Source organism: Poromitra crassiceps (assembly GCF_964638095.1).
Source record: "Poromitra crassiceps genome assembly, chromosome: 15".
NCBI classification, from domain to species: Eukaryota; Metazoa; Chordata; class Actinopteri; order Beryciformes; family Melamphaidae; genus Poromitra; species Poromitra crassiceps.
The window spans coordinates 45,131,043-45,196,288 of NC_139634.1; the positions used below are offsets into that span (position 1 = coordinate 45,131,043).

General features: G+C 42.7%; 2 protein-coding genes and 1 long non-coding RNA gene across 3 annotated transcripts; all 3 read left to right on the forward strand.

Moving 5' to 3' along the window:
• Nucleotides 1-13,453: 13,453 nt before the first annotated feature.
• On the forward strand, nt 13,454-27,997 carry cfap96 (cilia and flagella associated protein 96; the record flags this gene model as incomplete). Its single annotated transcript, XM_083651914.1, has 7 exons — nt 13,454-13,550; nt 14,328-14,535; nt 17,167-17,304; nt 22,149-22,224; nt 25,148-25,333; nt 27,387-27,553; nt 27,943-27,997. 7 exons carry the CDS (start codon nt 13,454-13,456, stop codon nt 27,995-27,997), a joined length of 927 nt encoding a protein of 308 aa, XP_083508040.1.
• Nucleotides 27,998-31,659: 3,662 nt separating this feature from the next.
• Nucleotides 31,660-44,371, forward strand: LOC310789958. Its single transcript, XR_014553360.1, has 11 exons — nt 31,660-31,702; nt 33,485-33,575; nt 35,146-35,207; nt 35,514-36,039; nt 38,705-38,921; nt 39,105-39,166; nt 39,402-39,887; nt 41,455-41,678; nt 41,861-41,922; nt 42,185-42,671; nt 43,693-44,371. It is a non-coding gene; the product is annotated as an uncharacterized lncRNA (long non-coding RNA).
• Nucleotides 44,372-48,650: 4,279 nt separating this feature from the next.
• Nucleotides 48,651-64,342, forward strand: hvcn1 (hydrogen voltage-gated channel 1). The gene is made up of 7 exons (XM_083651677.1): nt 48,651-48,795; nt 53,711-53,749; nt 56,982-57,185; nt 59,062-59,166; nt 60,094-60,325; nt 62,386-62,498; nt 63,076-64,342. The coding sequence occupies exons 3-7, from the start codon at nt 57,015-57,017 to the stop codon at nt 63,130-63,132; spliced, it is 678 nt and encodes a 225-aa protein (XP_083507803.1). The 5' UTR covers nt 48,651-48,795; nt 53,711-53,749; nt 56,982-57,014; the 3' UTR covers nt 63,133-64,342.
• Nucleotides 64,343-65,246: the final 904 nt, after the last annotated feature.

Sequence of the window (65,246 nt, forward strand, 5' to 3'; positions counted from 1 at the left end):
GTCGGTAGGGGGAGCTCAAGGGATGGGGAGATGTAATTGAAGGTGTACTAGTGGGCAAGAGAGGGAGCGAAGAAGAACGGGGGGAGGGCAGGGACAGTAGTGGTCATCTGAGAGAAGCCGACAGGACAGAATGGCGAATGTTAGCCGCAAGCATGTAAGAGCCTATAGAGTTTGGATGCAGACCATCATCAGAGAACAGGGAGGGGCGTTCCCAAAATAAGTTGAAGTTATGGATGAAGTTGATGTGAAGGCTATTGCACTTGGATTGAAGCCAGGTGTGCAGACTGAGAATGCGACTGAACCTCGCAGCAGAGCGGCCAAGCGTGGGGATCGGACCGGATATAAAGATGGACTTTCCACAACTGCTCAGTAGGGCAAAAAGACGGATAAAGTCAGACTGCGTGATGATGGATTTTTGGAGTGAAGTGTCGTTTGTACCGACATGAACAATGATTTTCTGAATGGACGGCGGGAGTGAGGCCAGGAGAGCAGGAAGTTTATCGAGGAGAGTGGGGACAGTGGCTCCGGGGAAACAGTGGGTTATGGCATTTACAAAACGGAATCGTTTAATAATAGAATCACCGACTATCAGAGTGGTGGGGGGGAAGAGGGGGGGGGCGGCGAGACTGACTGAGGGGGTTGTTGTGGAGGAGGGGTATTCGAGGGAGGGGCAGGAGGGTGCTCAGCGGCGGACTTTAGCGTTTGACTTTGGGATGAAGATTGGACTGCAGACCGAACCAGAGGAGGATTCGGACATGGGGTGAAATGAATGCGACCAGTGCGTTGTGGAGGGGTGTATAGTTTTGAATGGCTGATCGCAGAGGAGACAGAGGGAGGTGTAGGCAGGGGGGCGAGATGGCCGGGGAGAGGGGGGAATTGACGCATGTCGAGGACAGAGAATTTATTTTTAGTGGGCATATGAAGGACACCAGTCTCATTCAGGTATGCGTTGATTTATGCAGTTTGGATGACACAGGAGGTCCAACAGGGAACGAAACTTACCGGCGCAGGCCCAGAAAGTGGGCCTGTTGCGGTGTATTGGCACACGGTAAGCAGTTAGAACCTGGCGAATCCCTCCAGGTAGATGGATTTGGCGTGTTGACGGTTAGCAGCTGAGCCAACGGGGATGCGCCCACAGCCGGTGAACGGAGATCAGGCTTTAAAACGTTAATAAAGCGGTGACTGATCACTAAGATCTCAGGCTATGCTGGGACAGATGATTAAAAAACTGCATGATCTAAAGAATAAAACGTTAAAAATGGCGTAAGATAGTCTAAAATGATAAAAATGTCAGAGGAGAAACTAGCAGGTAAGCGCGAAGCTGTTTTCCCGCGTGACGTCACAAGCAAGCGACAGATGATTACTGGTTACTGGGTGCCGATATATGCCTGGGTGCCTCTCGCTCATACTGAGCATTAGCGTCCGGGGACCCACGTAGCATTTCAAATCAGACAATCGTGCCGCTCTCGCGTCTCTAGGTCTTAAAACGAATCCTTACCTGAAGACGCTATCGGATGCATAACATCCTCTTCTTCTAAATAACAGATGTTGCCATTTCCAACTTGTTGCATAAAATCCACTTGTATGTCTTTTATCTCAAAAAGTCCTTGATGCAATACCATTCAGGAAGTGTGGGGGGCAGTAGTGTAAATGATATATAGTATGTAGTGATGATGTGACAGATGTGCCCAAATGCTGGACTGGTACTTAATAGCACTGAGACCAGGTTGAGACAGCAGCATGATAATCAAGTTCTGAGACACATTAAGAGGACAGATACACGTGTATGTCAGATTTCTCAGCAGGGCATGAAAGGTGTAAACTCCTGCACCACAAAACATTTCACTAGCACTGCATCACCTTGGCTTTCTGAGCAGAATCCTCATGCAGTCATTGTAAGCAGCCTGAAGCTTTTGAATGCTAGCCTGCTTAAACTTGACCCACAGGGGGGCAGTATAAAGGGGAGTACAACAGGCTATAAACAGGCTAATCTTGACCTCATCAGTATAATCAAAAAATCAGTATATAATATATTACAGCTCCATCCGTTTGGCTGGAGAGATGAGAAACAGAGTGGCACGGCTAATATTTTGTTAGCCTGTAAAGCTAATCCCAATCTTTTATGTTACTGATCTTCAGTCAGCACACAGGCTCGGGGATGTTTAAGCATGAACACATTAGGGCTGTCAATCTCCCTCTATAATCAAATTCGAATTTCAGTGCTTTATACATTTTAATATTCGAATTATATTCGAATATTTTAATTAATTTTTAATTGAATTAAAAAAAAAAAAAAAAAAAATTTGGTCTGAGTGAATTGTTGTCTTCTCTTATGTTATGTTCTGATTCTAAATATAGCTGAATCTTTGGGTTTGACCAAGTAAAACTTTTTCTAAGCATTTTACCAAATGTAGATGGAAAAGTGAATGGTGGATGAATATTCAAAATAATATTAGGCTTATCACAAATAGCCCAGCAATGATGTTTATTTAAGAAAACATGTTCCTTGTACAATGTACATACATTCATTGCATTAGAAAATAGGTCAGATAACCAGAGCTTAGTTAATATTCATCAGTGATGTATTGGTGCTGTCTGAAATGCTAAAATAAAATAATTGATAATAAAAAAAGACACAGCCTTTGTTTGAGCTCCTTATCAATAAACAAATAAGTAAACTTTGCCAAAACAACAATGATCCATGAACAAAAAAAAATCAGTCACGTATTGCACTTAAGAGCTACATGTTTACATTCAGTATAGCAGCTTCAACAGTCAACTTCAGTTAACAATGAATGAACATACATTTTAAGAGCTACAGGTAGGTTTACATCAGTATAGCAGCTTCAACAGTCAACTTCAGTTAACACTCTTTTCTTCAAGTATGTTGTCAGAACTTGTCACTGTTCTAGTGTTCTAAAAAATAAATAAAAATAAATAAAAAAATAAAAAAATAAAAAATAAAAAAATAAAATATTCGTTTTTTTTTTAAATTAATAATCGAATTTCGTTCATAATTATTAAATTCAAATAATATTCGAATATCAAAATTCGTTTCAACAGCCCTAGAACACATCACGGCTAACACAGGAATCATATAATAATAATAATAATAATAATAATAATAATAATAATAATAATAATAATAATAATAATAATAATAATAATAATAATAATAAAAAAAAAAAACAATGAAAATTTGATCCCCCCCCGCCCCTCCCGCTTGTTATTTTTTGTTTTTGATCCAACTGAAATGTTTTACGGTCACTCAACGATTCAGTAGGTCACAGGTTGGCTTGGTTCCAGCCTTAAAACTCGTTATGTAGGGATTTTTTTAAATGTCTATGGAGAAAATCAATGGGGAACTCACTTCCGGGGCTGGAAACATCACGGAAAGTCACGTGACTATCTCTATTCTCTATCTCTCTCCCTCTCCTGCTCTCTCTCTCAACCCAACCGCTCCTGGCAGCTGAACACCCACCAAGAGCTAGGTCTGCTCAAGGTTTTCTCCCCTGTTAAAGGTAAGCTATCCGTGAGTTCTAACTATTACTGATACCGGTGGCCATTAGAGTAACTGCAGGCAGCGTGTGAACGAGCTAACGTGCGGGCACCATACTCGCACGCGGTGCACAAGCAGCTGCATGGCAACAGCAGACTGTTGGTTGCTTTGTAACGTTAACTCATAAAAGTCCCTTGAAAACGGAAACCTGCGGACAATTTATCCGTCAGATCAGCCTCGAGATGCCCAGGAAGGATTCTGGATGAATTATCAGACGTTATTGTGGCATGTTTGGTCATGTTTTGGGTTCCATTGGCTGCGGGGAAATGGATAAAGATATTCACTTTAACGTGTATTATACCTGTATTATACGGTACCGTCTAATGCCAATCTAATGATTGATTGGCCTATTGTGAATGAGGTCTCAATGGTGTGTCATTTTTAAAGAGTGGGTCCCCAGAAAAAAGTTCTGGAAACACTGATTTACAGACACTTTTATCCAAAGTGACTTACAACAGCACATTTTGTCAACAGTAGTGAAATCAACTGTGCAACACAGTGTACATCAGGCAAGACTTTAAAGAAATAATAGAGTAGAAAGTAGTTTTAAGAAAGGAATAAGTAACATTAGTTGGATTTTTTTTCCAGATTGATAGATTGATGTTACCCACAGTTTTCCATCAAGACACGTAGCCATTAAAGCTTGAGTTTGGTCTCTTATTACACCACAGATAATAAAAAGTCATTGTGAGTTTGATGTTTTATAAAACACCTATTTAATCTCAGTTTGAAGTGACGATGATGAATCATATGATGAATCATATATATATATATATGATGAATACCAATATTTTTTCTGCTTATTGTTGCTATACCTCAATCACATTTAGACTGAGTGAGACAATCCCATTGGACTGTCTAACAGGCTTCTATATAGACTTCTACAGATTGGTCTACTATACAATCAATTCACACTGAATTCTTCAATGATTTTCCTCTTGGATTCATAATGGAATGGATTTGCTGCATTGTCCTGCATGCCAATAATGCTTTCTGCATTACAACTGACAGAGAGAGAGAGAGAGAGAGAGAGAGAGAGAGGATGGGGAGGGAGAAGGAGACAGGGACAGAGAGGGAGAGAGAGAGAATAGGGAGAAGAGGAGAAAGGAGAGGAAGGAGAATATCCAGGGACACAGCTTGACTTAGACCAGTGGTTCCGTTTCTCCCAGACTCAAATATCACATTGAATACATGAGAGAGTTCTGCAGCATGCAGTATATCAGCATAAGAACCATCGTGGGTCTGTGGTTGAGACTAGTGGTTCATGTACCCGTATAGGGGTACATGAAGGTATACTCCAGTGGCTACTTAAGAGAAAGGGGGAAATGGGGGGAATCCAAGAAAAAATCATGAGAATAAATGAAACGTTAAAATAAATCTGCTCAGGAGGCACTAATTGCAACTCTTTCACTCATTTCTTATTTTGTAATGTTAGTGTTCAGAAGGTGAGTTATCATTCATTGCATTATGCTATCCACCTTATTTCTAGCTGCCATGATGCCTTACGTGAAATATGGGTGCTTCTTCCAGTGTAATCCTCCCAGCCCTGGTACTGGCCTACAGGGCAGTACACCAGACAGCTCCTCTGTACTTACAATCTATGGTCAGGTTCCAAACCTCCCTCCGCTCCTCCACCAGTGCGGGACGCCTCGCCCCTCCTTTGCTATGGGGGCTCAAAAGTAGGGCTGGGCGATAAAACGATGTCGAACATTTTCACACAAAAAATGGCCACGATAACGATGATAAATTTATGAGCTGTAATTTCGATAAAATATTTTCAGTGTTGCGTTCAAAACACCTCAGAAACATGACCACAGCTTAGCACAGCAATGCTTATTGTGAATAACGTGTCGTTTTTGGGGGGTATTTGAAGGCAACACTGAGTGGAACCAATGGCATCAATGGAAAATAAACCATGTGATGCACGCGTTTGCGGAAGAATCCCTTTCTCTGCTCAGAGCCTCGCAGTCGGCTGGCCCGGCAAAACAAGAGTAACATAAACAGATGGAATTAAAATATGTCAGGCCGTGGATTTGTACACGGGAGATAAAGCTGCAGCAGACAGTAGTTCTGGTTATGGGTAGCGGTAGCTGGCTGTCATGAATGGTATCAAATTAGCATCTACATCGCGTTAGCTAACGCTAACGTTAGCTTACGCGCTAATGTTAACACGTTCACTGCCGTGGACGAGTCAACTCGTCAAGCAGAAACCAACGGTTGACTGCCGTGGACGAGTCAACTCGTCAAAAAAAAAAAAAGCCCCCTACGTCTCCTATAAAAATATGGTAGCCACCGAACGTGTACAACCCATTCCACCGACCCACTAAGTGGCGACAGTGCTCTCCAGACTAGAGAAAGCGAGCCAAAACTGCAGGGAAAAGCGTGAGGAAACCATTCTCATACTGTAGAATGGTTTGGCGAAAACGCTTTCGCGCTGGCGCACAACGGTGGCGCACAACGGTGGGGGGTTCCAAAAATAGACTGGGTGCAACACACTTTGAAACACGCAGCATAAAGCCCAGAATCGCAAAAGCTTCATCAAAGCTCTCAACCGAAACCCCAAGAAACGAGCGAGCCCCATCCAGGCTCGCCCGACGAGGGGCCGCCAGGCAGCAGACAGGCAGCAGAAACTCGCTTGTGACACACCCGCTGCAGAGCCAAGGAGGGAGGAGGAGAACGCCCACGGAGGGAGGAGTTTGAAGGAGAGGGGGGTGCGGGTGCTGTTATGGAGGAAAATACTGTTCAGAACTATTGTTTAGATGTCTGATGTCTTTGATGCCAAAAATAAATGGTTAAAGTGACTGTTCTATCGAATTTCACAAAAAGGCATTTTTCTCAGCTTTCATTTTCAGACGCTGAAACCATGCTGTATTCAACTGCTAATGCCTACATAACTACTAACTCTACAAACTAACTCTTTTAGACAGAGAAAGCACACATTCTATTAGTTCTTTTGAGATATTTTGTGTTCACAAAATCCTAGCAGAAAATAATCCTCTGCTCTTGAAAGATGAGCCAGAATCCTCAAAAAAAACCTTGGCAGAAGCTACCTACAGTAAAAAAAAAACTGTTGGCAGTGAATGTGTTAATATCTTCATACTTGACAATCTTGCTAACGTTATGCTATCTGCTAGACCATCTATAGCAGCTATCCGAATAACATTACACATCTATGGTTTAAACAGTCTTTGCTTCCTTTATCAAACCAACACCTAGCCTTGGACCAAGACGTTCATTGCATTAAAACAACATAATGCAATACACACAACAGAATAAGCACACCAAAGACCAGTGGTATAAGGGAAAACAAGTAACAAGCATAGAACAAATATAATAAGCTGAAAATGCAAATGGATCAAGTTACATTAAAAAGCCATAAGTGAATAGTATGGACAAACAGATGACTAAATAAAGGGTTATCATTTAATGACAACAATAGCCAATGAGCTGCATTGAGCCTCTCTCATGAGAATACTTTGAATTTAATTCAACTTAATTGTAACCGGTCAGAGATTAATAGAGTCGTATCGAATACATTCTATATTGCTCTGCATTGAATTTTAATTGTGCCCCTAAAATTCTTCATGTGCTTTTTATGTGCAATTAGTATTATTGATAAATTTATATCGTGATAAATATCGACATCGATCGATATAAGAAAACATATCGTGATAAAAAAAAATGCCATATCGCCCAGGCCTACTCAAAAGTCGCTCATCCCAATGGGCCACGGATGTCAGGTGCAGTGACTGTAGCCTTCTGAAGATTGCATCTAAAAACAGGGTGCAAATGACGTCTTTTCAAGTCTTGGCATCTCGGGGCTTGTGAAGACTTGGATTACATCAGGTGAGCACTATGGAGGTCCTCTCCATGTCTCTCTCTGTCGCTTTCAGTTCAATGTCAACTCAACTCAGTCTGCTATGATTGTTAGATGAGCAGTGTTGCCAAAGCATTTAAATACAATCAAAATACTAAATTAAATAACAAAATGAAAAGTCTCTCTCTCTGTTTCTCCCTCTTTCTCTCTTTGTCTGAGCCTTGGGGTTAAGTCATCTTTATCTGGCAGCATTAAGTGTGTAGAACAATTAATCTAAATCGGAATTGTCTGTCCAGATTCAGATGGATTAGATCCAGTTTGAAGTCTTTCTTTGTTAAAACAAAGAAACCAGATGAGCTGTGTGTGTGTGTGTGTGTGTGTGTGTGTGTGTGTGTGTGTGTGTGTGTGTGTGTGTGTGTGTGTGTGTGTGTGTACGTGTGTGTACGTGTGTGTACGTGTGTGTGTTATGGTGTAGGTTCACTAGTGAAGCAGCATTGATAACATACCATGTGCATTCTTCAAATAAATGTCTATTTTTCATTTTCAATCCTGGCCTGCCACCTGGTGGCTGTAGGGACAACAGGGAGCAAAAACAACAATTTGTTATATAAAATGTAAGGGAATGTAAGTTATGTAAGGGATAATGTATATTGAGGCGGTGATTACGGGGGAAATAATGACCGACAGGTGATGATTGAGCCCGACGCGCAGCGGAGGGCTTAATCATCACCTGAAGGTCATTATTTCCCAGTAATCACCGCCTCAATATACATTATCCCGCTTAGAACACGGCCTACAACTAAATCATTCAATAATCTGACAAAAATAATTATTCAAATTGATTTTTTAATAGCGTTTTCAATGACAAAGCGGTTTCATTCGTAATTGGCACACAAGACACCACAGCTGCAACTGGTTGGCCTAATTAGTAGTGTTTGCTGACATTATTCAAAGCAATCTAATACACATGAGTAACATTATGCACAGACTATACTAGCCTACCACACTCAACAGCCTCTGTCTTGCAGACACAAACCAGCCAACTCGTCTCTTACACACATAGGCTATATCTGTAAATACCATCTTTGATCAATATTTATTCAGCTTGATAACTCACTACAGTAATGTTCCCAGAAATCCTCATTCACACACTAAAGTCATTCTTTTTACTAAGCCAACCAATTAATCCACTTTTCTAGGGCGGATAATCTGGATTAACAACATTTTACACAATTTATTGTTCCAACCAAACTGACCACAACACGCGCTCGACTAAGACTGCGCACAGCCCCGTATCCTGAATCAAACAAACAAACAAACAAAGTCCTAAGTCCCCCGCATAACTCATAATTTGATAAATTACTCCCACATAGCCTATGCTAATTTTTTTCCAAACCACTCTTATCTTACTTAAATTTCCCCACGTACCAACCTCCTATTAATTAGCCAAGTATTCAGGTCTGCTTATTCACACTTTGTTAAAATAATACACGATAGCGTCAGTTGTAACATTGTGACCAACCCAGACGCTCCCTGAGGATTTTTGGCCTTAGCCCGAATTTCTTCAGGCGCCTGAGTCTGTGTAGTCGCTGTTGGGCCTTTTTGACAACAGTGGCGGTGTGGTTGGCCCATGTCAGGTCCTGGTGGATATTGACTCCCAGGTACTTGAAGCTGTCCACCCTTTCCACCACTGTGCCGTTGGTGATTGGGGGGTGTGTGCCCCCCCCCCCTTCTGTAGTCTACAATGACCTCCTTTGTCTTGGAGACATTCAGAGACAGGTGGTTGTCCTGGCACCATTGTTCCAGGGCCCCCACCTCCTCTCTGTAGGCCGTCTCGTCGCTCCTGGAGATCCGCCCCACGACCGCTGTGTCGTCTGCAAACTTCACGATGGTGTTCGAAGTTTGAGTCGCCACGCAGTCGTGGGTGTAGAGGTGATACCAGAAGGGGCTGGAGACATACCCCTGTGGCGCTCCTATGCTGATGGTCAGTGGGGAGGAGGTGAGGTTGCCCACTCTCACCACCTGGCGGCGGTCTGTTAGAAAGTCCAGGATCCAGTCACACATTGCTGTGTTTAGTCCCAGATCCTTGAGTTTGCTTACCAGCCTGGAGGGTACTATGGTGTTGAATGCTGAGCTTTAGTCCACGAACAGCATTTTATTCTCTAGAGATTGTACATTGGCTAGGAGGACGCTGGGTAACGGTGGCTTGCCAGCGCGTCTCCTTAGGCGGGCGAGTATTCCTCCTCTTCTTCCTCTTTTCCGTTGATGTTTTATAAGTTCAGGAAATTCAGTGAGGTCGGGAGCTTGCCAGTCTCGGTTGGGGTGATTCCGTGCATTCCTGATCTTGATTAGCGCGTTCCTGTTGTATTTGTCTCTGTTGTCCTCCATTGTAGGGAGGGGGGGGGGGGGGGGGGGGGGGGAGGGGCTGCAGCGAAAACAATGGTCCCGCAGTTTATTCCTGTGTTATGTTCTTTCTTGCAAAAAGTGCAAAGACGCTACTATATACACTATATAAAAACACTGTTATATACAATAGGTATTTACAAAGCGAATCGAAGCAACGAAATTAAAAACAAAACGCGATTACTCTAAAAAAAAAAAGACTATTTGTCTATGAAGTTAACGGAGCTCTCAACTGGTCGCCTTCTCCCGGCGCCTCTCTCACTCTAGAACCTCCCTCTCTCACTCTAGAACCTCCCTAGGACAAATAGCCCTCACTGCACAGGGAGTTAAAGGAACTCACATATTAAACAGGATCATAGCTGGCTATGGGGGTGTGTGATGACCTATGTTGTTTTATATCCTTTGTGTATGATTGTTTATGTTGTTTTTTGGTTGAACAATTGATTGATTTTATGATTTTTATGATATCCTTGTTTATGTTTAATGTATATTTTACTGTACTTTGCTTTTAACAGGTGCTTTTTATAACATCGAGGCATGGGCATTGCAAATTAGCTTCGGCTACAAATGCTGTGATACATGACATCAGACGTTTCTGGGTAAATGTTATATGTTTGTGTATTTGTCCCTCCCTATCCAAATAAATGATAAATGTAAATAAAGTTACTATTGTTACTACCCAACTACTACAAATAGCTGCCTAAAAGAAACATTTTACGCTTTTATTTTGAAGGTAAAACCACCTCACTTCCAGTATTTATCTTTTGAACTGTGGCTAACTTGACAGTTTGTCTACGACCACTTCTCCAAGGTAACCAACCAGTATACACAGACAGAGATACAGTATTCCCCACAGCCTTAGAATGAGACAGACAGACAGACAGACAGGCAGGCAGGCAGACAGACAGACAGACAGGCAGACAGACAGACAGACAGACAGACAGACAGACAGGCAGGCAGGCAGGCAGGCAGACAGACAGACAGACAGACAGACAGACAGGCAGACAGACAGACAGACAGACAGACAGACAGACAGACAGGCAGACAGACAGACAGACAGACAGATAGATAGAACTGCACTCTAATGAAATAGTAATTAGAAGTACAACCTCCAACAAGTCCTGCTACGCCTCGACCACAGGTATGTTACTAGTGTATAGAATTCTGTGTGTGCGTGTGTGTGTGTGTGTGTGTGTGTGTGTGTGTGCGTGCGTGCGCCGCGTGCGTGCGTGCGCGTGTGTGCGTGTGCGTGTGTGTGTGTGCGTGTGTTTGTGTTCCTTTCCTCTCAATTATTAACACTAACAATCCATGAGGCTATCTCAGCTTTAAAGGCTAACGTTACGTTGCAGATAATGTTCAGTGGTAGTTTGAGTTCCTCTCATCTTGTTTTAAAACACTGACTTGCTTCACATTCACACTATAAAACTCATTCACACTGTGAAACTCATTCACACTGGGAGTTTACAATGATTAGTTACTTTAAAAAGCCACAGTCCTTTTTTTCTTTTGTTTTGGCATTTCCATGAGCTATCTTGTTGTCGGTCGCACTTTATTTTACATACACGAATGAGACATAACAAGCCCTGCTTTATATCAAATTAGACGTCCATGTGCCGGCTACCTCTTTTCCTTCCAAAAAGACAGATTATGTGCATTTTGGATTAACATTTCATTGTGTGGTGAGTACCCGAAGCACAACATGTATTTTGGTGCCATGATGAGATGTGTGTTTTGGCAGATTTTTAACAGCTGTACCATTAGCCTCCATTCTATGGCGATAAGTACTAACTTCACGACTGTAGCTCACTGTAAACTGAGCGGACAGTGCCGGTAAGGCATGGTGTATCTTGGTTATGTGGGGGGATGTAGCAAATGAGTATCCCTTTTAAGGTCCCCATGTGAAAAATGTGTTTAAATTGAGTATTTAAAGGATGGCTTTACCGGTAATCAACCCCCTTTGTATCTACACTATAATGACAGGAGTGTCTGTCTATCTGTCTCTCTGTCTCTCTCTCTGTCCTTCGCATATCTCGAGAACCGTTGGTGGGATCGACTTCAAACTTTGGGAGTGCGCAAAGGGGACCTGACGGAGTGCAGTGCCCAATTTTTGTGCAATTCAACATAGCGCCACCCACTGGCAACAAAAAATGTGGTTTATCTCAAGAACCGTTCGTCTGATCGACTTCAAATTTGGGGAGTGCACTGATGGGAACTCGACACAGTGCAGTGCCAAATTTAGTGCAATTCAGCACAGCGGCACCTACTGGCAACACAAAAAGTTGTTTATCTTGAGAACCGTTCATCTGATCGACTGCAAACTTGGGGAGTACGCTTAGGGGGACCGAACGGAGTTCAGGGAGCTGAATTCTGTGCAATTCGGCATAGCGCCACCTACTGGCAAGACAAAAAGCGGTTTATCTCGATAGCCATTCATCTGATCGACTGCAAACTTGGGGAATGCGCTGCTGGGAACCTGACATAAAGCAGTGCCTAATTTTGTGCAATTCGGCACTGCACCACCTACTGGCAACACAAAAAGCAGTTTATCTCGAGAACCGTTCTTCCGATTGACTCCAAACTTTGGGAGTGTGCTGCTGGGAACTCGACATAGTGCAGTGTTCAATTTCTTGCAATTTGTCATAGTGCCACCTACTGGCAACACAAAAAGCAGTTTATCTCGAGAAACATTCGTCCGATTAACTTCAAACTTGGGGAGTGCGCTGCTCGGACCCCGATGGAGTGCGGTGCCGCATTTCATGCAATTTGTACATATGCATACTAGTCATAGTGCCACCTACTGGCAACACAAAAAACTGTCGAGAACCGATCGACTTTAAACTTGGTGGGTGCATTGCTGGGAACCCAAGAAATTGCAGTGGTCAACTTTGTGCAATTCAACCAATAAGATCACAGCTTTCACATATCTCCAGGACTGTCCATCCGAGTGACTTCTGTATGTCTGTCCTTCACGTATCTCAAGAACTGTTTGTCGGATTGACTTCAAACTTGGGGGGGCACTTAGGTGGACCTGACTGAGTGCAGTGTGGGAGTCGGAGCACTCCGGGGTGGTGAATGGGGGGAACGGGCACTGCACTAGTCATATATAATATCGGTAATATAAGCACATTTGCAGCGTTTTACCTTCTCTCTCTGTTTACCTCATGGAGAAAAATGCTCCTGCTGCGTCCTGCAGAAACTCCGCCCCCACCAGCTGCAAGTCATTAAGGCTCGTTAAGGCTCTCCATGATTCTCCATGGATGTGTGCATATTTAAAAAATAAAACTAAACAATAACAGCCGCCCTCGGAGCAGATTCTGCCTCTCCAGCAGAACTTCCGCAGCTTCGTTGTGATGCGTTGTGATGTAAAACACAAGGGAGCGCTTTGCCAGAGGAAAACACAGAGAGGTAAACACTGCGCATGCGCTTATATTACAGAGATTATTAATGATAAAAAGTGGGTTGATGGTAAAGCCGTCCTTTAAAAGAGTTCTGACCTGGGACCTGGTGCTACCCTTGCTTGAGTCTGTGTCACCCCCCCCCCCCCCCCCATGTCAAAATCGCCCGGATACACCATTGAGGTACTGCTCTCTGTCCTCAGGTGTGTGTGTGAGAGAGAGAGAGAGAGAGAGAGAGAGAGAGAGTGAGTGAGTAAGTGGGTGAGAGAGTGAGTGAAGATGCCAGCAGAGGGGAAGAGTGACATGGAGCGTCTAGGAGTTTTTAAAGAGATGGGCTACATCTCCATAGGAGACCGGTACATCCCAGCCACCTACCGTAAGTACACTAAATAGGCCCACCTACCCTAAGTACACTAGAGCAGTGGTTCTCAAATGGGGGTCCGGGGACCCCCAGGGGTCCGTGGCACTTTGCAAGGGAGTCTGCGAAAAGTTTTCAGGAAAATAAAAATAATTTTGTTGTTGTTGCAAAAGCTTCATAGTTCAATGAAAATGTTAAATCTTTAAATCTAAAACGGTTCGTGGATTACATTCTAATTTAACAAACCTATCAATTTAAAAGTCAAGCACGTCACAGTGGAAACAATTAAGCTTAGCCCAAAATCACAAATAAGAATGAGGTGGTCCCTGTTATATTTTCTATCTTGTAAGGGTTCCTTGGCTGAAAAACATTTTTGAGAACCTCTGCACTAGAGGCCCATCACCTCGTCTGTCTTCCTGTCAATTACATGCTAACAAGTAGCCTACACTCCTCTTACATCTATGGGGACAATTTTGTCCATGCTTAGTGTTCATATACTGTACTCTAATTTGAGCTGTTCTAATCCAATGAACCAGGGTCAGGTGAAGTCAGAGTGGGGTCAAGTGTGCTGGGAAACGGCCCTGGGTTAAGGCTAAGACTGCTTAGACCTGGGTTAAGGCTAAGACTGCTTAGACCTGGGTTAAGGCTAAGACTGCTTAGACCATGCTAGAAAAATGTAATGGCTACTTAAGTTGATTTGTCAACATTGCTGTTCAACAAGATTAGAAAGTTTGTCCCACCTCCTGAAATGGAAATATTGTTTGAAATAATTTGAACCTCCCCTTCCAACCCCAGGTGCATTCAATGAGTCGGCCCATCGTAGCCGTCAGATGCAAGTGGGTGTGGCTAAAGGGGGGTGTGGTCTGTTTGACCCCGCCTTCAGACGGATCTTTGAGCAGGAGGCGCTGAGCGACCCTATTAGACTGGCCCGGCAGTACCGCAACCAACAGGCCAGGAACAGCATGGGCAAGGCCTTCCTACCCTGCAACGGAACCAAGAAGCCGTGAGGGAACACACACACACACACACACACACACACACACACACACACACACATATATACAGTATATATATATATATAGGTCTGAGTGAAATGTTCTATGGTCTCTCCTGTTTCAAAATATAGGTGAATCGTTTGGTTTGACTAATTAAAACTATTTTTATAAATATCTTAGTGAATGAAAAAAGGAGCGTCCGCACACTCAAATCTGTGCAAATATCGTATTTATTGCAAGCTTTCGGTCATAGACCTTCTTCAGGCATAAGACAGGTAGGGATGCAACGGTATGAGTTTTGGACGGTATAACAACCTTGGACAAAAATACCACGGTTTCACTGTATCGCGGTATTGCGGACCATTTGTGTTTTTACAATAGCCGAAATATTCCCATACAGCCGACGTCGTCTTTTTAGATGGGGGAAAGTTTAGGGGGGTCCTTGCGGCTCCTCTCTACTGTGCTCTAGTCTAGGTAGGCATGCAGCCAGGAGGAGGGGCCGCGTAAGCTGCACTCTGCAAGCGACCTGGGCACTTTGTTTTGGGGAAACAGCTGATACTGTCGGGAAGGTATAACGGCAAATTTTAGTGGTTTTACCGTGACGTTTTCAAACCGCGGTATACCTTCAAACGGTATACCGCTGCATCCCTAAAGACAGGTAACAAGTGAATAGGAGCCTATAAAAGGTTCAGACAATCATCACTTGATTAGCCAATGTACAACACCTGTGTAAAAAAAACACTTCCTGGTGGCTAATCATCAAGGGAATTGTAGTCCTATAGATTTTCAGGACTACAACCCAAAGACACAAGTGTCCACTGAGACAAGAAACACTATAAAGTACATCAAATATAATTTACAATATATACAACAGAACAAAAAACAATAGAGAATGTTACAATAATGTAAACATCAGGCAGTATTACAGTATAAATATCTTAGTGCACATTAGGGGTGGGGGAAAAAATCGATTCACCTAAGTATGGCGATTTTTAATGTCACGATTTTTTGGATCGATCTTTTATTCCAGAATCGATAATCGCAAAAAAAAAAAAAAAAAAAAAAAATTGGGTGCTTGCAGTCAGGCCACTCACTGAACAGCAGGCGAGGCGCCGCCTACTGGTTTACTAGTGGTTTTATTACTGTATTAGTTAGTCTGAAGTAATAATTACACTTCAGGGTTAAAGTGGGTGCATCTCATTGTAAAATTGGACTTCAAACGGCCCAAATCTGGCTTCAAACGGCCCAAATTGGGCTTCAAACGGCCCAAATTTCATGCGCGTCGGCCCATATCGGCCTGGCCTGCTTGGTATCTAATGCCCGGCCTGAATTATGATCCCAGTCCGCCCCTGTTTTTAACTATATCGCCCAGCCCTACTCATGATATATAATATACAGTCTCTAGTGTACAATTCAACTTTTCCCATGTTCTAATCTAGTGTAAAAAAGCAAACAAACTGAAAAAAGAAAAGAAAAAAATAAACAAAAATCGCAATAAATCGTAATATCGAATCGCAATAATCGTAGAATCGCAATACTTAAGAATCGCAATATAAATCGAATCGGCACCCAAGAATCGTGATAGTATCGAATCGGGAGATAAGTGAATCGCCACAGCCCTAGTGCACATGCTGAAGCAGCAGTGAGTGGTGTTGACTTTGGTTCTCTATTGCTTTAGTCAACACCACTCACACTAAAGTTTAGTGTGATTACACTGCCACCTAGTGGTTTTTGCTACACATTTTCAATGAATGCATTAGTATGAGCATGTGGCAGGGTCTCTTCTATTAGCTTCTACTGTCTTCTGAATAGTATATAAACATGTAAAAATGAGCAGTTTAATTGTAAAAGCTACCTTGATAGGTAGATGCTGGCACATGATGGTGATATTTTGTGGAACAAAACTTTTTCTGGGCTCAGACTTCAGAGCCTCATGCCTCTAACCCTTATCTTTACCAAGCAACAGTAGGGCTCTAACTATCAATTATCAACATTTCAGATCAAGTAAAATAATAAATAAATCAATTAAAGAAATAGCACAAAAACTTAAACGCCTATAAAATTGTTAGATGGTAACGTTCTTTGTGATTTCACAATAACAGCTTTAAGATTGTTACACATGGCGGCAATGCTGTAAAAATGTTACATGGCAACATGTTTTTGTTTTTTTACATTTCTGCAAATGTTCAATGTCAAGATCAATTTGAAACCAAACAGTTCATTTGTACCGTAATTTGAAAACATTATGCAAATAAAACAACTTTGGTTGTGTTTATGCAAGTAAAACAACTTGGTTAAGGTTGAACCATATTAAGGTTGAACCATAGTTTAGGTTTGACTTAAAACGTTAATTACTTTGAGAAAGATGAATGTTTTGTTTCCCCTGCCCAGCTTATTTCATTATAGACGTGGAAGCGATAAACCAAAAAGATGTTACCATCTAACAATTTCACAGCTGTTATAACTACGTTTTCGGCTCACGGCTGTGGATCAACACTGCTAATAAACAATTTCCTGTGAGACTGCATGGGCTGTGTACTGTAGGTCCACATGCATGGACATGTACCAATAGTCTTCCTTCCTCTCTCTACCTGACTTCCTCTTGTGTTCTCGTGCTCTCTCTCTCTCTCTCTCTATAGTTCTGGCTCAGGTAGTTACTATGGGACTCTATCAGGGCCGGTCCAGGCCATGAGCACCTTGACGATCCCCCAGAAAACCAAGGCACCCTCATCACGCAACATCGTCACTTCCCCTCCCAAGAAAGGCAGTGGTTACAGGTCAATGAGCAGCACTCTCTCAGCACTGCTTCACCACCACTCAACATGCAGCACAGCACTCTCACAGCACTGCTTCACCACCACTCAACATGCAGCACAGCACTCTCACAGCACTGCTTCACCACCACTCAACATGCAGCACAGCACTCTCACAGCACTGCTTCACCACCACTCAACCTGCAGCACTCTCACAGCACTGCTTCACCACCACTCAACATGCAGCACAGCACTCTCACAGCACCGCTTCACCACCACTCAACATGCAGCACAGCACTCTCACAGCACTGCTTCACCACCACTCAACATGCAGCACAGCACTCTCACAGCACCGCTTCACCACCACTCAACATGCAGCACTCTCACACCACTGCTTCACCACCACTCAACATGCAGCACTCTCACAGCACTGCTTCACCCAGGCCCGTGGGAAGTGGTTTGAAGTGGTGGGTGCTGTGAAAATGACGTTCAAAATACAAAATAAACGGTAGGCTACTAGGCTACACACTGTTATGGGTGGTAGTATAGCACCACCCAGTGGATGTTAAACAACATTACGTGAGTCATGTCGCTCCCAGCAACTGACAACTAAAGCTCCTGCACGTTCAAGTACAGGTGTCTGGTCTCGTCTTTATAGCACTACACCACGAACCCAAACAAACACACGTAACGTCGGGTACTGGCTCATAGAACCAGATTTACGCATGGTTACACAGTGCAGTAGGAAGGCTATATATAGACAGCTCATGTGCATTTAGACATACAGTAAATTAAACTGCACAGCGGCAGTGAATGAAAACATGTGTCTTACCTTATGCTGATAAAACTCCAAAGGTGCGCTTTCGCTCTGGAGTGACACTGATGAAATCTTCCATCATGCTTTTCCAGGACGTCTCTGTGAACATGGAGTAGGGTCAGGTCAGGTGAGTCAGCCTCTCCTGGGACATGCTGCTCCTCAGCCAGGTTTTAAGAGAAACTTCTCTCTGAAGAAGCGACGGATATCGGTAGGCACAAGCAGAGTTTTATGAGTTTCTCTACTTCTCCAAAGAGCTCTGGTTTGTGGATGGAGTTTTGAGAGATCTGAGGCGACATCCTGAACCCTCTTATAAGGCCCATCATCACTCACTCTGAACACGTCTCCCAACATCTGAAGATGAAGTTTCAGTCGGGCTGGGTCAGCTTCGGCCTCCTCCCCTCCACCTGGTCCACCACCTCTGTTAGCATCAGAGAGCCCGGCCCCGGCTAGCGGTAGCGGGAGAACATCACTGGCGCTGCTACAACTTGCAGTCGCCGGCTCAGCAGCAGTTGCATTCATTGGCGGGCGCGTCTGAAAGTTTAGCCCGCTTGCTGCTGCCCGTTGCCGGTGGCGGCTTCGTCAAGAAATCGGAAATTCGACTTTGCTTCTCCTTTTTTGACGCCATCGTTACAGGCTAGCTGCTCTCTGACTGCTCTCCTCTGTCACTCCTCGTTCACTGTCAACTTCAAGTGGCCCGCCTTGTTTTTCGACAGCCGACAGGAACAGAACACAGAACAGGAAGTAACGTGAAACGTAAAATAAGAATAATTTCTTTAAACTTAACTACTTAAACCCATTATTAGCCACTTACTGAAGTCAAAATATTGTTAGAATGTGAACATAAACAACAAAAATGGAATGAAACTTTTTTAAATGATTTTATTTTTTATTTGTAAACGTGCAATACTTCCAGCATCCACCAGAGGGTGCTGTAGCGAAGTCCACCCGCTATGCCGACCACCCGCAATGCCGACCTTAGGTTTAGGCGTGGGGGTGGGAGAGGTTAGGGTCAGGGTTAGGGTCTGGGGGAGGTTATGTTTAGGGGGAGCGTACCTATGTTCCCCGGGTCCTATATTCCCCGGGTCCTATGTTCCCCGTTTTTGTGGGACCGGGGAACATAGAACCCTTCCTAACCTCCCCCAGACCCTAACCCAAAACCTAACCTCTCCCACCCCTCACGCCTAAACCTAAGCTCGGCATTGCGGGTGGTCGGCATAGCGGATAGACACCCCAAATGTTACGGAGAGTGTTAAAAACGGGGAACATAGGACCCGGGGAACATAGGACCCGGGGAACATAGGGATGACCCCATGTTTAGGCGTGGGGACTGGGAGAGCTTAGCTCCAGCCGGTCCACACCGACACACTGCACGCCGCCTCGCTCAGCTGGTTCTGCTTGTGGGCTATCGGCATTGTGGCCTGTCGGCACATAGATGCGGCACCGCTGTAGCACCCCAAGCACCCCTACTTCCCACGGCCTTGGCTTCACTACCACTCAACATGCAGCACTCTCACAGCACTGCTTCACCACCACTCAACATGCAGCACTCTCACAGCACTGCTTCACCACCACTCAACATGCAGCACAGCACTCTCACAGCACTGCTTCACCACCACTCAACATGCAGCACAGCACTCTCACAGCACTGCTTCACCACCACTCAACATGCAGCACTCTCACAGCACTGCTTCACCACCACTCAACACACAGCACTCTCACAGCACTGCTTCACCACCACTCAACATGCAGCACTCTCACACCACTGCTTCACCACCACTCAACATGCAGCACAGCACTCTCACAGCACTGCTTCACCACCACTCAACATGCAGCACAGCACTCTCACAGCACTGCTTCACCACCACTCAACATGCACAGCACTCTCACAGCACTGCTTCAACACCACTCAACACACAGCACTCTCACAGCACTGCTTCACCACCACTCAACAGGCATGCTTTTCTTTTTCTCTACTTTACATTTGCAGGCTTTTTGCTAGAATGATTACAGCCTGTCAGAAAATGAGGTACAGAGTTGAAGCTTTTGTCGCTTCTTTTCTTATGCACCTTATCTTCTGACAGTGTGAAACTGTGAGGTTTCATTGTGTACTTTTCCCCCTGCAAGGCTACTTTTTAAAATGATCTTGTGACTTGTGGAAGATCACAGCCTCCTACTTTAATTATCCCTCCAATGACCTTAGCATTAGCTAAATATCTGGTGACATTTCTCACCTCATTAGTGTACAAATAACACTGGGATTCCACTTTCAAAATACATGCAATGTGTACACCACAGTCAAATTTTGCGACCACGATCGAGACCTCGCCAAATTCATCCTGCGACTGCAGCCACTCTGCCCCTAGTGGCGAGTCGAGCCTAGGAGACTCTGTGTAACCGGTGGCGCAAGGCCATTTCCTGGTTGAAAAACAACTTGGTTGGGTTTAGGCAACTAAAACAACTTGGTTTGGGTTTTGGATTGGGACACATCGGGATTTGAACTGTCTCTCTCTCTCGACCAGGAAGTTGAGAGTCAGGGCGCTACCGATCCACCCATCTTCTTCTCCCTTACTCGTCAGCAACCTATTTCAATGGTATACGTTAAACGAACGCCATCGTGGCCAAAGACTCTTTGGCGTATCCACTCTATGCAATTGGAACACCCTATGCATTTGGCATATTCACTGCATGTAATTTAACAGTGGAAAATCGAGTTATTTGTTTGGAGAGAACGGCTGGATTTCTCCACCAGTCCACAAGCACAGGAATCAGTGTTGGAATACACAACAGTGCACACTTTAGTTGACAGAAATCAGTTACTCTCATCTTGACATTTGTTAGAAATATTTGAGATTGTTGTGACATCACTCAAAGGTGACTAAACCTTTGATTGCTAGAATATGTTTCATTACAAAATAGGAATTAATGGAAACCTTTGCCAATTTTCAACCTGCTTTGTATCATTACGATGTTGCTAATATATGCAGATGGGCAGCCTTTACCTTATCTTCATGTTTTCCTGCACCGAGAGCTCTGCACTTTATTCCAGGCACTTCTGTATCAGAATGACGCGTTGCGCGTCATTCAGTCAGTCAGAATGATTCTGGACATGGAAGTGAACAGATGTTGCTCAATGGCGGCTTCAAGGCCGACTGTTATTGTTTCTTTTTTCTGTATGCGCACATCCACGGAGAATAACATCGAGAACCTTAACGAGCCTTAATGACTCCTCCCACCAGCTTGCGGGGGCGGAGTTTCTGCAGGCAGACAAATGGATATTTCTCTGTGTGGAAAACATATAGAGAAGGTAAACACTGTCCATCTGCTTATATTACCGAGATTATAATGACAATTATATATATTGTAATGATCCGCTCCCGGGATCATTAATGAAGGAGCAGCAGAGGCGAATACTTGGTCTGCAGGCTTTATTCACCGCTCACACTCACAGCTTCCAGCGCTTAGCCACACTTGGCTACGCTCCTAGCTAACACACACGTCCAGTCGGCTTCCTCGTATCTTCAGACTGACCAAAACACACACTTCCCCACCAACAAAATGGCCGCCTCCCGCTCAACCAATCCCCAGCGAGCTAGCAACCCCCAATGACTCCATGTTCCCTTCAGGTGCATTACTCCTATTCACAGCGCGTTCAAGTGCTGTAGGACACACACTACAACACCCCCAGCGAACTGAACCCAACACTCAGACAATCCCATGTTTACTGGCAACCCCACATCGCTACAATATAATTACTTATAATTATAATTACTTATAATTATAATTACTTAATTATATAATTACAAAGTGGGTTGAAAGTCGGCAAAGCTCCTTTAATGCATATTTTATCGTCACTTGTAAGTCATTACATTGTTAGTCATGATTAAATATGAATTTACTATTATTACTAATATATATATATATATATATATATATATATATATATATATATATATATATATATATATATAACTATTTCAAAGATGTTAACTCATTATAGTGACAGTCAGGAAGTGTCATTTAGTTGGAGGAAGTAACATGTTATTTCCTGCAGCTTTCCCAATGTAACGCTGTCTAAAATGGAGCTGTATTCCTCAGAGCCCTATGAGAGAGCTCAGGACCAACACAAGGTAAGCGCCATGCACAGAGAGTTAGTTAGAGTCACTTCTCGTGTTGTGTTGTTTTGTGAGAGACAGTGTTATATTGTCAGTCTGGTCACCATATAAAATGCCTTTATTTAAAAACTGAAAAGAAAAAAATCTGGAATCCACTGATATGTAGAATATAAACAATTCTGAACCAAAAATACATTTAATATCACAGTTCTAGATACGTGAATATTTACCGAGACACATGTTTTTACTTTCAGTTTTAACCCAAACCCTAATCCTAACCTTAACCAAGTTGCTTTGTTGGCTAAACCTAACCAGGTCATCAGACTTGGATAGATGAAGCCTTTGCGGAAGGGATAAAAGCTGTAGTTTCTTGAATGGCCACTTGAGGCTTGAGCAAGTTAGTCCCCGTTCACCCCATGTTAGTCTTGCTTGCGAGACTATCTGCCATTGTCAGTGTGTAGGTTGCTAGTTTCACAGTGGCGAAGGCATTTGAGAGCAGAAAGGGATTTCCCTTCGCTCCAACTGAAATGGTCGGAGCCAGTTGCAGAGGGTATCCCCGCAGCCTGCTTCCAGTGAGTCAGACTAGGCAGAGCCACTGGGGTAACGATCGGCGGTGCAGGCGGTGCGGTGCACCGGGGCCCAAAGCTGTCAAGGACCCATGAAGAGTGAGTCTCGCTTTGGGGAGACCTAACGTACTTACGGTTTCTGCTGCAGTCCCACTCCAAATACACTTCCATGCTGTATTATGCAGTCAGCATTTGCCCTCATGTAGCTTACTATGCTAACAAATGCTATAGCTTTAAGTTTAGTTTACTGGATTCAGTGGATTGGCATGTGGTTCTGGACTTGATGGCACTGAACCGCCTTCCTGATGGAAGTTTTCTAAACAAACGGTTACCAGGATGAGAAGGGTCAGAGACGATCCTCCCTGCCCGCTTCCTGACCCTGGCATCATACAGCTCACTCAGTGACAGTTGCTGTTGTCCTGTCAGCTTCTCTGCTGTGCGCACGATACGCTGCAATATGCTCTTAGCAAGGGCAGAGACAGAGCCCAACCACACACACACACACACGCACGCACGCACGCACGCACGCACGCACACACACACACACACACACACACACACACACACACACACACACACAGGGCAGAGACAGAGCCCAACCACACAGAGATGGATGATGAAAGAATGCTTTCAGTGGTGGCTTTGTAGATCTGGGTCACGACCGGACGGGAGACGTTGAGTTTGCGGAGCTGTCTGAGAAAGAACATGCCGCTGTGGGCCCTTTTAATTATGGAGGAGGCATTTGTGTCCCATTTGAGGTCCTTGGTGATGGTGGTGCCGAGGAATTTGAAAGCCTCCACCTCTTTAACAGCCGTGTTGTTGATTAACAGGGGAGAGAGTGGGGGAGGTGATGAACAGGGGAGAGAGTGGGAGAGGTGATGAACAGGGGAGAGAGTGGGGGAGGTGATTTCCGGAAGTCTATTGTCATTTCAACTGTTTTGAGTGGATTGAGCTCGCGGTTGTTTTTGGAGCACCACTCAGCAAGGCTGGACACGGTTTGTCTGTAGGCGGACTCATCGGTGTCCTTGATGAGGCCAACCACGGTCGTGTCATCTCCGTACTTAATTAACCTGATGTTTGGGTTTGTGGAGATGAGGTCATTGGTGTACAACAGGTAGAGGAAGGAGGAAAGCACACAACCTTGGGGTGCCCCGATGTTGGTGACCCGAGGATCAGACAGGTGGGGGCCCAGCCGCACATGCTGAGTCCTGTTGGTGAGAAAGTCAATGATCCACTGGCTAATGGAGGGGTCCACACCCAAGGATAGTAGCTTCTCCTGAAGCCTCTCTGGTACGACACAGTTGAAGGCGGAGCTAAAGTCAAGAAAACGTAATCTTGCATAGGTGCCATGAGTGTCCAGGTGGTTCAGGATGTAGTGAAGGCTGAGGTTGACTGCGTCGTCCACTGAGCGGTTGACTCTATAAGCAAACTGTGACGGGTCGAGATGGTGGTCGGTGTGAGGTTTGAGATGTGACAGAATCAGCCTTTCAAAGCACTTCATGACTACAGATGTTAAGGCCACCGGCCTGTAGTCATTGAGGCCTGTAATGCTGTCCTTCTTGGGGATGGGATGATTTGAAACAAGCTGGAACTTTACATTGAGCTAGGGATTCGTTGAAAATGTCAGTGAAAACTGCCCGTCCGTCTGTTTAGAATAAAATAGATGCTAGAAAAGACGATGTTTTGGGGGTGATTGACAGGTCGGCTGTCCAGTGATCGCGCAGCTAGCCGATCACGGACCAATAGCAGGCGGAGCTGAGGCTCTGGGAAAGCCCAAAAACGAGTGTCCTCTAGTATGAGAGTGGCGTCAGCGGAGGACCAAAATGCAAGAATCATTAGCCAATGAACAGCCAGGAATGGGTCTCGCGCTACTTTTGGATGCTAAAATAAAGCCGATAATGTACAATTTGATTAATTTCAAGGGATGAAAAACCCTTTCAGAGTACAAAACTGTCTATTTTGATGCAACTCGACAGTGCTGCTTTTTTTACTGAAGAGTTCCACTTTCTACTTCCTGGAAAAAAACTGGTCCATTGGAGTGAATGGAGATGTCGGAACTCTTCTATTATACGGCTCTGCCAAAAACCAATTGGTGACATCACGCTGACTCTGTCCATATACTATACGGTCTATGAACCTAACCAAGTCACTTTGTTGTGTGTGGAGTGAGCATTATATTGGTTGCAAAAAACTCTGAAACTCTGTGTGTGTGTGTGTGTGTGTGTGTGTGTGTGTGTGTGTGTGTGTGTGTGTGTGTGTGTGTGTGTGTTTGTGTGTGTGTGTGTGTGTGTGTGTGTGTGTGTGTGTGTGTGTGTGTGTGTGTGTGTGTGTTTGTGCGTGCGTGCGTGTATGTGTGCGTGCGTGTTTCACAGAGGGAGGCAGTGACCCATCGCTCTAAGTTAAAGGGTGGTCCCTTCAAGCTCAACCTCCACCCCAGAGAATATTTCCATGGCAACCCATACCGCACTGACAAGACCCTCCCACCAGCACAGAAGTCACTCCCACCAGCACAGAAACAATTCCCAGTCCCATTCAAACCGTCCTCTCCCAGTAAACAGGTGACCATGTCAGTTATGATGTTTGAGGGTTAGACCGATACAGAGCTCAACAGTGACCGTCCACTTTTTTGCGGCCCCAGTTCCAGGAAGTGAATTTTCCATTCATTTCTCCATAGATGTTTCAGAAAAATCCTTAATAAGGGTTTTAAGCCTGGAACCAAGCCAACCAGCTATGAGATTGATCATGGCTATCGGAGAGGGTAAAAAAGGATTTAAAAAAATCGGAAACCATGGAAAAAAAGGCAAATAAACAACTATCTAAATAATAATAATAATCATAATAATCATCATAATAATCATAATAAAACATTTTTTTCTTTCTTTCTTTCTTTCTTTCTTTCTTTCTTTCTTTCTTTCTTTCTTTCTTTCTTTCTTTCTTACTTTCTTTCTTTTGGTCAATGTTGGGCCCTATATATGGGTCCAGTATAGTTTTGGGACTTTTGGAAGATTAAAGTATCTGGAAACCCAAAAATAAATGTGTTTTGATTTTGTCACACCACAGGAAAATGTGTCATTAACCACCCAGCCAAATTTGAACAATGAAAAATGTTGCCAAGTATATAAAATGAGGTTTCAAAATCAGTAAAGTAAACAGTATTCTCTGCTCTGAAACTGTGGGGGTGTGTCTCCTGAAGTGCTTCCAGTGCTGTGCAACTTGATACATTGTGATTTTTCCCCCTATGGTAGAGGCACTTCAGTCTTTATATAGTGTTAGGGGAGGGGTCATGCTAAGCTAACCCGCCCAAGAGGCACTTCAGTCTTTATATAGTGTTAGGGGAGGGGTCATGCTAAGCTAACCCGCCCAAGAGGCACTTCAGTCTTTAAATAGTGTTAGGGGAGGGGTCATGCTAAGCTAACCCACCCAAGAGGCACTTCAGTCTTTATATAGTGTTAGGGGAGGGGTCATGCTAAGCTAACCCGCCCAAGAGGCACTTCAGTCTTTATACAGTGTTAGGGGAGGGGTCATAAGCTAACCCGCCCAAGAGGCACTTCAGTCTTTATATAGTGTTAGGGGAGGGGTCATGCTAAGCTAACCCGCCCAAGAGGCACTTCAGTCTTTAAATAGTGTTAGGGGAGGGGTCATGCTAAGCTAACCCACCCAAGAGGCACTTCAGTCTTTATATAGTGTTAGGGGAGGGGTCATGCTAAGCTAACCCGCCCAAGAGGCACTTCAGTCTTTATATAGTGTTAGGGGAGGGGTCATAAGCTAACCCGCCCAAGAGGCACTTCAGTCTTTATATAGTGTTATGGGAGGGGTCAGGTAAAGCTAACCTGCCCAAGAGGCACTTCAGTCTTTAAATAGTGTTAGGGGTGGGGTCATGTAAAGCTAACCCGCCCAAGAGGCACTTCAGTCTTTATATAGTGTTAGGGGAGGGGTCATGTAAAGCTAACCCGCCCAAGAGGCACTTCGGTCTTTATATAGTGTTAGGGGAGGGGCCATGTAAAGCTAACCCGCCCAAGAGGCACTTCAGTCTTTATATAGTGTTAGGGGAGGGGTCATGTAAAGCCAACCCGCCCAAGAGGCACTTCAGCCTTTATATAGTGTTAGGGGAGGGGTCATGTAAAGCTAACCCGCCCAATAGGCACTTCAGTCTTTATATAGTGTTAGGGGAGGGGTCATGTAAAGCTAACCCGCCCAAGAGGCACTTCAGCCTTTATATAGTGTTAGGGGAGGGGTCATGCTAAGCTAACCCGCCCAAGAGGCACTTCAGTCTTTATATAGTGTTAGGGGAGGGGTCATGTAAAGCTAACCCGCCCAAGAGGCACTTCAGTCTTTATATAGTGTTAGGGGAGGGGTCATGTAAAGCTAACCCGCCCAAGAGGCACTTCAGTCTTTATATAGTGTTAGGGGAGGGGTCATGTAAAGCTAACCCGCCCAAGAGGCACTTCAGTCTTTATATATCTTTATATCTCTCAATTTGTCTTCCAGGAAAATTATTTATCTAAACGACTCTCTCCCAGGCAGCTCCAAACTAATGAAAGCCCTGCTGATGATGATGATGATGATGATGATGATATTGATGATGATGTATGTGTATGTGTCTTGTGTCAGATAGGGGGCATGAAAGCAGGGACGTTTGAGGTTTATCCCTCTCACTCTGCTGACCCATACGTCCCTCGGCGTTCTAAACCAGCCAAGGCAGAGGCTCGCGTCTTCCGTCCAGCTCCCGGTCCAAAGAGCACACCTATCAAGAGCATCATCAACCTCAATGTTAACAGGTTCCATCCACTTCTCTGTCATCCTCACATCAACCTCAATATTAACATGTTCCATCCACTTCTCTGTTATCCTCACATCAACCTCAATGTTAAAGGAGAATTTTGGTTTTTTACACCACGGTCCTTATTTCCAGCTTAAAATATGATGTTTTACTCACCCAAATAACTTTGGTTTCATTCGGATGTCCACAGAAGATTTTGAGCTCGGGGGAGCATCCTCTCTCAGGCAGCTCCTTCACACGCTGCCTGCAGTTACTCTAACGGCCACCGGTGTCAGTAATAGTTAGAACTTACGGAGGACCTTTAACAGGTTCCACCCACTTCTCTGTCATCCACGATGCTGGTCTTTGATTAAAACTAAAGCTTGTGTTTTTGTTTGTTTGTTTCAGGGCGGTGCACTCTGCAAACTACACTTCCTTCATCCCAGCTGTCATGAGCCTCTGACTACAGTACCCATAATGCACCACCACTGGCTACAGAGTTGGCTTGTCACATGGTAAACCCCATGTGATCAACATTCCAATGGTGTTTTCCATGGCCATTTACTACCCATATTTAAAAATCAGTGATTTCCATATGGTTCCACACATTAAATCTATGGATGGTGCAGGGGAATGAGAGGATACCTACATAATGCTGCAATCCATTGTACTTGGAACTCGAAGAAAAGCACAGAAAAGTACAATGGAACTGTCATTCAAGTCGGAATTCCAAGTCGGAAACTCGGGATACTCACTGATATAAACACACCTGACGTCACAGCAATTTTACTTCATTTTTATTTTTTGTGTTAGGAAAACCTGTTGTAACAACTTTGTATTTTCCATTTGCAAATTGCAACATCGTTCAGTTGACTTGTGCTTCATAGATAGCCTCCTAGATGTCTTTGCTGTATGAACTCGCGTACTCACCTGCTAACGTATGTACCCTAACTAGAGCTGTCAAATAGCTACCATTAACGTTACTGTAATGGGAAAAGTCTGTTACGTCCAGGTTTTCCCGAGAAGACACACTGGAATGGATTTAGATCGGAGGACACTAGTTCAACATTAGGTCTGTACAGAATGTATTGGCAGGTATATTTTCACTTAACCTCGCAAGGCAGATGGAGATCATGAGATCACATGAGAGCAGATCACACGACAAATCCATCTTGCTATGAGCCTGGAGCCAGACTGTAGGCTGCAGAGCTAACACCCGGTCCTTCCAACCAATCAGCATCCTATGAGCCAGCTATGGGCGGGCTTTAGGTGTGCTGGCGGCTACGATAGGAGGCTAGTAGTGTAGATAACGCAATAACATCCGTTATTTCTCAACTGCACAGTATTTCTTCATTGAAAGAAGAGCAAAGAATGAAAGCCACTGAAGGCTTTTCTGGATAACATTAGCGTTAACAGTGATTCATAACATGGTGTCATTGTTTGTTTCTTCAAGGAGCGGCGAGGACCGGAGCTAACTTTACGGAGACCCGACAGGCACGAAAGCCTTTGTGAAAATTAAGTTTAAAGGGTTGTAATCTTCATGTGTATGGCTCATCGTAAGTTACTGTTCTGCTCTCCTGAGATTTATAACGTCAAGTACATATTGCTGCTGATCAGTTTGTTTTGTCGTTAACCTGGGATCATTGCAATAACATCAGACAAAAGCTGGTAGATTTGTGACACAATATGATTACGATTACGATTACGAAAACTTTATTGTCCACAAGTGGAAATTCGTCTTTGGTTCCACCACAGACATGTCTCAAAAGATAAAACACAACAATACACATGACAAACACATGAAACACATGAAACACATGAAACAATGCAATTATGACAAAGAACCTGGCTAGACATCCACAAATAACCACACATCCACAAAACAGTCAACACACATTCATCCACACCGATACACAAAAGTAGGCTACACCTCCCAATGCAGGTCAAAATTACAAATCATAGGTCTATGACCTGTCCAATTCCAAAAAAAGAAGAAGAAATTGTTGATTGTTGATTGATTATATAACATTAACAGCTGGTGAATTGGAACATTTAGCTGATGTCAGCACAATGCTAGATGTTCAGCCTTGACTGGAGAATATTGTTATTTGTTTGCTTTTTGTCCGAATAAACGGAGATTGTCTCAAAATAAATCCTTGTGTTGTTGTTAGATAATGTTCATGTATCGTAGACGACGCGCTCATTCTGGTCAGAGGCATGGGTGGATAAAATGATAAGATGTTATGATGAGATAATAAAGATGTTGATGTCGAGTGAACGCGAAACAGAACAGAGCGGACCAGCCCAGGACCAAGGTAGGCAGAAGAGGGGAAAAAAACACCTGGCCAGCAGCCTTCAAATCATCGAAAGCGTTATTATTTATCTGAAATGTGGTGATATCTGTAACGATTTGGCATAGCCTACATTACATAGACACTCTGTCTGATTTTGGATTTTTTTTTTTTTTTTCCAAAATCAGACTTGACACCAGAGACCTACACCATGCAGCATGTATTTCAATATAATTCACAACTGACTTATTTATTCCCATGTTTCCCCACCATCAGAAGTAGCTGCCCCGTGGTAGGCTGTATAAGCAGTGAAAAAGGCAAGCTTTTATTTTGTCAAGTGCTGCTTAGTGGATTATCCACTAGGGGGCAGCTAATGGGGATCCTTTAATTAATAAACAATAAACTAGATAAATAGGCGAAATAATCATGTTTTCCAAAAGAACTGTAAGCACCACATGACTGTTGAAGTGATGAGCAGTGAACTTTTCCTCTCTCTCTCTCTCTCTCTCTCTCTCTCTCTCTCTCTCTAATACCGGACTGCACAACAAACACTCTATTTGCCTCCCCCCCCCCCCCGCAACATTAGTTATTTTAGAGACCCCCACAATGCTCAGATTATGACTCGACCCCTGGCCCTGCGGGTGTCTGCCTGTCTCTCAGACTGTGGCAGGATGAAATATGTTGAGTTTCTAACCAACAGGCTTCAGCAGCTTCTGTCTAGATGTCTCTCTCTCTACTTCTCTCTCTGCCTCTTTCTACCTGTCTCTCGGTCTACCTGTCTGTCTTATGTCCTTTCTGTGTTGTGAGGCCGTGTGTGCGTGCGTGCGTGCGTGCGTGCGTGTGTGTGTGTGTGTGTGTGTGCGTCTGTCTGTCTGTCTGTCTGTCTGTCTGTCTATCTGTGGACAGATTTTGCAAATGCATTTATATTGGACTGCACTTTTTATTTTGTTGTCATTTTATCTTTTATATTTTTTGTCTTCTGACTATTGATCCTCCTCGTATTTAATCTGATTATTACTGTGGCTATAAAAGTGAATCTGATTCTGATTCTGAATATAAAAGTGGTCTGACTCATGTTCATCAGCTCAAGTTCAGCTTGGTCCTACAACTGTGTACAGACAAATGTTAAGATAATATTAACTCTGTATTTATGTATTTATGTATGTATTTATTTATGTATTTATTTATTTATTTATTTATTTATTTATTTATTTATTTATTTATTTATTTATTTATTTATTTATTTATTTATTACACAGCATATAAAAGCTGTCCCTAGATGTCTACATTTAAATAATTTTGAAATATTTTAATAGGCCTACTTGAGTAACTGATTAATAATGGACCAACCTGTTCCATCCAAAACAAACCAATGCAAACAAATGTCATTGCTTTTATTTCCTTTTTGTTGTTTGTTCTCCTCCCTTGTTCTTGTTTATATTGTATGTTTTTGCTGTGACTGTTAACTTGGTTTAATTTCTGAGGTAAGAGACTCTGCATACGCCCTTTGGGGTTTCTGTTTGTTTTGCTATACTTGTATCTGTCTTTATGCTTGTTTTGCTGTGTGCAAATAAATTAATACAAAATAATTTGTCTTTTGTTGGCTACAGATACAGCTTTTTCTGGAATCCTTTCAGTTGGTCCACTCCAGCAGCTAGCAGGCCCTCAGATAGTGACACCAGTTTAAATATAGAGCTATGGCTCCCTCTTGTGGTCATTGAGCTGAAAGGCGCTTCTTTTGGACTTTGATAGACTGGTTGCTCGTTTCTCTCGCGAGATCTGGCAACTGATCCAAGATAAACTCGCACTGGACTTCCGTTCTTCCTCTCAGTCTGCAGTCATGTGGTAGCTACTCAGCAGTGACCTCGCTCCACTCGGTAAGCATTTCAACAATCGGTTACATTTGACAGTTTTATTAATGTCAGTTATTGCAACAAATTATTCCAAATGTGAGGAACAATGCTCTATTGACGCACGGTTGGACTCAACACATTCCGCTCACTCTTTTATGAAGAGTAACGTTGTCCGCACCAGACTCTGTTCAAAAACGTGGTGATTTAGCCTAGTTTCTCAGCAAAACAAACCTTATTTAGTATAAAACACAACTGGAGACTTGTAACAAGTCACTAATAAGGTCTGCTGGTGAATTCGGCATAGCAGTAATCACCAAGCACAACTTCATTTGAATACCATCTCAAAATTGGAGTTTGTTAACAATCCTCTCTAAGCTAGCTTTGAGCTAACCGCATGTGTTGCTAGATCTGAAATGACTGTTACACATGGTGCTGTCCAACAGCAGGTAGCAGCCGTTACTACTGTAGCCTACTTGAACATTGTTCTTAAAATCTAAATGATTGAGTCCTGCATTTTGTTTATCATTTTAAGTCGAAACAGAAATTTGTAATATTACTTGAAAATGTAATGCACAATTTGCACATAGAGATGGATTTATAATCTGTAGGCCAGTGATTCCCAACCTGTGGTCCGCGGCCCCCTGGTGGGCCGCGAAGGTATTGCAAGTGGGCCGCCAAATCATTTCCAAAAAAGTATGATTTTTGAAAAAAAAAAAAAAAAAAAAAACATTTTTTTTTTTTAAGATTTTGAAAAATCATACTTGAAAAAGTATGATTTTTGTTTCTTTGATGTTATTGCTTTTGCTTGAATTGAAGTTTCATCTTTACATCATCTTTATATTGGGTTTGTGTTTATTTGTAACCCTATCGATTTAATGGGCTTTCTTCTGATATTTGGATTTTGTTTGGATCTGATATTGGATGTCAAATTGTTATGAGAATGCATTTTTCCATTGTTGAAGGATACCGTTATTTATTAATCATTTGTTAATTAGCCTGTTACAGACAGCCCCTTGCTTGTCATTTCTGACATCTGTGTGGTGCTGATGGACAGCTCCTTGAATGATTGGTGTGTGTGTGTGTGTGTCTGTGTGTGTGTGTGCGTGTGTGTGTGTATGTGTGTGTGTGGACAGCTCCTTGAAAACTGTAATACTGAAGGTGTTGCAACATGTTACAGGTGCTGTGTTAGTGACTGTGGAGCTTCCAACATGTTTCTCCTGTATTCAGTTCAGTCCTTTATGTTCAATTTTCAATAAAAAAGTGCTCTGAGAACGCATTATATGGCCTTTGTATTTATGGGGTCGGAGGTGGGCCGCGAACATTTTTGAGACATAAAAGTGGGCCCTGAGTTGGAAAAGGTTGGGAACCACTGCTGTAGGCTATAGATGCTGTATTGTCGCTTCCAGATAGTTCAGTTACAGTTGACAAACTTGGAAGGCTACAGATACATTTTAATAGCCACAGTAAGTAAGCTAATCAGATAACGAGGAATTTGACTTTGTGTAAGTATGCAGCACAGCGGTCAAATCAGTAGTGGAAGACAAAGCAATACAAAAAAATATCTCAAATTATAAAGTGCAAAATATAAAATCCTTTAAAGTGACATGATGGGGATATGATAGATTTCCCATAACATTTTATACTAAACCTGCCCATCACATTGCTCCAGCTTGGTCCTGTTCAGTCTGTAGGCCTATAGATGTCTTGGTCCTGTTCAGTCTGTGTTGATGTCTTGGTCCTGTTCAGTCTGTGTTGATGTCTTGGTCCTGTTCAGTCTGTATTGATGTCAGCTTTCTGCCCTCACAGAAATGCTGTCATGCGTTTGGGACCAGCCTCACAGCAAAGCAGCGACTATGTGACTGAGAGGACAGCCTGCTGCCTTGCCTTTGGGCTAAAGGTAATGCATGTGCTCTCATATCAACACTGTTTGGCCATCGGTGGTGTAGTGCAGGGCCGCACGGCACACACTATACTAACTAGGGTTGTCAAAAGTATCGATAAGTATCAATACTAAAAACTGATACAATACTCATTTGCAACGGTATGGATACCAGCAGTGCTTTCTCTGAATGAAAAATCAAACGTACTACCGATTTTTCCCTCCCTATCATCGGTGGGTGTAAACTCAACGTTTCTAATGAGTTTTGTGCAAGAATGCAACTTGAGATTTTGTCTAACTTAAAGGGATAGTTTGGTTTGTTTGAAGTGGGGTCCTATCAGCTAGTTCCATACACTAACTGAAATAGGTACAGTGTTCTGGACGCTGAGCGCACTGTCTATCGAGACAAAGCACTCTGAAGCAACAGCCTCCACAGCTCTGTCTCTAGTACAGGGGGACAAGAACTAAAATGTAATTTAGCCACCTAAAACAACGCCCACCTAAACAAGTCAATATCAGTGTACTATTTTGACAATTTTCAGTGAATTTACTTTACCGTCAAACAGCCCTCATTCGGCACTACATTTCCTCCCAACCGTAGAACTACCGTATTCCTCCGCTAAACACCTGAACAGAACACAGAGCCACGGTTTACAAAACAGGAAGGCTTAGAAGAGAGACAAAACACTGACTTACTTTAGAGACAACAAGTCACCTGGCCTCTCTGGTCTGGGACGATTTCCCCAATTTATCCTGGGAATGGTGAAAAAGGTCTGCAGGCAGCATATTATGGCAGTTCCTCGTATCTCTCTTTCTGCCTGTTCACTCTCTGCAAAAGTTCCTCTTCTGTATATTACTCTCTCTGGTTCATAATTGTATCCTCTTGTCACCAAGGTGAATGGCATATCGTCCTCGCTATCAAAATCAATCATATTTTCTATTTGTTGTGTCTTCACTAACAACCGGGAGAAATAACCAAAATAACAGCTGATCTGCAGGCGTTTAGCGGAGGAATACGTAGTTGTACGGTTGGGAGGAAATGTAGTGCCGAATGAGGGCTGTTTGGCGGAAAAGTACAGCGCTGAAGATTGTCAAAATAGAGCGTACATGTACACATATCGATTTGTTTAGGTGGCCGTTGTTTTAGGTGGCTAAATTACGTTTTAGTTCTTGGCCCAGTGTACTAGAGAGACAGAGGTCTGGAGGCTGTTGCTTCAGAGTGCTGGGTCTCGATAGACGGTGCGCTCAGCCTCCAGAACACTGTACCTATTTCAGTTAGTGTATGGAACTAGCTGATAGGACCCCACTTCAAACAAACCAAGCTATCCCTTTAAGCTTAGTTAAAGTTAAAGCCTGTTCGTTCTCATAAACATGCTCTGTGTTGTAACAGTAATTCAGCTTGATCCGTGTCTCAAACTATACAGTGTTGGGTCCTTGAATTGGAGGGAATTAGGCCTGGAATGTCCTTGAAAATTCAAAATCCTTAAATTTGATGTTTAAATGTGTGGGAATCCTGAACTAACCTTTAGCCTGGTATTGTGTATGAAGAAGTTAAACCACATTAATGTTTTGTCTCGTTGCGTTCCAGGCGAAGCTTCTGATGACCAGCTCACTATGGGTCTGACAACAAGCACCTCAGGTCCACTGAAGGTGAGTCTGGAGAGGCAGTCCCCTCCACCATACCCCCCCTCCCCTACCACCATACCCCCTCCCACCATACCCCCCCCCTCCCCTACCACCATACCCCCCCCTCCCCTCCACCATACCCCCCTCCCCTACCACCATACCCCCCTTCACATCTATACTGTCTTCTGTGCTGTGCTGATTCTCTATAACACATCATGCTGACTAAACCATGTTGAGCCTAAACCCCTGAGCACAGATGCTGGTGTTTGTGTGTAGTGATGTCATCAGTAGGTGTGGTGATGTTTACCTGCTGTCTCCATGTCCCTACAGGAGTGCTGTGGACCCACTGCATGAGGAGGGGAACCAGCCCCAAACAGCCTGTAGGTTTGACTACAGGTTCTGGATGAGATTTGCTTTACTTCGGAGGAGAAATAGAGAGCCAAAGTCACGCCCTCTTCCGTGTCAGGCAAACGAACCAAGGGATTTCATCTGCCATTTATTTGTCCATAGACACTTTGTAAAATGCATATAAAATACGTTTTACTCCAGAAGGATCAATAGTAAATTGTTGGATCTAAATTCATAAAGAAACGCTGGATCTGTAGCCTGCTTTGACCACAACATCTCATCCACTAAATTGACAAGCTTGCCCTTAGTAAAGTAAAGGGGCAGGAGACCACGTCTGAAACGTTCAATAGATCTGAAGAATGACCATGTCCATGAATTCAACACTAAGAAGGCATTACAAAAATAACAAGTAAAGCATCTCATCAAGAGCCTCTAGTCAACACCTGCAAGCAACTACCGTAAATTCCGGACTATAAGACGCACCGGTCTATAAGCCGCACCTTCAAAGGTGACTATTTTTTTCTTCTATAAGCCGCACCGGTCTATAAGCCGTGGGTGTTTTGATGTTTAATTACCATATGTAAGGCTTCGTGCACAGAGGGGATTGTCGGGAAAGAGATGGCTGTTTGGGGAAGCTCCCATTTATTAACATTTCAACAAAACAAAAGTCAGGTCACTAATCCCCAGACAAAATCACACATTGTGGTATTTTTTGTTTTTTTTACAGTGCACACAGTGTCCGCGGTGTGGTGAAAAGAGGGCAAGAGAGGAAATTAAAACAGAAGTGGATTTATAGTTAGAAAGAGTGCTAAAGAAGAGAGAATTCCGTTTTTTATTTTTTTATTTTAGTTACTCACAGTACTATTGACCAGTCCAACTCAAAAGATATTCGGCAGTTTCACTTTGAGCTCTTGTTCCGCCGCTGGGCACACAGTGTCCGCGGTGTGGTGAAAAGAGGGCAAGAGAGGAAATTAAAACAGAAGTGGATTTATAGTTAGAAAGAGTGCTAAAGATAGTCCGGTCTGGTTATGACGAGTCTCGCTGGGTACAGTACGCCAAAGCGATATCCATTGACTCGATGATGCTGTTGTATGTTGCGCGTTTCTGTTGCACCAACGCGGAGAGGTCCTGCCGGACGAAAAAGCGCGTACCCTCCCAGGTGAGGGGCTTCTTCCCCGCAGCCTGGAGGATGAGTTGACGGTCGGGCCAGCGGAGTAGGCAGATGAAGATGGCCCTCGGTGGCAGGCCGGGGTCTGGACGTGGCCGAGGCGCCCGGTGTGCCCTGTCCACCTCCCCTGTCCAATCTCAGCTCCTCTTTTACATTGATCAGGCGAATGTTATTTCTTTTACTCCTGCTGATTAAGTCATCAACCTGCGTGTGCAGGGTTTCGATTTTGCATTTTATCCATTTTCGGACTCACTGTGTTGTTTTTGTCCTCCAGTGCGCGGATGCGCTTTTCCGCATTATAAACTCTGTTCACGGTTGCCTTAGTTTCTTTAGTGAGTGAGTGGATGGACTTCTGCACGTTTTCAAACTTGTTTTCAAGCTGCTCAAAACCTCTGAGCGATGTCGGACTTAATCGATAGTGTTTCACGGAGTAAAAGTTTAGCCCAAGCGTGTATCTCCAGCCTCCAGCAGGTGAGTCATTTCCTCATTCATGGCGTGATTGCTTCGTCTTTTTCTTTCTGCTTACCTGTGTTGTGTTATGTTATGTTATGTTGTTAAAAGAGGGCAAGAGAGGAAATTAAAACAGAAGTGGATTTATAGTTAGAAAGAGTGCTAAAAAAGAGAGATTTTTTTTTTTTTTTTGGAAAAAATCCATAGATAAGACGCACCGTTATATAAGCCGCAGGGGGCAAAAAAGCCCAAAAAACGGGAAAAAAGCCGCGGCTTATAGTCCGGAATTTACGGTACAACTGACACAGGTATGTATGTATAGAGTGGTATCTCCTCAATGTGGATGACCTAGCTGGTGTATTATGCAGTATGTAAGAACTTTGTAAACCCAACTTGTACTCCCATGGCCGAGCCCTGGTCTCTGCTGTGGATTTTGTGTTGGGAGAATATATGCAGGACTTTTGGCACAGGTCCAGTAGAAACTATCTACCAGGGCCTGACTAAAGACCTGAGACACTCTACATACGGATAACCAATAATTTCATATGTTTGTATTTAAAAGAAGTTGATCAGCTGTAGTTGATGCACACCGGAGGGTGAGAAAGGATCAGATGTAGTGACTGACCTCACCAAATCTAACTGAGCTCACTATTGACACCAAACAAAGAACACTTGTGACTTTTAAAATGTTTTTATTGTTTCTAGTAAAGTCATCAAAACTGTTATAGAGCATTTCGCCTAAGAATTCAAATGAAATGCTTTGACATAATCTGTCCAATCAGACATGTCAAGTGTATAGAGAGCCCCAGGGATGACGTATGTTTGTAGTCGGAACGCGGAAGTCCCGGACTGTCTGACTGAAAATGTCCGTGTTGTCCTTTTGAAGTGATGACGTTATTGACGTATAATATCCCCGTCGACTCAACAGTGTAGTCTCATTTAGGCGTTTGCTAGCTAGCCGCCCTTTTAACGGCATGTGAAAGCTTAAACACTCATAAAAGTGGTCCTCATGTGTGAAGAGTATCCCGAAGAACACTGGTTCACATTTGATTAAGCTTGCGTTGCCCAGAGATCTTATTTGAAGCATCGCGCCAAAAACCCATTCAAAAATCCCATAGGCGAAAACAGTGAAGAACCCGGAAGTGTTATCATCAATGTTTTCCGGACTCATTCCTGGGGCTCTCTATTAAATACAGGTTATTTTTTGCCCCTATAGAAAAATAAACTTCTATACAGTAGAAGCAAAAGCCTTTGTCTGCTTAGTCTGCAGATAAAACACAGTGACAAAAGACATGTACTAGACTGCCCCCTATGGCATTTTATGCTTAATAAAGTTATCAAGGGAAGTTTTCCTGGTAAACAACTCGTTTTGTATAGATATTATAAATAATATAGCTGATAAATATAAATGTCATTATCAGATGATATTTATCGGCGCTGATATACTGTATCGTGCATCTTTAGAAAGATTTTGGTTAAACTTCAGTTTGAAGGTTGTATGTTATGTATTTTTTGGCCCATGCTGCCTGATGGTAACCCTGTGCTCTGTCTCCAGGGTGTTGGGAGGGTGACCCACCCTGACCCTGGTCCTGGTCCTGGGTTTCTGGCTGCAGCTTCAGTCTTCTGGGTGTGAAAGGCGCTTCTTTTGGACTTTGATAGACCGGTTGCTAGTTCCTCTCTTGAGGTCCGGCAACTGATCCAAGATAAACTTCCATTCTTCCTCTCAGTCTGCAGTCATGTGGTCAGACTCAGCAGTGACCTCGCTCTACTCGGTAAGCATTTCAACAATCGGTTACATTTGACAGTTTTATTAATGTCAGTTATAGCAAACAAATTATTCCAAATGTGAGGAACAATGATCTATTGACGCACGGTTGGCCTCGAACTAACCTTTAGCCTGGTATTGTGTATGAAGAAATTAAACCACATTAATGTTTTGTCTCATTGCGTTCCAGGCGAAGCTTCTGATGACCAGCTCACTATGGGTCTGACAAGAAACACCTCAGGTCCACTGAAGGTGAGTCTGGAGAGGCAGTCCCCTCCACCATACCCCCCCCCCCCCCCCTCCCCTACCACCATACCCCCCTCCCGTCCCACCATACCCCCCCTCCCCTCCCACCATACTGTCTTCTGTGCTGTGATGATTCTCTAACACATCATGCTGACTAAACCATGTTGAGCCTAAACCCCTGAGCACAGATGCTGGTGTTTGTGTGGAGTGATGTTTACCTGCTGTCTCCATGTCCCTACAGGAGTGCTGTGGACCCACTGCATGAGGAGGGGAACCAGCCCCAAACAGCCTGTAGGTTTGACTACAGGGTCTGGATGAGATTTGCTTTACTTAGGAGGAGAAATAGAGAGCCAAAGTCACGCCCTCTTCCGTGTCAGGCAAACGAACCAAGGGATTTCATCTGCCATTTATTTGTCCATAGACACTTTGTAAAATGCGTATAAAAAAAGTTTTACTCCAGAAGGATCAATAGTAAATTGTTGGGTCTAAATTCATAAATTAATGCTGGGTCTGTAGCCTGCTTTGACCACAACATCTCATCCACTAAATTGACAAGCTTGCCCTTAGTAAAGTAAAGGGGCAGGAGACCACGTCTGAAACGTTCAATAGATCTGAAGAATGACCATGTCCATGAATTCAACACTAAGAAGGCATTACAAAAATAACAAGTAAAGCATCTCATCAAGAGCCTCTAGTCAACACCTGCCACCAACTACAACTGACACAGGTATGTACCGGTATGTATAGAGTGGTATCTCCTCAATGTGGATGACCTAGCTGGTGTATTATGCAGTATGTAGGAACTTTGTAAACCCAACTTGTACTCCCATGGCCGAGCCCTGGTCTCTGCTGTGGATTTTGTGTTGGGAGAACATATGCAGGACTTTTGGCACAGGTCCAGTAGAAACTATCTACCAGGGCCTGACTAAAGACCTGAGACACTCGACAGTGCTTGGAACAGACATATTTCATATGTTTGTATTTAAAAGAAGTTGATCAGCTGTAGTTGATGATGCACACCTGAGGGTGAGAAAGGATCAGATGTAGTGAGCAATATTCCATAGCTCTGACCTCACCAAATCTAACTGACCTCACTATTGACACAAAACAAAGAACACTTGTGACTTTTAAAATGTTAATTTATTGTTTCTAGTAAAGTCATCAAAACTGTTATCGAGCATTTCGCCTAAGAATTCAAATGAAATGGTTTGACATAATCTGTCCAATCAGACATGTCAGTGTATAGAGAGCCCCAGGGATGACGTATTTTTGTAGTTGGAACGCGGTTCTTCACTGTTTCTGTCTATGGGATTTTTGAATGGGTTTTTGGCGCGATGCTTCAAATAAGGTCTCTGGGCAACGCAAGCTTAATCAAACACGAACCAGTGTTCAGCGGGATAATCTTCACACATGAGGACGACTTTCATGAGTTTTGAAGTGTAAATGCGAGCCCTAGAAGTAAAAAGCTCGTGCTAAGCTAATCCAGAACTACACACAGTGTCGCATAGGCTTCCCTGTCACGTCACCACTCAACCTGTATGTTGTTGATGTGTGCGCTGCTGTGCACTGATTACCCCGGGCTGAACCAGGTCAGGGAAAGAGAATGACCATGTTGTCCTTTGAAGTGATGACATTATTGACGTATAATATCCCTGTCGACTCAACAGTGTAGTCTCATTTAGCCATTTGCTAGCTAGCCGCCCTTTTAACAGCACGTAAAAGCTTAAACACTCATAAAAGTGGTCCTCATGTGTGAAGATTATCCCGCTGAACACTGGTTCACATTTGATTAAGCTTGCGTTGCCCAGAGACCTTATTTGAAGCATCGCGCCAAAAACCCATTCAAAAATCCCATAGGCAGAAACAGTGAAGAACCCGGAAGTGTTATCATCAATGTTTTCCGGACTCATTCCTGGGGCTCTCTATTAAATACAGGTTATTTTTTGCCCCTATAGAAAAATAAACTTCTATACAGTAGAACCAAAAGCCTTTGTCTGCTTAGTCTGCAGATAAAACACAGTGACAAGACATGTAGTAGACTGACCCCTATGGCATTTTATGCTTAATAAAGGTATCGAGGGAAGTTTTCCTGGTAAACAACTCGTTTTGTATAGATATTATAAATAATATAGCCGATAAATATCAATTTCCCATTATCAGATGATATTTATCGGCACGATATACTGAATCGTGCATCTTGAGAAAGATTTTGGTTAAACTTCAGTTTGAAGGTTTTATGTTATGTATTTCTTTGGCCCATGCTGCCTGATGGTAACCCCGTGCTCTGTCTCCAGGGTGTTGGGAGAGCGACCCACCCTGGTCCTGGTCCTGGGTTTCTGGCTGCAGCTTCAGTCTTCTGGGTGTGAAAGGCGCTTCTTTTGGACTTTGATAGACCGGTTGCTAGTTCCTCTCGTGAGATCTGGCAACACTGATCCAAGATAAACTCGTATGGGACTTCCGTTCTTCCTCTCAGTCTGCAGTCATGTGGTCAGACTCAGCAGTGACCTCGCTCCACTCAGTAAGCATTTCAACAATCGGTTACATTTGACAGTTTTATTAATGTCAGTTATTGCAACAAATTATTCCAAATGTGAGGAACAAGGATCTATGGACGCACGGTTGGCCTCGAACTAACCTTTAGCCTGGTATTTTGTATGAAGAAATTAAACCACATTAATGTTTGGTCTCATTGCGTTCCAGGCGAAGCTTCTGATGACCAACTCACTATGGGTCTGACAACAAACACCTCAGGTCCACTGAAGGTGAGTCTGGAGAGACAGTCCCCTCCACCATACCCCCCCTCCCCTCTCACCATACCCCCCCTCCCCTCCACCATACCCCCCCTCCCCTACCACCATACCCCCTCCCACCATACTGTCTTCTGTGCTGTGATGATTCTATAACACATCATGCTGACTAAACCATGTTGAGCCTAAACCCCTGAGCACAGATGCTGGTGTTTGTGTGTAGTGATGTCATCAGTAGGTGTGGTGATGTTTACCTGCTGTCTCCATGTCCCTACAGGAGTGCTGTGGACCCACTGCATGAGGAGGGGAACCAGCCCCAAACAGCCTGTAGGTTTGACTACAGGGTCTGGATGAGATTTGCTTTACTTAGGAGGAGAAATAGAGAGCCAAAGTCACGCCCCCTTCCGTGTCAGGCAAACGAACCAAGGGATTTCATCCGCCATTTATTTGTCCATAGACACTTTGTAAAATGCGTATAAAATACATTTTACTCCAGAAGGATCAATAGTAAATTGTTGGGGTCTAAATTCATAAATTAATGCTGGGTCTGTAGCCTGCTTTGACCACAACATCTCATCCACTAAATTGACAAGCTTGCCCTTAGTAAAGTAAAGGGGCAGGAGACCACGTCTGAAACGTTCAATAGATCTGAAGAATGACCATGTCCATGAATTCAACACTAAGAAGGCATTACAAAAATAACAAGTAAAGCATATCATCAAGAGCCTCTAGTCAACACCTGCCACCAACTACAACTGACACAGGTATGTACCGGTATGTATAGAGTGGTATCTCCTCAATGTGGATGACCTAGCTGGTGTATTATGCAGTATGTAGGAACTTTGTAAACCCAACTTGTACTCCCATGGCCGAGCCCTGGTCTCTGCTGTGGATTTTGTGTTGGGAGAACATCTGCAGGACTTTTGGCACAGGTCCAGTAGAAACTATCTACCAGGGCCTGACTAAAGACCTGAGACACTCGACAGTGCTACTATCTACCAGGGCCTGATTAAAGACCTGAGACACTCTACAGTGCTACTATCTACCAGGGCCTGATTAAAGACCTGAGACACTATACAGTGCTACTATCTACCAGGGCCTGACTAAAGACCTGAGACCAGTGCTTGGAACAGACATATTTCATTATGTTTGTATTTAAAATAAGTTGATCAGCTGTAGTTAAGTTATCCTTTATTTATCCCCGTTGATGATGCACACCTGAGGGTGAGAAAGGATCAGATGTAGTGACTGACCTCACCAAATCTAACTGACCTCACTATTGACACAAAACAAAGAACACTTGTGTGTTCATGTATTGTTTCTAGTAAAGTGATCAAAACTTAGCGAGCATTTCGCCTAAGAATTCAAATAAAATGCTTTGACATAATCTGTCCAATCAGACATGTCAGTGTATTAAATACAGGTTATTTTGTGCCCCTATAGACAAATAAACTTCTATACAGTAGAAGCAAAAGCCTTTTGCTGCTTAGTCTGCAGATAAAACACAATGACAAAAGACATGTAGTAGACTGCCCCCTATGGCATTTTATGCTTAATAAAGGTATCAAGGGAAGTTTTACTTGTGAACAACTCGTTTTGTATAGATACTATAAATAATATAGCCAATATAAATTTCCCATTATCAGACGATATTTATCAGCACTTACAGTATATACTGTATCGTGCATCTTTAGAAAGATTTTGGTTCAACTTCAGTTTGAAGGCTGTATGTTATGTATTTTTTGGCCCATGCTGCCTGATGGTAACCCGGTGCTCTCTCTCCAGGGTGTTGGGAGGGTGACCCGTCCTGGTCCTGGGTTTCTGGCTGCAGCTCTCTGTGCAGCTTCAGTCTTCTGGATGTGACTGGGCTGCTGAGCCCAATCTTAACAAGCACTGCTGTCCTGATGATGCCACTGCTGTTCACTGCAACGTAACGTAACGGGCCGGGGCTGGGAGGGTTACACCGGAAGAAGCACCCATACGGCATGGCAGCTAGAAATAAGGTGGATAGATGCTTTGCAGCTGATGTCACATGGGTTCCAGTCATGGAATGTCAGCTCTCTTGGGTACCAAATTCAAAACATCTTTTTAGTACCTGCTTTAAGTCTATGGGAGGGCCGTTCAAACCATGGCCTCTTTGAACTCTGGCTACTCTTTCATACGTTGTACAGTACTATAAACTCCAAACCTTAAACGGGTCACCATTTATAGTACTTTATTACTTTAATTCAGCTTTTTGATATCTTTTGTACTTTTTTGGGCGGGGGTGGAGATGCAGTTTAAGTTTTATACTTTTTTTCAAGCTTTATAATGGGAGTCTATGGAACTGGCTTAGAGTGTGATATTTTGAATTCAGGACCCAAGATGGCAAGATTATAATTTGTTCTGCAAATGTTTATTACTATCTGCCTAAATGTTAAATCGTCCTATGCTGGTTACAAGCTGTGAATGTTCTGTTAAATTATTAAATGAATTACAAAAAAAATCAAGTAGCCTACAATCTGTTACTTTCAGGGTTCTCAGGGTCATGAAAACCTGGGACAGTCATGTAATTAAAAAGAAAACCCAGTCCTGGAAAGCTCATGGAATCTTGTGTGTAATGCAATGAATTGTTACAGTAATCTAATCTCCCATTGATAACCTAATGGAACAAAAATGTATTCTCTGTAGCTCTTAAAGTAACTCCAATATAAAGTGTTATTTCTAGTAATTTCTGATATTGATTCAGAGTCTTCGCCTCACATGGAAATTATATTATGGATCCTTGAAAAGTCCTGGAAAAGTCTTTGAAATTGTATCCATGGAAAAGTGTGAGGACCCTGTACTTTATCCTACATGTAAACTTTACATATTTGAATGGCCATGCCATAGAGCAGAGGTTCTCAAATGTTTTTCAGCCAAGGACCCCTTACAAGATAGAAAATATACCGGGGACCCCCTCATTCTGATTTGTGATTTTGGGCTAAGCTTAATTGCTTCCATGGTAATGTGCTTGACTTTTAAATTGATAGGTTTGTTAGATTAGAATGTAATCCATGAACAATTTTAGATTTAAAGCATACAATATTTTCGTTGAACTATGACGCATTTGCAACACAATTACTTGTATTTTTATTTTCCTGAAAACGTTTTGCGTCCCTGGCAAAGCGCCATGGACCCCTGGGGGTCTCCGGACCCTCATTTGAGAACCACTGCCATAGAGTACTGTACTGTATCTCTCTTATCGTGAGCTTGCACATGGGACCTGAGGAAGTGAATTGTCCATTAATTTCCTGAGAGTTCGTTAAGTCCTTATAGAAAGTTTTACATGGACAAAACAAGCAATTCAGCTATATTCAGAACCAGGAGAGACCAAAACAAAGATTTTATTTTTGAACCCACAAAGCATAAATTTGAGATTTTGAGTGATTTTGTCACTTTAGTCTGTAGTACATCATGTTGAATAATTATTTTCATAAAACAAAAGGGAAAGTATTTCTATGGCTGTGGAATGCCACTGTAGAAAATGGAATGTTTAAAACCATTTTCCTCATGTTTTACTTTGAGACAACAGATTAAAATACTTCATCTGTGAGAGCTATCTCAGACATTCAAACTGTAATTTAGATATGCAAGAGCTTTACATTTGTGGGAATGTCAAAAAAGGACAATGTCAAATTTTCACCATGTGAAGAAGGGGTGCACGACGTTCCATTTTGCTGCAATAAAAATGACTGGAAACTATCCCATTAGATAAAACATTCGTTTTTTTCCGCCCTTTGGGATTTCATTTGCAGTTGAAAAAAGGTAGCCAAATATATCACAATATTTCTAAAATCACATTAATATTGTATCGTGACTCAAGTATTCTGGTAATATCATATTGTGGGTCCTGGTGATACCCAGCCCCTATCAAATACCTACCAAAATCACATCCAGTCAAGAACATAGAGCATGGAATAATATGGAATTTTAAATAATGTAGAAACCCTGCCAATCATCTCACACAGTCTGATTTTTGTGGCTGTGAAGAACAATCTTCATGTCTACAGTGATATGACCTAACTGACCTTAGTTATTTAGCAGGGGCAAGATGTCCTATTGAACATCTCCAAAACAATCAAGGTCTGGAAAAAGCATGGATGGAATAATGATGGAACAGAAGAAGGTTGACAATTTTTACTCCAAAATGCTTGCATAGCACTTTCCATCACAGAGTTCCTATAAAGCTTCAGTTCTGTTAGGTCACCAGATCAACACATGACAGGATGCAAGCAGAATGTGTTGGACTTCCCAAGGTCAGACAAGGACCCTAAAAAGGAAGGATAAGACAGCACGTCACATTGTTTGAAATGTGCATTGGGGCCAGCCAGTTCTATTCAAGTGAATGTGGCGGACAGGTTAATTCCCACTCTATAAACCATGATCATATTTGTGTAGTTCACCTTTGATTGAAAAATGATTCCACCAGATTAAACAAAACACATTATGTGCTGTTGACTTACTCTGTCCTGTTTGGTCATGTATCGTGATAGTAGCTAGTAGGCTAATCTAGCTCTATTTTGGACCAAACAAATTGGGTTGAGCGCAGCTACAGAGCCATGATCTGTTTGGAGACCAATAAGGAAAACAAACACGCACATTTACACACAAAATCAGTCAACATTAGGCCTACATAATGTCTCTTCTTTAATCTGGTGGAAGCGTTTTCCAATCAAACGTCAAACGACACAGATCTCAGGTTTATAGACTGTTTTCACCAGCTGCAACCCCACAGCACTTCCTTTTTCTCAGCTTCTTCTTTTGTGTTTTATGGCCGTTGGCATCCTTAAATGTTGCATTACCACCACCTGAATTGTATCAGCCTCACAGTGCGAACTATTGACAGTGTCCACTTTCTCAGCTATTCAGGGGAAAACACTGACATAGCCTACTTCTATTTCTATTTTTTTATTTTTGCTATGTAAACGTTTAAATGTAAAGATAGGCCTATACGTGCAATAACGTACTGATAGTCATACTCTGTAACATGTAGCTTTTATTAGCCTCTCAAGCTAGCTCCGGGACGCGATCTATCATTTTTTTCCCATGATGGCAAAGGCATGACCCACCCCTCTCTGCCTCTAATTGGCTGACTGCACTCGGCTGCTCTCGCCTGCTTCCCAGGCGAGCCAGAAGTCATCTCAAACGAGCCATTATAACCTTTCATTCAATGTCATGATGCTGCGGGGGAAGTAGGCTACTTCATAGCTTAACTATGAAAATAGTGTCCGCTGTTTATCTCCCTTTCTGCTACAGCATGTTGAGGATGTCCTCTCCCTCTTCTCTCCTCCCATCTTCTCCTCCTCCCCCTCCTCTCCTCTCTTCTCCTCTCCCTGCTCTCCCCCTCTCCTCTCCTCCCCTCTTCTCCTCTCACTCTCCCTCTCCCTCTCCTCTGGTCCCACCCCGGTCTGCGGTCGCCTTTTATACACGGTCAAACAACGCAGGACAACGTCATTGGCTGGCTCAGATTTGAACAGATCTGAGCCAGCCAATCGCGTTATCCTGTGATGACGTAATGTCCTGTGCCCTGCTGTGCCCCATGACCGGATGGACCATATATGGACTTCCTCCTCCCGACTGGCTCGTGTTATCATAGCTGCTGACTGTTACTGCACTATCCGTCAGATCCCTTTAACAATACCAACCCCGCGCAATCCATAAAGGTACATGGACGTTACTCTGCAGAAACTACAGTAACAAAATCACGAATTGCTCTGTTTTTGGAGCTCTGCATGTCTGTGTTTGTCTAGTTAACGCGTTAACGTTAGCTAACGGCTAACATTCGCTAGTTAGCCAACCAACCAGCAGCTAACATTAGCTAGCTAGCTAGCTTACCGGAAGCGATATTTTTTTCGGATGATGGCGAAGGCATAACCCACCCCTGGCCCTCTCTGCCTGATTAGTGGCAGCGTTATAAACATAAACACACTGGCGTCTTTCATGCAGGCTAGCAAGCGTAACTGCTGTCTGACCCACTGAGTTTGACGGTCTGACCACAGACTGTAGAAAGAGATGTAATGCAGGATAGCCAAGCGAATGTGTTTGGATGGAAGTTTGATGCTAGGCCAATCAGAGGCAGAGAGGGGCGGGTTATGCCTTCGCATAGCCTTCGCCATCATCCGAAAAAAAATATCGCCTCCGGGACAACAACGCTTCCTACCCTAGCGTGTGCACGTCTTTCCGACAGGGGTGGTTGTTATGGCAACTATCAACAACAACAACAACAACAACAACTACTACAAGACATAAAGAGCGAAATAGGCTACCTTGTTAATGTGTCTGTCGGAGACACGGCCTAACGTTAACATTTAATATGAGCCGAATATCAGCCTGCGCTCAGCTATGTATACAGGAAGTAAACCGGATATTCAGGTGGGTTGTGACGGTTGTTATTGTTGTCAAGTTAAAACTGCCTCCGCGGCCCACTAGATGGCGCTCTGAGGCCCACGACTCTGGTTGAGAAACACTGTTTATAGTGGACTGGGACTTCAAACGCTGTGAGGTGAGTGATGATTTCGGCGTGCATCAAAGCACTTTAGGGATATCTTTCAATGAAATCTCAACTTTTATATGGTTTATACCGCAATCTAGCGTGTACGTATTTTGTTGGCTGGTGTAATAGGCTACTATATGCCGGAATGAAGAGTGAGTCTCGTAATATTAATTCCTTTAATGTTTGAATGAAAGTTGTGCTGTGACACATCATGTCCTGATAGGAGGCAGAGATGTGTGAGGACTGAGGACGCAGGCAGGCAGACGGGCTGTGCTCTGACAGAGGCGGAGTCTGCATGGAGCTTTTAGAAAACAGTCGGGTTGTTAATCTGAGCGTCTTGGAGCAGTTCTAAGTGGATAACGTTCAACTTAAAGGTAAGTTGCATGTTGCAGCCGTCAGTTCTTCACAGTGACTGTCTGCAGAGACGCACACATGGCATGAGAAGCGCCTGTGAACACAACACAAAGCAGATCAAGTTAGTTGGTGTTCTGCTTGATCGGCATAAAAAATCAGTGTGTTGTCACGAGTTCACATTGTGATGTCCACGTTAGCCTACTTTGGACCAAATAGACTGCATTCACTGTTGTGAAAAGTTGATGTAGCTAGAAACGAATTCAGCCTACTGAGATATATTCCGTTCTGTATTGTTTAGCTCCACACCAAACTGTTAAAAACATAGCCCTTTCCAGAACGCTGTAGCCTATATCAGAGCATCCGACCTGATTCAGATCATCAGATGACAGCGTTCTGGAAAGGGCTGTTAAAAACAATGGCTCAGGCCAGTACTGTGCCCCCCCCCCATCAAATCAATACAATCCACCAAATCGTCATATATTCCATTTCTAACGCACTCATATTTAACAGACAGGGACGGAGGAGGCAGCGAGCACTGCAGTAGGTTGTTGTTAGGCTATAATGCTCAAAGTTGACATGTTGTAATATAGGCTAATTCAGCTTGGTGCATAATGATGAAGTGTTCCTCAACTCATATCAAGGACCCTCATCTAGTCCACATTAGGGTCATTTGATGATATCTTTGATGCAGCCCTGAGAATATTATTTTATTGTCAGATTTGTGTCATTAATGCATGACTGTAGGCCTATTGTATTGTAGAGAGAACAGAGAAACTACTAAAAACAGTCATTCTTCTACCTCTATTACTGTGTTAACCTCTTTCGTATTAAATAATGGTGATCAATTTGCTTGGGACCCCCTGGAATCCCCCCAAGAACCCCTGTTTGTTGGTCCCCGAACCACACGTTAAGAACCAATGATGTAGACCATATTTATAGATAAATATGGATAGATTACCCTAGGCAGACTGTATCCCCCCAACTGCCCCCCAGTTGCAGTGACACTCTTTCTAGCTGGTCTCTCTCCCCTGTAGCCTAGTCTACTGTAGACTAGGCTACAGGGGAGAGAGAGACTGTGTAGACTGACCTACAGACAGCTCACTCAGACAGTGGTTGCCAAAGTGGGGGTCGGGACCCCCCAGGGGTCGCGGGACACCACTGTGGGTCGCAAGATGATTTCCAGAATGTGTGAAATTGGCCTAAAGAATGTGTGAAGTACAGAATGTGTAAAGAAAAACTATTAAAAAGAGCCCATTTTAACCACAATTTCTTTGTTTACGAAATTCTCATGTGCGCACAAATGTTTGATAGTGGGGATTACGTCACGAGCATTTGGCACTGTTATTTTCGGGACCCTTCTATCAGACAATGCTCTGCCTCTGTTTAGTTGAATTATCAACTTAGCTGTCTGATGACTAAAACACTGATGTAGGCTATATGCAGGGCTCCCTCCCTCATACTTTCATATGGTCATTTCTGAGGTGGTACTTGGTGTAATGAATACGAAAAACGTTATAGTCCACAAGTGGAAATTTGTCTTGGGTTCCACCATAAGACATGTCTTAAAAGCATAAAACACAACAAACCATAATGCGACAATATTGTGATAAGAAATATGACACACTACACACATTTACGATACAATCAACACACATTCAACCACATTCAAAAACATGCCCATGCATCAAAAATACACCTCACAATACAGGTCAAATGTACAAATCATAGGTCTACAACCTGTCCAATTAAAAACACCTATGGTGGGGGGAGGGAGGCCTGCGGGGAGGGGGGTTCTCAGTTAATCTGGTTGTATGTTTGTATAGGTAAATGTTTTTTTTTAAATCTCTTTCTTTCTTGTAATTTTTTTTTAATCAATAAAAATGGATAAAAAAAACCTACCGTGCAAAAGCACCACCCTATGCAGTATCTCTACCATATCCTAGTTTTATTGATTGCCTTGACAGCATCTGGGACATCGAGAACCCCAGATCTACAGTAGACATAGTGGTGTAACGATACAAGGCTTTAGGTTAATTGCATATCATAAACAGAATGAATCTTTCACTGCTGAACAGTGCACGTCTTCTACAAGGAGATCATGGAAAACTAAAACTGAGACGAAAAAGACGGAAGGTGTTAATAAAAACATTGTTGTAAATTGAAATATTTTTTAAACTAGATTGTGAAAATTATAAAATAAATAAGTAAAACAAATAAAAGTTAATCAAAAAATCAAGGACATTTCTCCGTCATTTTTGCTTTTTTGCTGTATCGAAACACCGAACCATCAAACCACTGTCATATATCGAACCGAACAGTGAATGTTGTGAACCATCACACCCCTAAGAAGACCGAGCCTATTCATCTGACTGATACAGGATAGCTGCCATTTGTGCTTATTCCATGATCTGCATCTTGTGAAGGACTCTTTGCATGAGTGAGATCTTGATCAAATGTAAAAAAAAATGCAAGTTTCCTTCAAAAACAATCCAAGGCATGCTGTAGGATGGAATAATTAAAATGCCTTTATTCTACATGGCAAAAAGAAAGTTTAAAATTACCAACACGTTGCGACAATCCTACTGTATGTCTTCATCATCATGTTAATGATAACAGCAGCTTACACACCTATATTCTGTTACACTAACAATGGTTCTCCATCAGTGTGCAAGCCTATTGGTCAAGAACAAGGAAGTGATAACATCATCAATGGACAGAAGAAAGAGGGAAGGGGAGGGATCAAAAAAAGAAGAAGGGGGGGAAGTGGAAGGGAGATGAGAGCTTCAGTTTTTAGCCTGAATATTAGAAAAGACCACTGATTCATAACAGGTCTAAATGTTATAGCAGTCGGGCGCACTTAGTGACAAGCAAGACAACAGTAAAACGGACAGGTTTTTGTATTGAGTTTGGGGTCAGTGGGCATAACCCATAAGAGAGCGAGCCTCGTATCCCCCGCATTGCATAGCAACAACACCGGAAGTACAGAGAAAGCTTACGAATGACTTGAGTTTCTCATCTCCCCTCCCCTTCCCCCCCTTCTTCTTTTTACCTTCTTTTTTTGTCCCTCCTCCTCCGCTCTTTCTTCTGTCCATTGATGATGTTATCACTTCCTTGTTCTTGACCAATAGGCTTGCACACTGATGGAGAACCATTCTATTCATTATTGTAGCAGAAAATAAGTGTGTAAGCTGCTGTTAATGACCCTGATGAAGACGTAACACTAGACGATCAAACTGTAATTATCCCCCTCGTCACATTAGTTCAGAAATATCAGTTACATTTCTCACACACATCATGACTGATGACATCATCACTGACGGCATAGCTGTGGTCGGCACAAAAATTGAAACAGAACACATAGAGAACAGAGCGCACACTGGCAAATGGATCACTGATAACATCATCCCTGATGACATTATCACAAAACTTATAATAGCCTCACCCAGGAAGGATGACATCACTGATGACATCATCACGGATGACATCATCACTGATGATGACATCTCACTGATGACATTATCACGGATGACATCGTCACTGACTATAATAGCCTCACCCAGGAAGGATGGCATCACTGATGACATCACGGATGACATCATCACTGATGACATCATCACTGACGGCATAGCTGTGGCATAGCTGTGGCCGGCACATAAATTGAAACAGAGAACAGAGCCCACACAGGAAGGATGACATCACTTATGACATCATCATGGATGACATCACTGATGACGTCAGAGAACAGAGCCCACACTGGCAAATGTATCCCTGATGACATCATTACAGAACTTATAATAGTCTCACCCAGGAGGATGACATCTCTGATGACATCATCACTGATGATGACATCACCAATTTGCTTTATTGATAACTGTTTGAACTTCACTATAGATAGTATTCGATCAGCATCCTCACGGTCGCTGCGGTCATATTGTTGACATACCGTCCTGCATGCACAGCGCTGCAGCTGACAACTAGTAACAGCCTTATTGTCATTTCTGTTGCAGGTCTATTACAAAATAACGATGGTGATGACAGCAAAAAAACAAACCTTAAACATATTTCTTTATAAACATAACTTCAACATATTTCTTTATAATATGTTTATTTATAATAGCTTTGATCAAAATCTGAAATATCACTGGAGAAAAGACCTTTAAAGTCCCTCTCCCATCTTTGAATGACCTCAGATGCCCCAGTCACAGGATTGCCATCAGGCCCCAAACCCTCCATGTTGCCTTCAGGCCCCAACACCTCCATGTTGCCTCCAGGCCCCAACACCTCCATGGGTCTTTTCCAAACCCACCTTGGGCCCAGTTTATTGATTTCAGACCAAAATCTCTTGCTTTCCTTTTTGAATAGTTGTCTCCAGCTTTAACATCAATTTCTATATCCTCTCTAATCAATTAATAAACAACTATTATAGCAATTATCTCCCTTTTCTTGTTCTCTAAAACAAAGTTGTAAATCATTCTTCAAATTCAATAAAGCTGATTGTTGTAGACCATGTAGAAGACAAAAAGTTAGCTGGTAAAGTCCTACTGACTTTCTTTCACATAAACGGAGTTAATGTTACTGACCTGAGGAGCTGCGTAATTAGAAACTTCAACAACAGTACTAATTGATCTGGAACTCTGCATCTTTCTCCAATTATAAGGCATACAGTTTTCAAACATAATTAATTGATTTGGAGCTAATACTTCAAAAAAGTTTGTTACATTTCTTTCTTTGATTGTGTTGAGTGAGATCTAGTTGGCCAAAGACAGCTTCCCCTTTGCCAGCAGAGTTGGTCTGGTTTCTCAACATTTTGAGATTTAGCAAATTTTAAAAAGCAGAAGTTACTGTCTGTGTGTAACGTGTGATTGGCTGCCAGTCTGTAACGTGATTGTATAACACATGGAGAAATCTGACATGCCGTGTCATTCTGTATTGCAGAGCTAAATGAAGCGCCGAACACCGTAAACAGAGCTACAAGTAAGTTACCATGTTTCTAAATTGCACTTATTATCAAAAAACTAGAGTTACTTTGACAAATTATTTTAAATTTGACTTAGAAAATTATTTATTAGGAAGATTTATATAGTATGATTATATAAATGTGGAGGTGAGGTTTCAGCAACCTGGTGAAATGTGGTAATTGCTCTGCTTTCCCCATTTTGTCCAGTGTCTCATAATTTGGTTCATCAGTGCATCTCATTTAGTCTATTCAGTCCCTCCAGAATTTCCAATTTATTTTGTGTGTGATTGTTGTGATTGATGCTTGGTTTTGCTTGTTTTTCTCAAAAATCGCAATGCAATTTGCAAGTTTTATGTTTTTTTTTCCGTCTGTAAAATTGCGGAACTGTGTGACAAAATTGCAAGTTGAGGAACCTGTTTTGCCATTTTTGCGGAGAAATTGCGAGAATTTGGAAAAATTGCAAGCCCCCGCAAATGTTGCGATGATTGGTTGTTTTTGCATTCATTATCATTATTGCGATCACAAAATCACAATTTTCTGGAGTGACTGAGTATTTAGCTTAAGTCAAGTTACCATAGTATAAAAATGGCCATGAGATGGCAAAAAGACCACGCCTGCAAAGTAGTGTTGTCACGGTTTTCGGTACTTCGGTACTTAGTCGGTACTACATTGTTTTCGGTACTTCGGTACCTGTTTTTGCATGGTACCGAGGGTATAGTTTTTTTTTTTTTTTTTTCAATAAACAAGGTTGAGGGCTACATGCCACTGGTGTTGCACTGTCTGCACTCACTGCCATACAGAGTTGAATGTAAGAAGTAAGCAGAAGCACATTGTTTTGTTTTGTTTTAAAGTTGAAGGCTACATGCCATTTCTTCATTGGAAATGGTTGCATACTTTAATAAAGGAGAATATGTTGAAGAAATATCAGTCTGTTTTTTTTACCGTGGTACCGAAATTGGTACCGAGTACCGTGGAAATTCACTAGTAGCGGTACCGACTACTGAATTATTGGTACCGTGACATCACTACTGCAAAGTGCAGTACGATTTATATGAGCAAAAGAATACATTGGCATTTTCTGTGCTCTATTATGTGAAATATGGTGTGAAAAACGTTTAGTTCATGGTTGTCAAACAGGAACATTAAAATATTTCCCCTTGAAAAAAAATCACTATTTAACAGCAAACGTTAATCAAATTTTTTCAGTTTTTGACAGAACACCGGCATTTTAATCATGGATTTAGGTTACTGCAGAGCAGGGATACTCCACTTGCTTTGCCCAGGGGCCACTTTCGTGAAATGATAGTAGGCCAGGGGCCAGTTAATAAACAAACAATATAAATTTTTCTGTAGCGGATTGTAGATTTTTGGGGTGTAAGCCGGAGTTTAGTCTGACAATGTTGTGCACACCGGATAGTTAGTTAGGTTAAGTTAGTTAGGTTAAGTAGATACATAAGTGCCTGGATAGCAAGCAGACGGTGGTATTTGACAACTTAGCTGGAGCTCACTCAAACTTTATTTCACGTTAGTTTTTATTGTGAATTAGATTCTAATTCACAATGAAAACTAACGTGAAATTATTAGAAAATGGTCGGGGGGCCACTGTGCACCCTGTCGCGGGCCACATCTGGAGTTGAGTATCACTGCTGTAGAGTGATCATAAAGCAGTGTGGATTCTACAGGTATTGGAAATAGCTGCTAAGCCTTCGCTTGTTGCACAACACTATTGTCTGCTCGAACGGAATGCTAATGTTAACCAGCTGATTAACAGAGTTACTGAGGTAGGCTAACAGCTGCTAAGCTAACATCAGATCACCATAACATGTTCCGTCCGTTTATTTCTCCTCACAAAAAGTGCTCCAGGCAGCGCTTTCTCCATGCAAAAACACTGTATGAGCAGCCCCTACACAGCAGAGAGATTACCCCACTGTGTGAGCAGCCCCTACACAGCAGAGAGATTACCCCCACTCTCTCATTACCTAGTAAGAGATATTCTTACAGCATATAGCCTACGAAATTAACTGTTTAGCATAGCCAAATGTTGGTTCCACTTTTACAGTTTCCACACAGACCCCCTGTAGTGGCACTCCATTTCTTAATTCCTTCTTCTTGACTGTACCACTTGTTGGAGTAGTCGTACAAAACAGTATCTGCGACGAGACAAGACAACTTTCACTTTTAAAATGTTTACTGAAAAAAACACACAGTTACATCGTCAAGCTGACGGTCAAAAAACTCTGTTGCTTCCATCAAAGTCTGACTCCAACTAACATCTGATCAAAGCAGCATCCAATTAGAGCTAGATGTCACATTTATATAGAAGCCTAAAACATAGAAACATTTTAGCATCTTATATATTCTGAAATTATGCATTTTAACCCAACAGAAACCTTATGCAATATAATGAAATTATCATTAGCAGTTTTAGTTTAGTTTTAGTTTTAGTTAGTTTTAATTGTTTTTAACTACCGTAAATTATTAATATTAATCAACTAGCTCCTCATTGGCTCTTACACCCCCTGTTTTTTGTTTGTTTCTGCGAGTAGCCGGTTACTCATTCATAATGAATATTGAAAGGACTTAAAATGTCCATCACTATTAGTCATGTGATGCAGTGACTCTAAAGTGCTAAAATCCAATATAAATAGGCGTGTGCTATTTGTCACGTGTAGTAATAATCTCTAGTATTGATGCAGTCTACATCACATATTTGAGCTATGTTACGTCAACAGTGACAGAAAATACATTTGCGGTTACAGTATGTTACATTACAGGGAAGGTTATCCATGGAAGACTACTGTAACAGTTAATTTGATTACACACAACAGAACATAGTCGGACTGGCCATAGGGAGCACCGGGACAAATCCCGGTGGGCTGGTGGGCCGCTTGACAAGAAAAAAAAACGAAAACGAAAAAAAATAGACTGTGACCCCTAGCGGCCCACTTTGGGAATGCACCAGCCCCACAGGACTAATCGTGTGGAAATAGGCCATTCACTTGTTCTTAAAATAGGTCTGTATTAGTGTTACAGTAGCCTACAGTATCCATCCATTTATGCGTATAAGTGGTGGTGTTAAGGGCTCTTGTATTTGTTCATCGATTGGGCGGGGGTTGCGGAGTATCCGTGCCACGGGCTGGTCTGGGTAGAGAAGTCCAGGGCCATTTTTTAGTCCCAGTCCACCTGTGCAACAAAATTCCATAAGTTTTCCTTGCCTGGAAAACACTATTTTGAAATTCCATTTTGCAGGTTTTCCAGGAACGTGGGAGCCCTGCTTAGATCATGACTCAGTACCTGAGGCATTTCACCGCCGTGGGCGACCAGCCCATGAAGCTGGATGAGGTGGAGATCCAGCAGGCCAGTGAGGATCTGGGTCCAGCCACAGGCCAGTACCCCACACAGACCAGCTTCAGGGACTCCCTCCGAATGCTCTACTGCTCGGACCGATTCCAGGTAACTAGAAATAAGCTCGTAGGCCACACATGGGCAAAATACGGCCCGCGGGCCGCCATCTGTGTGGCTCGCGATGGAATTGCTTTTTTTTTTTTACACAGTGCACCTGAACGCAACATGCAAGATACCCGCTGAATAAGTGTCCAAATGTTCATGTCATTCTGGCCAATACTCCACTTCTGTTATAGCATTTCAGTCTGGAATATGGAATATCTTTCAATAATCTATATGAGTAAAAGGCTACATTGAAGTAGAAATTTAAATAAATAACGCATTGGTTTTGGATTTATTTAGCTTCAAGAGTGCATTTTTGTTCGTGTGTGACCCTCAACACAGGCTTTGAGAATCCCGGGCCACTTACTGATACTTATGCTTAAATGAACCCACTCATATTCTGGTTTATTTCAAGAAAAACATTTCGGCTAGTGGAAATTCTAATTGGCTGGTAACTTTAAAATCTAGCAGCCATATTGGCAGGTGGTCAAAAAAGTTAATTTCAAGCCCTGAGAGCAGGTGGTGACATAGGAGTGAGTGAGAAAAGGATCAAATATTGGTGGTTAAGACTGAATAATGACATCACAACTGTTCATTTAAAATGAGTTATTCCTCTAAACCTGGCTTCAAATGCCCCAAATCTTTCGCGCTGGCGCCGTTCGGCCCTCAGCAAAACCTGGTAGCGAGGACATTTTTTGTGGCCCTCTCTATCATCAAAGTTGCCCATCCATGGGTTACGGCATGACAATATTTGTTCGGCCCCCGGCAACAATCTGGGTTTCTCATGTGGCCCCCCATGAAAAAGAGTTGCCCACCCCTGGCGCAGGCGTAGGCTCATACTACTGTGGAAACTCTGGGGACGATGGGCCATGGGAACACCCTTTTTTTTGGGTGTGAGCAAACCCATACCAACTGCGCTCTGTCAGGTCTCCAGCAGCACAGCCCTGAAGTTTGAAGTCGATTGGACCAACGGTTCTTGAGATAATTTTTTGTGTTGCCAGTAGATGGCGCTATGACTATGTACGTGTCCGAAATTGGGCACCGGACCCCGTTGGGCTCATGGCAATGCACTGCCCATGTTTGAAGTTGATCGGATGAACGTTTCTCGAGATAAACTGCTTTTTGTGTTGCCAGTAGGTGGCACTATAACTAGTATGTGCGTGTCCGAAATTCGGCACCGCACTCCATCAGGTCCCCCGAAGTGCACTCTCCAAGATTGGAGGCGGTCAGAGCAATGGTGTGCGTCTGTGCGAGTTATGGCCATTTAAAATGTAAAACATTGCCGTAGTGCCCCCTATGGGCTCAATTGTCTTTTTTTCCACACCAGATTCATGCCAGCACCATTGAACCTTCTAAACATGCAGTGAACTCTTGACCATTACCAGATGTTAGCCGGTCGGCCTGCATGTTTAACAACAATACTCATCATTACCATCCGAGCCCCTCGTATAGGGTTAGGGTTACCTAACCCTAACCCTAGTATAGGGTCCACATCGCAGGCAGAGCGGCTGTAGTTTAGCAGCTCATGTTCCGGAACATGCTGTGAGTGGGCGGGTGGGTAAATGGCACTTTACAAACCATTCATGTCCCTGTGCTATTTAATAATTTCATGAATGGACATAGTTATGTGGCTGGATTATTTGGAAGAGTCAAATTGGTGAGTAACCAGTGCACCCAAAAAATAAATGACTAGAGACAATATAATATCAGTGCAGTTAGTTGGAAGGGAAATACAACTACATAAAACACTGAAAGTCGAAAAATGGAAATATTATTATTGTATTATTTTTATTATGCCCCAGGACCCCCGCCCCCTGAAACAGGGTTCCCCCACCTGCCAAATCCCACTTTAACCCCTGATTGTTTGTGGCTTTGTGTCCAGGTGTTGGTGGTGTTTCTGGTCGTCCTGGACGTCTTCTTCGTTCTGGCTGAGGTGCTGGTCGATCTCGAATTCATCAAGCTGGAGGGAGCTCACCTCGCTGCTGAGGTGAGACAAGTTAGGCCCATATGATTTCCACAATGCAAAAAAAAATTTTAATCATGGAATTTGGTCAAACAAATGGAATCAACTGTAAAACATGGAATACTGCAGCATTGTCCATAAATTGCCTGAAACTGATAAAAGTATTATCAAAATCAAAAGTAGACCTAATTATTGTAGTAACCTAAATTAATTCATAATTGTAAAATAGGCGTAGAGAAATAATTCCTTTTTGGATTGGGATGAGTGGAGATCTACGCTGCCAGACTCCTGTCCCGGAAGGGAGGGAAGTCTGGCTATGCTTGTTGTTGCTGTCATACATTTAGGCAGCATAACAGTGTGACATCTTGTTGGAAGTTGGAATATTGCCATCATCACGATATCGATCCTAACCCCTAAATAAAAATTCATATGATATGGAAAATACAGAATTTGAAAAAATAAATAAAACCAAATTTGGAAAACATAAAACTGAATTTGGAAAAGTTTGAAATGACTTGGCACCCCTTCTTAGATTATTATCATAAGGAATTTGACGCAATAACTTTAGATTAGTAGCCCCCAACCTCAATACCCTACCCTCTTCCCACCCCCCTCTTGTTCTTTCCTTGTCTCTATTATTTTGGTTTTATTTTTACACTTGGTTGTCATTGCATCACAATTATTCAGGAGATTGTATACATGTATGACATCATGCAACCATGCACCTATTTTGTATTGTCTGTCTTCTACGGGTTTTGTTTTTTCTTGTTTGTATTGCTTAAAAACGAATAAAAACAATTTGAAATAAATAAAAACTGAATTTGGAAAAAAATTAAATGGATTTCATATGGCCCTAGACAAGAACTTCTGCATGAGACCCGATGCTTTTCAGGTTGGCCCAAAAAAGCCTGGTCCTCCTTGTACAGCCCTCACACAGGTTTCTTCTGCCAGGTGTTCCACTACCTGAGTCTGGCTATCCTGACGTTCTTTATGGTGGAGCTGGTTGGGAAGCTGTTTGCGTTCCGTATGGAATACTTCCATCATAAGTTTGAGGTGTTTGACGGTGTGGTGGTGGTGGTGTCCTTCGTCCTGGACATCGTCTTTGTCGCCAACGAGGACATCTTTGACGCAGTGGGCTTCCTCATCCTGCTGCGACTCTGGAGGGTGGCCAGGATCGTTACCGGTGGGTCCCACGCCTCATTCTGAGTCTGTTTATTTTCCCTCCAGAAAAATCTACAATGCATATTTATATAATAATATATTATATATAGAAATGATGTAGGTTTGCGACTAATTTGAAGTTATAATCACGTGGCAAGCTCGGGGGTTTGGCAGAGGAAGCTGCAGAAGGGATACTGAAAGCTGCAGTTCCCCGAATGGCCACTTGAGGGCTGGACCCAAAAGGGAGTCATTCCCCGTTCACCCCCATTTTAAAATGCCCGTCTTTACAACAGGATTAAACATGTTGACAGCCTGGTTCATCTTTCATAACAACTGTACGAGGGGTGAATTTTTATATAACTTATATAACCAGAGTAAAATAGATGATATAGAAAAGACTGTTTTGACATGTCTCCTGCCCAGTGATCGCGCGCACAGCTTGCCCATCTCTCTGGGAAACCCCTGGGTCCGGTTGCACAAAACACCTTGTTAATGTTTTCTGTAAAGTCCGAGTTAAGGCTTCCATAATATCAGTCTCTCAAAACATCCTTAAGTCTTCTCCTTAAGCTTAAACATTTGAAGGAGACCTTGAGGAGAAGAGTTAAGGGTGTTTTGTGCAGCCGATTTTATTTTATGGAAGCCTTAACTCGGACTTTAAGGAAAATCTTAACTCAGGTGTTTTGTCTAACCTGCTCTCATGCGGTCTCACGTGAGCGGCGCAAGAACCCCAAGATGGCGGCGGCCAAACTTGAGGCTTCAAAACGGGAGTCTAAAAACCAACGTGTGACGTCACGCTGACTCTGTCCATGGTTTTACACTGTCTATGGTTATCATAGACTATAAATATATGGACCCATTGGTTTCCTGACTCCTTATTTGAAGCCTCGAGTGGCCACTGCCATCTTGTTGTTCTTCAGCGCAGTCTGCTATTGGTCCATGATGGGCGAGCTGCACGATCACTGGACAGGTGACCTATCAATCACGCCCAAAACATAGTCTGCGACTATTTGAGTCTAAATGGGACCATAATTGACTAAATGATCTTCAGGCTGTATTGAAGAAGACACTAGTGACTGAGACCATAAACTCATTAGCAAAGTGTTTACTGAGGCCATAAATCAAGTGAGAATTAGGGTCATTTTACCATTGACTGACTTCCCTTTGCAGCCATACTGTATAAACAGGTGAGTTATATAAACACTGTACAGTTGTCATGAAAGGTGAACGTAGCTATAGAGAGCAAAACCAATTTTATTGTTTTAACCAGACTGTAAACATGTTAAACATTCGGCTCTAAAGTCGTGCATTTTAACATGGGGGTGAATGGGGAATGACTCCCATTTGGAGCGGCCTCAAGTGGCCATTCGAGGAACTTACACCTGTACCCCTTTTTTTGATTGTGTGTGTTTGGCTCCCGCAAACGTATAATAGGCTACATTTGAGATTTCAAATTGTGGACTTGTCCACGTTTATTGACTACTTTCAAGAAGAATGCTAGCAAGCCATTTTCTAATGCTGAAACTCAAGTCGTCTTTCCCAAAACTGTACAAAAAGGTAGAATTTTCCTTTTAATGAGTGTTACAGGAATATGACAAAGTACTATATCAGCACAATTCACTAATGATTGATTATTGATTTGTAAATGGTTGGTGCAGTTTGCATTGGAAAGATGAGAAACCAAAGAAATCCACATGTGTGGTGGTCTGGGAGAAGCCTTCACATTGTTGGCAATGAGCCAAAGAAGGTTGAAAAAGAGTTTTGCAGCTATTTTGAGATTCTGTGTGAGTTGGTTACTTTCATCTCTCATCATGGTGAATCATTATTTTCATACAACAAAAGGGAAAGTATCTATTCGTATGGTTTTTGGTGGAATGCCACTGTAGAAAATATTATGTTGTGGAATATTTAAAACCATTTTTTCTTACGTTTTACTTTTAGAAAGACACACAAAAGATACAAAATCTCAAAAATACCTGCAAAACTCGTTTTTGACCTACTGGCTCATTCCTAACAATCTGTAGCAGCGACATGTGAATGCTTTTTATGTGGAGGCATCTCTTGAGTGTTTTGGATGTGTCACAGGGATCCTGGTGTCGGTGAAGAACCGCGCCGACCAGAAGCTCCACAAGCTGAAGGCGAGCTACGACCACCTGGTTCACCGAGTGACCGAGCTGCAGGAGCGGGCCGATAAGATGGTGATTGCTTACCTTCTACTACCATACATTCAGGCGATGCCTCGTCATAGAGTGCGTCATAGATGCCCCCACGCAGCGTCATAGCCGCGTGGGGGAAACCACCTGACTGTCACGACACCTCCTTTCTGCTTTCTGAGTCTGTGCCACTTCACAGCCACTGCTGGTGTTTGAGGGCGGGTCTAGGGAGTTGAAATTCAATGAGTGACAGGTCGTAGCACCAATGAGAGAGCAGCTCGAAAAATGGGCTGTGCCTCCTGTGTTGTCTGATCACAAAGTCGTTAGTGATTGGTGAAGACTGAATCCACCACTGGCCAAGTGAACGGTTCACTTCCTATATCAGCTGGCTGAGGGAAAGTGTCCCAGACCCAGAGAGAGATCTGCAGCATGCAGTAACGTTGTGTATCAGACCCAGAGAGTAACGTAGTGTATATCAGCATAAGAACTCTCATGGGTCTGGCATTGAGACTAATAAAAACACAGTCAACACAAAGCGACACGTACAGTACAAAAACGGGCAGATTAATGCTTGCGTTGTGTGTAAATATTCAAGTGTCTTTTCTCTCTCCTTCTCTCGTAGGAACAAGAGAACGGGAAACTCCGAGCCGTCCTGCAGCAGCACGCCATCGACTTCTAACTTGTCAAGTCCAAAGCTGCGGCGCTAATGATCACTGTGCTTTGTGCTGTACCATAAGAAGATGTACTTCATACACGCCATTCTTCACCATTTTTCAAATTCTGAATGATGCATTTCATAATACAGTGTAGGGAAGTTGTAGCTTCTGCTTATTTTGTGCTGGATTATTTAAATCAGAACTCATCACAGGTGATCGATAAGAACCACAGAGATGTCTTTTTTTAATCGTAAAATTGCGGGAACTGGCAAAAACTGCAAGTTGAGGAATATGTTTTTCCGTCTTTGCTGAGAAATCACAGGAATTTTGAAAAATTGCAAGGTTTGATTGGTTGAATTTGCATTAATTATTGTGATCGCAAAATTGCAATTTCCTGGAGACTGATAAACCAACACAGCAAGAACACTTCTCCATTTTCTTGATTATGAGGGTGACGAGTCCTGCTCCATATGATTGGTTGCCTGAAGTTTTGGAAAAGTTCAGAGATTTTCAACTGTAGAAGCGCTCAGCGTCGCACAAAAAGCTCTGAGCGCTCAGGAAAAAGCTATGTGGACACTAGGTAGCGCTGCAACTATTATTCTCATTATCGATTAATCTGTTGATTATCTTCTCAACTAATCTTTGCGCAAGGATACTCAACTTGCTTTGCCCGGGGACCACTTTTGCAAAATGATAGGAGGCCATGGGCCAGTAAAAGTGGGTTGTAGTTTTTTGTGTGCCAGCCGGAGTTTAGTCTGACAATTTTAACGTTTAAGATTTTGACACACTGCCATGAACCTACATAGTATAAATCTGAACCACCAAGCAGAATGCAAACTAATAATCAAAGCAATAATCAGAGTGAAAATGCGCAAACAGTTCAATATAAATCAGTGTATTGGAGGTAGAATGAAAACTTGCTTGTTCGCTTCAGTTCTCAAATCTGTTCAGATTCCCAAACAAACATCTCCAGTTGGTTAATGTTTGTCTTCATTGTGAATTAGAAAATGGTTGGGGGGCCACTCAGCACCCTACTGCCGCGGGCCGCATCTTGAGTATCACTGCTTAGCTGGAAGGCCATGGCCTACATATATATATATACTGTATATATATATATATATATATATATATATACAGTATATATATATATACTGTATATATATATATATATATACAGTATATATATATATATATACACATTATACATTCCTTTTACTGATGGTTGTACATAATATAAGATTATTTTCATCCTGCTTTTATACATAAAATGTATGTTCTGAAAAAAAGTATGTTCTGAAAACACAATTTATTTTCTTTTATTAAAAAATATTCTCAATATTCTTTTGTTCCTACACGTCCTATATCCATTATTTACAATATCCACAATCATAGATGAACAACAGACATAATGGTTGACCACCACTTAAAGGAGAACATGATCTCACAACAGTATCCAAAAACTGTCAACAGTTTTGCAGGCATTCATTTAGTTTGACAGTTATTGAGAGTTGATTTGAGTTAAAGGGTAACTAAACCAGCTTTAAACGAATGTATATGGCTTTTTCAGTAGTAGTAGGTACTTTATTGTCCCCGTGGGGAAATTAGTTTTCGGTAGGAAAATCATGTTGGCGGCTTTACAAGAAAACAGGCACAACACATGGAACAAACATAACATTAACAGATCACAGATCTGATACAAATTAAAACACGGCGCTCTATAGCAGCTGCTGGTCACAACAGTATATAAAATAAATACGAGTACTCTGGCTAGACCCGCTAGGCAGAGTTTAACTAAGTCACTCAAATATTAATGTTTGACGTTACCGTTCAGGGATTGAATCACCTGTGGTATGAATGATTGTTTGGACCTATTTTTTGAAGAGGCTGGCTGCTGGAACCTACGCCCAGAGGGTAGCAGTTGGAAGGCTGTGCACAGAGGCTGCTTGCAGTCAGAGATCATTTTCTCTGCTTTTTGAGTAGTGTTGCTGAAGGATTATGGGTAAAATCTCCACATTTGAGAGTAAACTGTTCTACACACTATAATTTGCATGCAGCGAGAGCGCCCACCAGGGGTTGAAACTTGAAACCTACTTTTGCAATTGCCCATTCTGCCCATTGGCTGATTTGGGTTCCAATG

What these genes read in the sequence shown, in the direction of transcription:
- hvcn1 (XM_083651677.1), top strand. Translation starts at nt 57,015, where the DNA reads ATGACTCAGTACCTGAGGCATTTCACCGCCGTGGGCGACCAGCCCATG. An exon ending in GGTGGCCAGGATCGTTACCG is followed by an intron (nt 60,326 to 62,385) that starts GTGGGTCCCACG and finishes GATGTGTCACAG; the next exon opens with GGATCCTGGTGTCGGTGAAG. An exon ending in AGGAGCGGGCCGATAAGATG is followed by an intron (nt 62,499 to 63,075) that starts GTGATTGCTTAC and finishes CTTCTCTCGTAG; the next exon opens with GAACAAGAGAACGGGAAACT.